This window comes from Labrus bergylta, chromosome 13 (genome assembly GCF_963930695.1).
Source record: "Labrus bergylta chromosome 13, fLabBer1.1, whole genome shotgun sequence".
In the NCBI taxonomy this organism is placed as follows: Eukaryota; Metazoa; Chordata; class Actinopteri; order Labriformes; family Labridae; genus Labrus; species Labrus bergylta.
Window position 1 is genome coordinate 23,705,098 of NC_089207.1, and position 51,327 is coordinate 23,756,424.

General features: G+C 38.7%; 3 protein-coding genes and 1 long non-coding RNA gene across 4 annotated transcripts; 3 read left to right on the forward strand and 1 right to left on the reverse strand.

Moving 5' to 3' along the window:
* Positions 1-10,406: 10,406 nt before the first annotated feature.
* pou1f1 (POU class 1 homeobox 1) lies at positions 10,407-21,038 on the forward strand. Its single transcript, XM_020653323.2, has 7 exons — positions 10,407-11,117; positions 12,784-12,945; positions 13,227-13,325; positions 17,910-18,173; positions 18,301-18,465; positions 18,807-18,867; positions 18,974-21,038. The coding sequence occupies exons 1-7, from the start codon at positions 10,982-10,984 to the stop codon at positions 19,212-19,214; spliced, it is 1,128 nt and encodes a 375-aa protein (XP_020508979.1). The 5' UTR covers positions 10,407-10,981; the 3' UTR covers positions 19,215-21,038.
* Positions 21,039-21,825: 787 nt separating this feature from the next.
* Positions 21,826-33,614, reverse strand: chmp2ba (charged multivesicular body protein 2Ba). Its single transcript, XM_020653332.3, has 6 exons — positions 33,437-33,614; positions 30,424-30,515; positions 27,358-27,552; positions 25,945-26,047; positions 25,470-25,576; positions 21,826-23,664 (listed from the first exon to the last, which is right to left on the reverse strand). The coding sequence occupies exons 1-6, from the start codon at positions 33,468-33,470 to the stop codon at positions 23,551-23,553; spliced, it is 645 nt and encodes a 214-aa protein (XP_020508988.1). The 5' UTR covers positions 33,471-33,614; the 3' UTR covers positions 21,826-23,550.
* Positions 33,615-33,770: 156 nt separating this feature from the next.
* Positions 33,771-36,465, forward strand: LOC136181276 (uncharacterized). The gene is made up of 3 exons (XR_010667631.1): positions 33,771-34,956; positions 35,440-35,598; positions 35,708-36,465. It is a non-coding gene; the product is annotated as an uncharacterized lncRNA (long non-coding RNA).
* An 11,119-nt stretch (positions 36,466-47,584) lies between these two features.
* Positions 47,585-50,752, forward strand: vgll3 (vestigial-like family member 3). The gene is given in 5 exon segments (XM_020653331.3): positions 47,585-47,909; positions 47,911-48,040; positions 48,802-49,150; positions 49,474-50,016; positions 50,116-50,752. Coding segments are annotated over 5 exon segments (1,212 nt in total). The 5' UTR covers positions 47,585-47,760; the 3' UTR covers positions 50,157-50,752.
* Positions 50,753-51,327: the final 575 nt, after the last annotated feature.

Below are 51,327 nucleotides of genomic sequence, written 5' to 3' on the forward strand. Positions count from 1 at the left end.
GTAAACGCCCTCCTGTGGTGCACTGACACGATCTGTGTATGATCACACAATCTGACCAATGATCTTGAGTTCACGCTACAACTCTTTGAAGCTATTTAGTTACAGTGTGGATGATCAGGACAAATTAGCCTTCATTTGGTCCTTCTCTCTGATCTCTGTGTCCTGTCCCTTTTGGTTCTCTATCAGCCCTCGGAGACCTGCTCTTTTCATCACCACCATCGTTTGATCTGTGCATCTGAGTTCTGTTATCGACTGCACAGAAAGAATCGACTCATTGTTTTTAAATGTGATGGTGCTGCCCGTTTTCTGCTGATATTACTGCTATTATCTGTGTAATTATCAATCCTTTTAATTCACTCGCTATGTTCTGTTTTATCCCGGCAGCTCTTTGAATTGAATAGAGAACAGAACCCAGGCAGAATGAAATGTAATGCTTCCTCATGCTTCATGCCTTCCTGTCACTACAGACAAAACCTGGTCTGCATATTAAACCCAGAGCTGTTCTTCTACACCGCCTTGTCGGCTGCTTCTCAGTGTACCAGTGGCAGACCCTGTGCCTGCCAGCGTGATCTTTAAGTGATTAATCTGCCCTCATGACAACTTCAAAGACAGTCGTGTGCAGATTTGACCTATGGGTCCTCAGGTTCTTTTAAGGCCATGTAGCCAGCCTTGGCTTAGTGATTATTTTCTTTACACACTACATTGTTTCATTGTAGACATCTTTGTAGAATTTTGAATGGCCAATTGTTCTTAAAGAAATAGTTGTCTGGCTCTAAAGGTGGCAAAAATATCAAACTTCACAAATGATCTATGTCAGTTATTTTAAAAGTAAAAGCTGATTCACAGCAGTTCTAATTACTTACCCTTGGTAGCAGTGTAAAGGAGCAATATGCTAATGACATATCAAAATACATCGCTGATATTGGGGACTTATAGCTTCAACTTTCCTTGGTTGCCTCACTACACCAAGGAGATACGCCAACTGAATTTATTAGTAGCTGTGTTGGAAATGGAAAACTGTTGAATACAATATTGTCTCTCTTTAGGTTCAGTTTTGCTCTACATTAACTCCTGATGAAGTAACTTTCTTTATGCAAGTTGATCAATGTTTGAGTAGTTTATACTACAGCATCATAAAAATCCATTCACCATAAACTTTCAATCTCAGTATTTTGCTGAAACCTCCTACATGATAGTGAAAGCTCAGCTCACAGAAATCAGAAATACAGCCTTGTTGCGAATTCTTCCCCGTGGCAACTCATGGTATTGCAGGGGGGAAATAACTTCTGAAAACCCCCAAAAGCATGACATTGTAGTATAAAACTGTTGACAAAACAAGTCAGATAAAAACTTTGTTTTATGAAAGTCTGTGCTGTTCAAGTTATTATTTTAAAAAAATGAAAACACAGGGTACAGTGTTTTTTTTTTAATAAAAACTATCTTTCCGCAAGTGAAAGTGTACATACTTATTTCTCTCCCTTTATTTGATGGATGTAAATATGTTTTTTTGTTTTTTTTTTTACTTTTTTTTACATTTTGCTAATTATATTCCTGTTTTTGGGGCTGTTGTAATGAAAAAATGTCCCCCAATGGGATAAATAAAGTTTATCTTTATCTTATCTTTATCTTCATAAATCATGCTAAACTCTAATTTTTTGTGACCTGGTTTTATCATGACAAATCTTTAATCTGCTAGTAATAAAAAGATTTTTGTAGGTATTGTTTCCTTTTTCTCTGCTAATCATCTAATGATAATGTAGAAACAGTCCTGCTGTGTTATAAGGGTTACTCATAGTCATAAACTATCACTCAATTCTCCTTTTCTTTTCAGAGCTCTATACTCAGCTTGACTTGAAATGCTCCCTTTCCCCAAAAACAATTTGAGATCAGCCAAAAGCAAACTGCTGGTTTAAGCATAAAAGCTCTCAAAGCCCACGGCATGCTATCTTCACAGAAAAGACTGTGTTAGCATCAAGCTGGTAAACAAGCAGGGCATTTAGTACTTCAAGAAACAAATGTCTTGCTGAAAAGTTGGTAACGCTTTAGAGAAGGGTCCAAGAATTATAATGGAATTCATGCGTGAATAAAGTATGAATTAAAGCATGAATTAATGATGAAATATCAGTAATGCACCTGTATCTTAATAAATGAATTAGTGCACTAACTAAGGTGTTTCATCATGATGAGTCATAAGTTATTAAGGGGTGTTCATGATGTTGAAAAAGTAATGCTGAAGTCATCATGATTCAAATAAAATATTGTTCCACCAATGACTGTATGTTATTGAAAAGTGTAAAAGACAGCTCATTGCTCTGATTTATTTGAGGGTCAGAAAACACCATGAAGTCATGAAGAAGTAATGCTGAAGTGATCATAACTCCCACACTTGGAATTCAGCAGATTGATCAGGTTTTTTTTTTTGACTTGTCCTTTAAAATGAAGACTTGCCTGTGAAGAAATCATGAAAATCATGAACATCCTTCATAACTAATGATGACTGAAACACTGTAGGTAATCCAGTAATTCATGAAGATACTGTTAATACATGTGAATTACTGATATTTCATCATTAACACATGCATTAATTCATGGTTAGTTTATGCTTAATTCAGGCAAGAAATTCATGATAATTCGAGGACTATTATCTAAAGTTTACCAAAAAGTTATTTTACAAGTATTCTGATTGGACCAGAGGATTCTATAAGCGCTGATAGAGTACAGCATCAACAGTGGAAATGCTTGCAAACAAGTAAGCTGTTTCAAACTGAAACGTTGCAATACGATAGTTTTGTTTTGGACAGCTTTCTGCTGAATTAAATCAAAACAGAGTAGCCTATCACATCACTTTTAAGAGTCAAAAATGATGAGAGAATGGTGTTTGGGTTCATTTTGGCAAGACTTCCCCCTTCTCTATGTGAGAGGTAAGAATAAGGTTGAAAATAAAACATGTATAAAACACACTGACAGTCCCTCTTCAAGTGTGTAACATCATCCTGCAGAGTAGATAATGCACATTAAAAGCACAACTGAGGCTTCAAAGACACACCCAGCATCACACACACATTTCACACATCCTCCCTTTACTTTGTAGCTAAGCAAACTGGAACAGGTACACTTTTACAACTGCACCAGACTCATGTGGTTGGGGTTTTGTCTGTCAAGAAGGAAAAAGCACGCCTGAGTGCTTTGTATTATTCTACACTTAAACAGTAATGCATTGTACCTGCACATATTACATTGTCTTTTATTGTATGTGAACAGCTGTCAGAAAGTTACGAGCCATGCTCAGTGGAGATAAATAAAGAACCCAACATAAAGATAACCAGTGTATCAGGCAGACTGTCAGGAGCCTGTCATCATCGCAGATACATTGTCCTCGAGCTTGCCGTCAACAAACACCCTGATCCCCTGCAATGATCCCCCCCCCCACCCACACACACACACACACACACACACACACACACACACACCATGCTCTTATGTCTCTGATGTGTAATAAACTGTACACTGAACAGGCCTTTCAATAGGTGGGATGGGATAGCAGTGCAGGGTCCTTGCTGAGCCTGCAGCTGTGGTTCTGAACATAGAAAAAACATGAAGGTTAAAGGAATCATGGACACAAGCAGATCTTTCTCCATCTTCACCATGCTCTCTTTCTTGTTGTCTCCATTTTTTTCTCTCTTGTTTTGTGTTTCTCTCAGTGCTTGTTGAACAGTCGCCTCCTGGTGGACAGGTGAGGAAAGGAGGGTAGGTAAGCAAACAGTAAAATGAAGGTTTAAATCTGAAGGAAAGGGCTCATTCTGTTGTAATGAAATTCAGCATATCTTTGTCAGCCTCCATAAACCCCAGGCCTTTGCTCCATTGAGTTAACAAAGTTTCAGTGGAAACTAATAGACTTTAGTTGGTGTGTATATTTTGTTCGAGGGTAAATTAAAGTTAAGTTACTGAGCTCTTTTTTTAATGTGATAAAAAAGAAAATTGTTGTAAAATCAGAACAGTTACACAACAAGTAGGAACATTCAGTAAGAAAGAAAGTTTGATCTTAATCAGGGTGATAGCTGACATTTTAGAAGTTCATTGAGAGTCATCCTCTGAAGACAATGACTATCTGTATAAGTGCAATCTATGATTGTGAAACATAACCTAATATTGCTGTTTGATGATGCTCAGTATACAGTTAAAAAGAGACAGAAAAGTAAGTACACTAAATGTCCTAAGTTTCCTTTATCTGCCTTCAGTGTACGCTGATGGAGGCCTAGTGCTGAAACACGTCAGTTGTTGTTTTGCTGCTCTTACCCAGATACAGGACACTTAAAGGACATTTAGTGTGCTGACTTTTCTGTCTCTTTTTAGTCTTGTTGCAGTCCTGCACCTGAAACTGTGTTTGCTGTTGAGTGTGCTTCTTTTTTTGCTGTTTTAAGTTTACGGTTAGCATGGAGGCTGAATGCACTTACATGGGGACTAACGATAATACATTTAAAACCGATATTAAAGCCTTATTTTGGAATATACGGGTAAGCTAGTAAGATATTTTTATTTGAAATCTTATTTGTGGACCATACCTACAGTAATTTAGCATTGCATGCAGATAAAGATTATTTCTGTCTCCAGCAGCTTTCATTTACGGAGGCCCACAGGGCACATGAGGGGATATGGAAACTCATAAAGCTTGTGGACTTACGGGGCACAAGAGAAAACTGCCCTGCCTTGGTGCCTGTTGCCTAGCTACCGCCTACATCCATCCTGTATGAATTCTATTCTTTTTCATGTCTTTTCTTTTTTTAAGAGGAGAGAAAAGACTTGAATGAAGTTGATCACAAGCACATGAGTGTGTGTACATCATGTACTCTGTACGTCCTTGTGTCTCATCGGGGTTATACATCTGTCCCTCTTTTTACGGCTTCTCCCTCCCTCCTTTGTCCCACTCTGTTGCTTTTATTTCATACTTGTTTGATCGTTTTGCATCACAACCCGTAGGACACCATGGCACGAGCATCAGTCACAGGCATCTTTTATAGGGAATAATGCATGTTGCACTAATGATGTATTGACAAAGCTCTGTGAAGACGGATTACATAAGGATTAAAATGAGTTAATACATGAACAAGTGCTACTTAACGTCTTAACTTACAGCCATCCCGATCTGTCATTTCTCAAGTTTACCTAATAGTTATCCCTTGTAGACCTATGTGTCAATGTCACTTTTTCTAATCAGTGCTTTTCAAAAAAAAGAGTCATCTCTCTGTTAGATTAACTTATCCTTGTGCAACATTTTGCTATTCAGCCAATGTGTCCTTCATACTGCGAGTGTGGCAGAGAGCAGAGTAGAAAAATGACAGCAGAGAACAGAGTCACAAAGCGCAGTCTACGCCAGCAGCAGCAGCAGCAGCAGTGTTGACTATGTAAGAACATGGAGTGAAACTCAGGCGGTGCCACAATTGTATATGGATTGTACAATAAAAGTCGTTTTAAACATTCAGCATGCTGTGCAATAAATATATTTAGCAAGTCCAATAATGTCTGTGTGTTTGTCAGATGGAACAAAGGGACAGTGTGTGCTCGCGGCTGAGGCTCAGTGGCTCCAGTTGGGTTCAAGAGAAAGGGAAGAAACTGAGTCCAACTCCACAGTAGGTTATAACTGTCATTTCATTTATTCATTTCTTTCTCTTTTTTGTGAATTTCTACCATTCATTTGCTTTCTGCTGTGGTTTGCAGTTATTGCAGCTGGTATGGGATGCATGTTTTTGCACCTTAATGGTTGTGATTGCAAGGACAATTTAAAACTTATGATGTTACATTGATTGGCTTAAAAACTTCAACAACCTCATCTGAAGTCTTTCCTACCAAGAGAATGTGGTGCATGGTTACCAGATAATAACTATATCACTAGTATTATTGTGACAAGAATAGGATGTGTCATTTGAAAATTTGTGCCATTTGCTTTTCTTTATTATCCTATAGTGACCTAATGTGACTGTTTCTTATACGCTGTTAGATTGGGGAAAAAAAAGTTAGAGATTATTGAATGGAGCTCTATTAAGCATTGTCAAATGTGTCTGTTGCATGTTTTTTTTTCTGTGGATATCACTTCACTTTCTAACTGATAGATTTTTATTTGATTCTGCATCAGTCCATCTCCTCTTAAATGAGCATTTAACCTACAAACAATTTCAGGGAAACAGGAGCTTAAAATATTTACGATAACATTTGCAAAACAAAGTGAAGCAGTCCCAATAGCCTAAACTTAGAACTTTGACTTTAGCGTTGGTACATTGTTATTTAATCAGTCAATATTTGACATTTACTTAATGAAGGGAGATGGTAATCTGGGGGAGACGAGCAGAACAGATTCAGATTTCCTCCTATGGATTGGTAACCTTTGCTTTTGGAACACAGTTTGTTGAATATGTTGATGAAATTAGCCTTCTCCGATGCTTCTGGCTGCTGTTTGCGCCGTGGTTTGTGAGTCAGGCGCAGCTTCTGGCAGATGGTGGCCGGTGTGGTGCATAAGGTTCTTTTGATATTCATCAGGAGAGCTGACCCTCTGCTATGATGTATTCCAGCATCTAACAAACCTCACTCAGAGTTCACGCTTGCATAATAAATGGATGCAGTTATTCGACAAACAAGATAGAAAAAAAAAAAACACATCAACTCACAGTTTCCCTCCTACCTGCTGGTTTTCATGCTCCAGTTCGGTTAAATGTGGGATATTTGGACAGAATATAGAGTATGTAGGTCTGGAGACTGAATAGATCGTCTTATTCAAGGTCGGTTGTTTGAAGAATTTGTAAGAGTGGCCTAGGGTCAATCAACAAAGTTCAACGTGTATTATTAAAAGAATTCCACACACCCACTCTCAACCATGAAGAACTTCTGAAAAATGGGCAGCAGCACAAAGCTGTAGTCTGTTCAGGTTTTTTTTTTTTTTTTTTTGCTCAGAGGGATCTTTGACATCTCTGAGAAAACAAGTTTTGCTTTTTACTTCATCAGCTCTTCAAACTTTTATGCTCAATAGTTTTGGAAAAAGCTTTAGTGAAGTCCCTTGAATCAAGTGATGTTCCAATAATTTACTTTCAATGAAAGACTCAAATATAAAAGCTTACTGACTGAAGCCTTGACTTCTGTCAGCAGAGCAATCCTTTGTCAAAGAATCGACTAAACAATTATAGAAAGGTAATTAAAGTTAATGCAGAAATATTTTGCTCTACACTTTCTTAAATTGTTAACAGGGTGTTACAGTGCAACCATGTATATGAACACACAAACGCACAAACAAACACACACACAATCTTTCCATTTAACACTACTGAGCTACCAATGAGAAGGCAATTAATATACAATATGTGCCATGGAGTTTTGTTTATTGCAGCTTTATGTGGTGTAAAGGGTCATGACATTGGCTTGAAGCACACACACAGACACACACACACACATGCACACACACACACACACACACACACACTCACACACACACACACACACACACACACACACACACACACACACACACACACACACACACACACACACACACACACAGTCCACCTGGTAGACTACATGCTCGGATGTGATACCTGTGAGAATGTGTCACCTCACTCTGTTCCCACTGCATCGCTGGATGGATCAGTGGTCTTTGGAGTGTGTGTGTGTGCATGTCAGAGTCTTTGTCCATCTGTTGGTGTGTGTATGTCTGTGAATATTCTGCAGAGGGAGATCTATCTTGTTTTGCCTACTCCTGTTTCGTGCTTGCTACAACATTTCCATTTTTTAATTACCTTTAAAAAAAAAAAACATTATAGAGTAATGGTAAATACTAAACAACATTGTAGTTCTGTGTGTGTGTGTGTGTGTGTGTGTGTGTGTGTTAAGGGAAGATGAGGAGGGGGATCCAGGACAGGTGCTTTCAGAGAGCCCCTTTGACTCATGGTCTCTTTGCTAATTAAGTTTAGGCTCTTTATGTGCATATGCAAGTGTGTGTGTGTGCGTTTGTGTGTGTGTGTGTGTGCGTGCGTGCGTGTGTGTGCGTGTGTGTGTGTGTGTGTGTGTGTGTGTGTGTGTGTGTGTGTGTGCGTCTGTATGTGTGATTGTGTGTGTGTGTGTGTGTGTGTGTGTGTGTGTGTGTCTGTGTCTGTGTCTATCCATGGGAAAGATTTGACATTCACACCCTATTTAATGCACCTTAAGGAAAGCTGTGTGAAGCAAAAACATAGCTGCTATTCTAAATTACATATAAATCAATATATTAAAACATAAGGGCTTTTTCTTCAATATATATTTTCAATACTGTATGTGCAGATGGTTTTCTTACGGCTCTTGGAAGCAGAGTGATGTCTGACACACCTTTGAACATCACTGGACAATAGTAAACTCTTATTAAACTAAGGATCAGATTTCTGATAATAAAATAAATAATTTGAATGTATTTGTCATGCATCAAAATGCTGTATAACAGTTGTGCCATTACAAGGTGTAATAGTCCTGACCCATACCCAACCAACTGGAATGACATCAACTATATTCATTCTATAAGAAAGAGACATTTCTGACGGGACCATGTCTGATGAAAAAAAAGTCAAACATCAAAACTGAATATATCATCATCAATAAGGACTGTTTTTATATAAGTTCAAAGAAAAGGTTTTTTTTGGCATTTACTTCTTTATGTTGTGGCCATACTGTATGTACTCTAGTTTCAACCATGAGTCATCTCTGCAGGCTGTTACATCATCCAAACTGTAAAACTGATCCAAACAATTGACGACAGAAATTGAATAAAGTTTTGTCAGCTAATACAGGAAGAAGAAAAAAAATGACAAACACTAAAACCCAAAACAAATTGAACTTCCTTGTTTTTTGTTGCAATTACAACAAATGACTCACCTGATCTTTTCATGTAACATCTAGATAGCTGTGAAATGCTTTTAATTATCTGTTGATATATTTTGGGAGATTCATACTACAGGCTACAAATTAATAAAAAAAAAAAACAGCAGTGGTTCAGTCTCTATGTGCAAAAACAAGCCTGCATTTGCCAGCAGGGAAGATGGTCTTTAGCCTGAGTGGGAGTATTTGGCTGAAATGAAAGAAGAGAGGGATGTATTTAAAGGATGATACTGGTGAGACATTTTTGTTATTTTTATTGTCACACACCATTTGAGTCAGTTGTCTCCCTAATATCTGGTATTAGGTTACTGTTTATTTGCCTTGGGTGAAATAAGATTTGTCAAAGTCTATTTGATTTGCTTGGCTGTTTGTTACAAAAGTTTTCTTTCTCGGTTCTCTACACCTCACTGTGCTGTCATAAACTTAACAAAAGGTTTCAGATTCTTTCAAGGCTTCATGTTGAGATGAAACAAATGGAATCCAGGCCATCAGTCTTTAGATTTATCTTTTTTTCCCCCTCCTAAATCGAACTGGATTTCTCACTATGCAAAAGAGCAAATAATAAAGTCAGCATTGTAACACAGGAAATGTTATATGTGAAATATGTGCTCGGAGAAACGTTGTCAAAATATCATCCAGTCCAAATTTACACTGCATGCTGGTGCAAGTCAAGTCGTGCCTACCACCCACAAGCTATTTTCCACCTGCTGCCCACCTACATCAACAATAGTGAAGCAGAGTCCAGGATAAACACAAACACAAAAAGACACAACAGAGTGCACATGGTGGCAATGCTTCTTAGATTAACCTTTATCCTCCCTGATGAGGCCTGTTGTCTTTACCTGGAGCACTCTGCATTCAACACAAGCTAGAGCCCATACCGAAACAATAGTAACCTTTTCTCCATTTGCTCTGAGACAATGCTACACAAGTTGTTGGTAGCTGACCACAGACAGTTTGAAGTAGGGCTAAAGCTGTGCTCCTGACCTCCAGGTCAAGCTGGGGCTGCGGGAAATAAAACATCCAATTTGCACCCTATTTATAGCTATTGGAAAGCAGTTCAATCTTTGAGGTAAAGAAAGTGCATCATTTTCCAATTCCCACTCAGCATTAGGTGAGGGTACAAACAAGTAACAAAGGGAGGCAATTGGTTTTAAGAGAATTGAAGGCAATGCTGTGTGCAAAAAAACATACCATATAAAAGTAAACTAAGCCTCCGTTGTTTTAATTAGCATTGGAAGTGTTCACTTTCCTTTCGCAACTCACCGCTGTAATCAGGAAGAGCTCAGAGAGATAGCTAGAGAAGGGGGAGGAGAGGAGGTGGATCGAGTTTCTCGGCCGCTCTGTACCCTAATCCTGGATTTGGGAGCAGGATGAGGAGGGCGCAGGTACGAACAAACACAAGCAATAACAGCACTGACACAGGATTGGTAGGTGGGGGTGAGCGGCTTGATGGGAAATAGGGGGCCTTATAGGTCGAGAGGGCTGGATGGTTGTGGGTGGGTGGGATATAAATACCTGCAGTAGGCAAATGCCGCAAAATGCTGAGCATATGTCAGACCCATCTGCATCTGTAATAGGGAAACAGAAACAGGAGAATGCATTGCAGAGGCCCTTGTGACGGAAAGCTCAGTTGCTGTTGAAGACCTTTGAGCTTAACCTGAGTCATCTGCAAGAGTCTCATCAGAGGTTATGGATGTGCCTAAAACTTTGAAGAGTTCTGGCTGAAATGCTGACATTGGTTTCTCTTTGGGGGAAAAAAAAGGTAACTTATAACAGTATTCTGCCTGCATAATACTCAAGAAGTATGCTTGACTGAGTCAGAGGTGAAAGAAGACAGAAATCAGCAAGGCAAAAAGGCAGAATAAGAGAAGGCCAAAGAAGACAAGGAAAAGCAAGATAAGACAAGGAAGGACACAAGAAAGGAAGACAAGAAGACACATTTTAAGACAGTGAAGACACAGGACAAGGAGCATGGCAATGGAAGACAAGACCACATAAAAAGAGAGGACAAACCAAAGAAAACCAACAGGTAAAGTGAGCACATCAATCTCCAGCACACCATTTGGACGATTTAAGAGCATCTAGAGAAACAATGGCATGCCAAGCATTTAGCGCGGACTCTTTCAGCACACTCAGTGGAGACTCACCCTTGCCCATCCTCATGCACCACCCTTCACCCAGTGACTGCCTTCCAGCCACCTCCCATGCTCACAGCATGGTTTCTGCAGGTAAACTGGAGCTTTTTTTTTTTTTCCAATTCTGTTCTTGTTTAAATGAACTTGACTTGTTTTTTTTTCTGTAATGACTACACTGTTAGATGGACAGATGAAGTTTATAGTATAGTAGTCCAAATATCAATAAACGACCTTCGATACTGCCGAAAAAGGGAGTGCATCAGCAAGAATGCATGCTTTTGTTTCTTCATTGCTAGGCTGTAATTATATATTTTTTATCACTCTAATTTTGGAGGGGTGCGAGAATCAGAATAGTTAAAGATGATATTGGAACACCTTTAGTTTATCGTACCAGAATGATATGGTCACCAACACCAACAAAGTGTTTTTGTGATGTCAAATATCAGCTGTATTAACTCTAACAGTTGTTTAATCTTTGCCTTCTCCTCGTGTGGCATTGTGCCCTTTCTTCCTGTAAAAAAAAAAAAGCATAATGAGAGTATTTTGCAAGAATGTATTGTCTAGATATTGACTAAACCATTGAGTGTATTTGAAGTCCCACAAGTACTGCAGGTGAGTCATGGCTTTAAGCTGCATCAATAACCTGGAATTATCCAAACCATGCTTTCTCCGCCACCTCTTTATCAAGGCAACCATGATCTCGAGCAATTGGAAGGATGAATTAAATTGGAGGAATACTTTTATTCAAAGCCAATCCTAGTGATGTAAATATATTAAATCAGTTGCTTTGGCCCAGCTGTCTCTACTCAGTGGATTCATGCTTCGGGGATATGTTACCCATTTGAAAAACCCTCCATGGGCTTTTTCACCATGAAGCATTGTGAAGCTTCTTGAGGGTTTTGGTGTCTTCTGATCATTAAAGCGTAGAATATAGTGAATTAGATCATACAGAACTCTAGTATTACATTGAATGTGTCCTGCAGATTAAAAACATCTTCTAAAATTGATTTTACTACTTCTGCTGAATTCTTAGGATGCAGCAAATTGTTCACCTGGCCTGTAATTATTTTCTGTTTTCAGATGAGTTGAAATGAAAAATATGTTTAAAAAGTAATAATAATGGGAAAACAAATCAGTCACAAATTCACTTTAAATTAAATTTGGAGCTATGGTAAGACTGTGCACAGTTGGAACAGTATGTTGATGGATGTATAAACCAGCCTCATCTGCTCCTGTCAAACTATCAGAAAAGACACGAGAGACCACTGAAACTGTCAGTACGTGTGTTGGTGACTAACTGCCAACTCGGAGTTCATCTGAACTATATGCATTTGCATTCATTAGTTGAAGTGAACACCAAAATGTACGAAAAGATGAATATATGAATAACTTTGTGATTATCAGACCAGAGCAATGTTCAACTGTTTCTAAATACACTTAGCAGAGCGGAGCATCCACAGAAAGTTTTTTTTATCTGGGTGGGGAATATGTGACTTTACTGTTAAAATATGTCTTTGCTAGCATCTAAAGGTCAATTCCCCAATTCTCTTAGATTAAGCATTTGTTTTGGTTGGCAGCGTTTTCCCTCGTAATTTAATTTCAGGTCATACAGATCTGTTTAAAGCTGTGCCAAGTCTAGGGTTAATGAGGAAGAAAGCATATGTTCATTTTTAAAAATTACATTTTCTACTGTATTCACAGCAGACCAGTTTGTCAGATCAGCTCCAAGTCAATGTAACCACTTTTGTTTCTCCATCAGTATCCACCGGGCTGTCGCTGGGTCAGCCGTCCAAACGCTCTCACATGCACCTGTCCACTTCCTCCCTCGGAAACGCTCTCGGAAACGGCCCCCCGAGCCTACATTACCCAGTTGCCCCCTGTCACTACAGCAACCAGCAGGCAACCTATGGCATGATGGCAGGTGGGTGTTGGTGTTAGTATTTGTGTCAACTATAGCAGGGCTGCATTTAATCTATTGGTCTTACACAATAAACAGATATTCATCGTCCACATTTAATGAATAATTAACTGTATTCATTTTTTACAGGACAAAATATGAATATGAGTTACATTTACTCGCTTTTATGCCAATTCTTAGTAAATATCTCTGAGTTTGGGGTTCATGAGGAAAACTAGATATGTTTGAGATGTTAACAATTGAAGTGGTAATATTTACCCAATTTACCCCCTCTCTATCTGTAGCTCAGGAGATGCTCTCAGCCAGTATTTCTCAGACTCGTATCCTGCAGACTTGTGGCGTCCCTCACCCTAACATGGTGAGCGCTGGAAACCCATTGCAAGGTAATGATCTAACCATCAGTCTGTCACACACACACGCACACGCACGCGCACGCACGCGCACACACACACACACACACACACACACACACACACACACACATCATTGCCATTGCTCGCCTGCAGTTACACCCAATAAATCGAGACAACTTGTTTATGTGCTTTTAATTTGAAATCTGCTACCAATTTAAATCAATTTCAGACTTGATTAGCTGGCCTTACGCTTGAGTTATTCAGCACACTTGTTTAACATAACTGTCAAAGCCGACTTGCCACTTCCTCCTCGTCCTGCATGTGGTGGAAGCAGAGAAACGAAAGTAGGAGTATGTGGTTATGTGAAAAGTGTCAGAACTGGTGTTGGTGTTAAAGAATTTTCTATTTATTCATAGCAGCAGATCTCCTCGAGCCAAACACTAGTCAATCATCTGTCTTTTCATCACTGTCAAAAAAGAAAAGATCTTGACAGACAACATTTAGTTCAAAACAGATTGATCGAGTAAAACAGTTATGTCAGTAATTTACCTCCAAGAAATGCATACTATAACTTCTCTTCTTAAAACATGCTAACATATTGAAAAATTGTTTCAAATTCTTAAAGGATTAGCTTTTTACTTAAGCAATGGGGTCCTACAAGGAACAACAGTTTCTGGCTAATTTAAATAATTTCACATTAGGCACATTCGGTTGTTCCATATGTATTTCTTTTCTTTTTATTCCCATTCATGTAATGGGAAAGGCTTAGCACAACAAATAGTGAGATCACTAACCTAAGTGTCAGGTAGAGTCAACCATAAGCGTTACAAAAATATATTTTCTGTGTATCAGAAATGGACACACACCATGAGAATAACCCACAAGTAAACTGTCAGACAGGATATCTGTGTACCGGTGTCCTGCATACTAATTCCTCTCAAATTAAAAAAATATATATTATAAGAGATGATGATAACTTCTACCCCGGTCTGATGGTTAAAATAAATGTATTGTTTGATGCATTCTTCTTTCTTGGAGAAAGTGTCACTGAACTATTACAATATTGTGAGACAGAGCAGAGATAGAGAGAACAAAGTACCACCTTCAATTTTACCCCTGTGGCACAGAAAAAACTGAACTGAACATTAGAGAGGTGAGATTGCCTCTTTTAAAAGAAAAGAAAAAAAGACCTTAACCACTCCACTGTGGGCCTGATGAAAATCTGTATCCTCGCTTATAAAATGATTTTAAAACTGTGTGGTCCACGGTGTCAAAGGCTGTGCTGAAATATATGAGGAATCAAATTATACGGCTGGTCACGTCTATTACCCTTAGGAGTTCATTAGTCGCTTTAATTAACTCAGTGTCTGTGTTGTCAAGTGACAGAATGAAGGTATCAGTAATTTAACCTGTTTGAGGTCAGATAGTTTGCAATGTGTGTCTGCATCTTTCTAAAAAGATTTAGGATAAAGGATGATTTTCTATTTAAATAAAATAACTTATTATTATATGAAAATACTAAAAAACAAAATGATCAGTATGAAGCTTAGTAAAGGGAAATCAGGTGTCCCAGTGGTAGAATCCATGTGAGAAATGTTCCAAATATATACAAAAATTGACTCAAAGCAAAATAACATGTGGCATTGGGGAGTAGTGGCATGTGTCATTAGTTCAGCACCGTATGTTGTGGCTGATGTCATAGCACTATAAAGGAGGCCAGCAGCATGTGCCACTCATCAGTCACACCAGTACATCTGTCATCCAACACCATGATGCACATGTAAATTATCATTTTTATCATTTTAATCGTTTTCCATGTGTATTAACAGTATGTTTGTTGGGTAATCTCTGCGATGATGGTGATACATTTCATTTACATATCCTTGCTGATGACACCAGGAAGCTCGGAGCAAAGCTTGTCTCAGCTAACAAGGTTATCCTAGCTACCACAGCCAGTAAGAATAATCAAAAGCAGCAAGAGTGCCATCCTACTTTGTATCATAGGAACCTCGAGGACTGCTGTTGTTATCAACACATTGGTTGCAATAAAGACATTGGTTCTGTCTTACTGTAAGGTCTACTATATCACTGCCTTTAATTTACAGAGGCATGAACTAAAGTTGAATAACTTCTTGTCGACCACAGCTTTTACCAGCCATGTAACGTAGAAATGTTAATCTTTTCCCAGTCTGAACGCTTTAACTGAGAAACGGCTCGAGAACTTCTAGTTGTAGTTTACTATATCCTTAAGGTTCCAGTGACATGTGCCAGTCAAATCTGGCATAATATGGGCCCTTGAGAAAACATAAAAACGGCTTAGACATTCACACTTTTTCTGATATCCATTACTCTTACTGGCTCTGGTGGCTAGGCTAACTTCGTTAGCTGGGATAATAAGTAACAAGGTTACTGGTATCATTGCAAATACATGTTTGTGAAATTTCTTCACTGTCACCATTGAGGTACCAGACAAACATATTTTGAATACACATGAAAAATGGCAAGACAAATGCATACATTGCTTTAATTACTACACCATGTTGCACTCTGGGTCAATAATGACAAACAACTGCATATTGTGCTAGTAAAACTTAAGTGTCAGATGTTTGCAATAACAAATGTAAAAGGTGCTAAACAGTCCAGACTCTGGATTAATCATAAAGATACTGATGATGCCACACTCTTTGGATGCAGCACATGAAAAGCAGTTGGAGGGTCTATGTCCATTTCAAGAAGGCTTGGCGGTGTGCCGTCACTGAGCCCACACACATATTTAGACGCTGCCTACTGTCTTGTCTATCTCTGTGGAACAACTTCAGCACATACCTGTCCATACATTCCCCAGAGAACATCAGTGTAGACATCAGTAACAAATGAGGCAAACCCTTTCTCCTTCATGAGGGAGAACTGGCTCCACCATTCATCCGGGCTGATCCGTAGAGTTTTGCTGTATTTTATCATTAGTAAAACATATTTGTATGTAGTGCTAATTCTCTTCATGTTTATCTAAACATGATGTCAATGGAAACAATTAATGAGAAATTTGTGAATTAAGCTCTTTGCAAGCTGTTCATTCTCAGCTGCTGTGAGAATGAACGTTAGAGACAGACATTTTTACCCAGATATAAACTCTTTGTCCTAAAAAGAGATTCTAACAGAGTGAGTCCGGCTCTTCCCTGGAGAAAATCACTGTTGCATACATTTATATTGTAGAATCTGCAATACTGCTCCCCAGCTGCTGTATGGATCCCTCTGAACAATTTAGTCGGTCAATGATAGCATCCTTTTCTCCAATCCCATTTTGGAACAGAAACTATTTTGTACATGAGGGCTTTAACTGCATTTAATATTTCTGCTCCTGTATTCCAACAGGGAGGCTCATAAGATGCTCAGACATTATTGTGGTCAGGCAGTATTAGATAAATGATGCTTTCTGCTACATAAGCTCAATCTAAAGGAGTCCTTAGAGCCAACGGAGTCCTGTTCAGAGATGGAACCTGTGTTTCCTCCTTCTGTAAGAGAATACAATTTATAGTATTTTGTTTATCCTCATATGATCGTGGCCCTTTCTCATTGCAGTTGTATAATAGTTTGAGCTGCACTACAATCACACTAACACAAGAGGGGAGTGTTGCATTGGGCAACATGAATAACAAATCAATGTTTGTCTTATAAAAAGTGAGTACGCTCAGAGCAGAACTTAAGAGTTGACTGAAATCCACATTTTGCTGCAGTCAGTCAACAAATAAGCTGATATCTTATGTTCCTCTCCTACAGCTTGATGAGTTTGATTTCTTTAATTGATTGAAAATAGTCTACTGCAGTTGTGCAGAAATTTGATGCAATAAGAAGCATCGTGCTACAAATAGAATTATGCTTTAACCCATCTTGAACTCTGGAACTAATCTGTATGAAGCCACATCAATCGGCTCCACCTTATCGTTTAGAGCCAGCTTTTAGTTAAAATAATAAAGAATGTAAAGCTTTTTAAGTGTTACATAACTGCTGATAACATTTTAGAAAATGTTATGCAATTTACTTCTATGAGTACAAACCTTGCAAGTACCTCAAGGTTAAGATTTCCTGCAGTAAATATAAGTGTACTTGTTAAATCATGTGTGAGATAAATATCAAGTTTTATTCTGTCAAAAACGAATGCCTATATATCAAAACATATTCATATTATTTGACATTGATGTCTGGGCTTTTAAACTCATCCCACATTCTTCATGTTGCTACGTGCTCTACATGGTCTTTAAAACACTGTTTTCTCATTATCGAAATTAAAGGAAATTGTCAGATACATTTTTATAAAATACTGACATTGTTGACTTTGAAAGAAAAATGGTTGAACAGCACATAATATGAGTTTGCAGCTTCCAGCAGTTTTTACTCCGAACAGTTCAGTGTGTCAAACAGAGGCATGTCAACATTTTTCATGCTATTGAAGCAAAGACTCTCTGCACACTGATGGGAATTATGGCCATTCTGCCTTCAGCACCCTTCTGACAGTCTGAGGTTCTCCCTTTTGACTCCCACCAGCTAGTTCACCTCTCTCAAGTGTTCTCTTGTTTTCCCTTCTTTCTCCATCTCTCTCTCTCTCTTTATCCCCAGGGTCTCTTACCCCTTGCTTGTACAAGTTTCCAGATCATGGTCTAGGTAGTGGTTCCTGTGCATTAAGCCACAGTTTCTCCTCACTGCCCTCGGCCTTCCTCTCCACTGATGAGGCCCCTGGGGGCCTCTCTGTTATAGAGATGAAAACTGACGCCCAAAGGAAGAGTGTGCGGGAGCCAGAAGACGCCCCTGCTATGGACTCCCCACAGATAAGAGAGCTGGAGATGTTTGCAAATGACTTCAAAATACGGAGGATCAAACTCGGTGAGTATATCTATGAAATCTATCCCACTGAATATGTCCCCACTTATTAACTTAACATGCACCATACATTCCTCTTTGCCTGTACAGTTTCCCAAAAAGTCCTTCTATGTTTCATTTTGTCCTTCAGGCTACACACAGACTAATGTCGGAGAGGCTCTTGCTGCAGTGCACGGATCAGAGTTCAGCCAGACCACAATCTGCAGGTTTGAAAATCTGCAGCTGAGCTTCAAGAACGCCTGTAAACTTAAGGCCATTCTGGCTAAATGGCTCGATGAAGCTGAGCTGGCAGGAGGTGAGTCACATATCTGATCATCTCCATCATCCTCCACTGACAGCACATTATTCAAACATTGCCTAACCTGGAAATCCCTTGATGAGTATCAAAATTGCAAATGCATTTTGGTTTTGTGTGAAAGGATCAGTTAGAAGGAGTAAGTTATAACTTTGCTTTAATACCTAAAACTGGTTATGCATCTTTTAAGACAGTGGTTTTCAACCAGTGGTGTTGTGACCATTCAACGCTTAAAATGAAACCGATATCATCTCTTGTCTCCTCATCACAAAATGCATCAATGAGCTGACAGTGTTCACAAATATTCTGTGGTAATCACATTCCTTTGACTCTCCCTGCAGCCCTGTACAGTGATAAAATAGGCATGAATGAGCGCAAGAGGAAAAGGAGAACAACTATCAGGTATTATACATAGCAAAGACATATCACATTCTGTATATCTTTATACAGTAATATTGAGTTTCATGCACTTCATCCTCTCTCCTCTGTCATTTGTTACTCCCTGCAGCCTTGGAGCTAAGGAGGCTCTGGAGCGCAGCTTTGTGGAAAAAAACAAGCCATCCTCCCAGGAAATAGCACGGATAGCCAAAGGTCTCCATCTGGAGAAGGAGGTGGTCAGAGTGTGGTTCTGTAACAGACGCCAAAGAGAGAAACGGGTCAAAACCAGCCTCAATCTTAGCTCCTGTTTGAGCAAAATCAGCCCTAACTGTATCACACAGATGAGCAAAACACAAAGAGCAATGATGTGATTTAAGGTTCAGCTACAGAGTGTGGGTTTACATCAGGTCTCTATCATGACCATGCTGTTTAAAAATGCTGTTAAAACCAACAATCTGACAGAAATCAATCTATTATTACACAAACAGAAAAACCTAATAAGCTCTCCTCACTCTGCGTCAACAAACTTCTGATGCAATTGCAACACTTTCATTTCTTCTTACATTCTGTACATTATGGGAAGCTGCAAACACTGCACCACAAGTTTGTGATAAAAACACAAGTCAATGTCATTTTGTTAGTGGAATCCAATCAGCAAATAGTTTTTGCTGATTTAAAGTTGGAAAGACTTTAAGTGAAAGGCACAATATTCACCATTAATTCAGCTTATTAGCATGCTAATTAGTAGCATACTGGCTACTTATTAGTCAATATTAAGTGTTATTACTAGTACCTTATTATATGACAGTCTGTTATCTATAGGTAATAGACTATGGTCATGTAGAATAAGGTACAAATAAGTTTGTAATAATGTCAAATAAGGAGCCTGTATGCTACTTATTAGCATGCTAATAAGCAAAATTAAGAAGACCTTTATTTAAATTGTCTATTTTCTTGTAATATAGAAATGTTCCTCATTGCACTGGCTTTCTTCATCTTATTTACTTGAAGAGAAAAGTTTCTTTGTAGCTTTTTTTAACCGATCAATGTCCAAGAAAGGTTAGATTATAGAAAATGTAAATACCTTAAAGAGCAAGACAGCCAGTAGCTTTTCTTACCTGAAGTTATAAAATGAATGATGAATTTATGAACTTCACATGGTTCTGCTGATTTGATCCTTCAGCCTATAAACCTGAACTGTAACTTTCCTAAATCTTAGCTATGCCTTGTTTTCTCTATGCATGTTGTGAATTCATGGAGGACTAAACCAAATACAACTTCAGTACAAAGATTACTAAATGGATCAGCCTTGGGCCTTTTCAAAATAATTGTTAAATTCTGTTTACTTAATGTGCCTTGTTTAAGTTTTTTATGGAAGAGAGACAGTACTTGTTTTCTCATAAGGAATCTAACAGCAGGAATCTTTGTGTCAGTTGTGTTACTTTGTGTATTTTTCACTGTGCTCTTTTATTCATTAACTGTCTGTTTATTTATGTTGGTCCTGCTGCTGTCACAACAGTAATATATTTAAAGTTTCACCACAACCTATTTATTTGAGATCTAATATATTATGTTGATCCACTTTGCTGAGTACAAAACTCTGCTCTGATTTATAGCTTGAAGTCACCTGAAACTTTTGGGACATTTCTGCCAACACACACATAGACCTGAGCTCTGCTTGGTTCCCTGATGTAAGATCAATTTTTCATATCTCTTGATGTTGTTTGTTGTTGCTGCCTTGACAAAGTGTCATAAAAAGAAGAACATCGGCCTGTCACGGCTCTGACCTGGTTGGGATGACTGATGTGAAACCTCAAAGGTGAAGAAACGAGCTCTACACACAACATCCCTCAACCATTAAAAAAAAAGAAACTACCATTCTGTTCATCTTACATCAGGTAGCAGACATTTGTGATCAGAAAAAAATGAAATTGAATTGAAAGATTAGCATTGTGCATAAAATGATAAGCCATGTATCAATGTTTGGTAGACAGATACGTATACGTACGTATTTGCTTTATTAATTATTAATTATATGCTTTAATTCAGCGTGATTTAAAATATCTGGTAAATCTACCAAAGACTGAGTTTCTCAGGACCAAAGTTTGCACTTGTACTGATTGTCCTTCATCTCCCAGACACTGAATGGTAAATCAGTTGAATTCATTTCTGAGAATAAAAATGTTTCATGAGGAGCTACATGAACAATGTGTCATTTTTACTATTGTATTAATACATACATTAAGAGAGAGAGAAAGAGATGAACAATTCATGGGTGAGTAGCAGGGGATTCATAAATAAAGCTAGGACATCTTAGTTAAGGAACAAGCGGTTTCTTCTGTGATTCATGTTCAGCTGTCTGAATGGATTGCTCTCAGGGGAAATAAATGCAGAGGGTCAGTGATTGCTGACACACTTTGGAGGGTGTACGGTGGAAGGTTACAGGCACAGCATGCTGTACAAAATTACACTAAGAAGCTTCAAAGTCACGCAGATAATTAAAATCTTAATATGAAGGCCCTTGATGATAAAACTCTTTAATATGAACTGAGTCTTGTAATTTTCCATCACCTTTTCATGTATTCTCAGAGCATTCAAACCACTGATTTGACTGCTACATATTTTTATGCCAGGAAAATCCATATGCAGACTTGGTACTATGCTGTTTCATTGCAAATTGATTTTAAAAGTGTGCACTGCTTCACTCCAATGATGCCACTTTGAGAGAAATGAATGCAGACTTGATGCTCACTGTGATGAAAAGGGGGCCAAGATTGAAGAGTCTGCCATTTATGTGGGAATGAATGGGAAGCTATAGCTGCCTGGAATGGGTCATATACATCTGAACATCTTTAAATGTACAGCATGAAGAGGAAAATGTTCCGCAGAAATACGGAGTCTATAGAATTTGTAGAGAATGATTTGTAATAAAAGTTGGTATGGTCCGTTAAGGGGAAAATGACACATAAGAGGCTTATCCAATAGTACCTGAAGAAACTTTATTTCCTTATATAAAAGCCATACACCCTTTACAGAGTCACTTTACACTGACGAAAGAAAACAAAGAGGAGTGCACATACACCTTTTTAAAAACGTTTGGACATTGCTTAACGATGGAACTGCACTCAATCAATGTTGAAATCTGTTAAAACATTGTTTTCACCCACATTCACAAGAGACTGCTGAAAGTCGGAGGAAAGGATTGATTAAGAATGGTGTATTGTTCATGTCATGCAAGAACTAAAACATTCCCACTTGAGTGGCAGGGGGGAATAAAGATGTGAACAAAAGGGCCAGACAGAGAGAAATACAAAGACTTAACATCATCTTTCTGTCACACTGAACAAATCTCTGCACAGAATCTCCTTAATCACAGTGTCTTTTTGGTAAACACTTCAATCATGTTGTTTCTGTAGTGTTTTTGCAAGTATGTGAGTGAGGCAGCTTAAAAATGACAAATGACAGTAACTGCACAGCAGCTGAAAGCGAAAAGGGACTGCAGGAACAGTGCCATCCTACAATCATGATGTAAATCCCACATCCTATATTAATATCAGTTAGCAACCAAACTATGAAAAGAAAACTCATTTGATTACTCAGTAGTTACAATCGATTCAGAACTCTTTGAAAACTCCCTCCTCAGTCCTAATTTGGGTTTGATTAGGTTTTCTCGCACAAGCTGAACTGCATCAAAGCATCGGCGGTGCACATTAAACGCCTCCGATCAATCCATCTGAGCAACTCGTGAATTCATTTGAAGTTAATCGAAAAGGCCTCGCCTGAGCGCGGAGCCAGCAACATCCCTTAAATATTTCCCATGCACATGTTTTTTCCAGAGTTACATCCCCTCCAGTCCTTATGGTAACAAGTCTTAAGGATTTTAAAAACATGACGATCAATATGTATGATGCTTCACTTGTGTGGTGACAGATGTTAAAAGTGTGATGACCTCCTATTTTTTCCCTTTACTTGCTTGGTAAGGAAATGAAGCCTGCGTCCAACGGCCCAAGGAAATTTTGCCCAAAGAAAATTGAAAGCTTACACATAAAGGAGAGGATCATTAGATTCAGAGACGGTTAATTAGATTGGGCTTCAAATGAACCAGTAGCGTCCATGACAGCAGGTAAGTAGTTAGAAAGAAAACAACCAAAGATCCATCTTGTTTCTGACAACCCCTAAGCCCTACTTCATTAACATGTTTTACTCATTAAAACTTTTCAGAGAGACACCATCCATCTTCAGCCACATGACAGCTGACTGATGATATGATTCATTTACGTTTTGACCAAACATCAGATGGGAAGAGGCCAACTCTGAGGTCTTGTATTAGTGTAGCCCTTATAGAGAGAGAGATGAAGGTGAGCAACAGTGTAGGTGGTCCTGACCTCTTCAGGTAAAGCAGGTATTATTTATCCACCTTCAGGCTGTGGCCACTTCAGCACCAAAATAAAATATTGTCGTATAAATAGATCAAAATGTTTTGCCCTTATATGTAAGTCCATCTGCAGATAAAAGTATGAATATGAATTTGTTATTATGTCTGTTAACCTGCATGCCTTCAAACGTTTCCATGTGTTTGTGTGTTGATGTGCAGCCTTTGTTAGGCCTGTAGCAACTGAGCAGTGACAATGTGTCTCAAAGAGTCTGTATCAATCGGTATTAATGTTGCACAGGTTTATAATGTGAACATTAATACAAAGAAGACGTTTAGTCCACTCCCAGAGCTCGGAGCTGTCTCTCGATCTCATCGTCAGAGATGGTGGCTTGTTTGGAGGAGGCGGCACTGGGGACGCCCTTTCCTGCAGCTGGAGCTCTCACCATCTGGAAGCAAACAAAAATCCATTAGCAGGAACATTTAATCCAAATTTAGGAGACACACACACACACACACACACACACACACACACACACACACACACACACACACACACACACACACACACACACACACACACACACACACACACACACACACACACACACACACACACACACACACACACACACACACACACACACACACACACACACACACACACACACAGTTTAGTACTTAGTGCAAGACTGGCTGCCACGTGTCAGCTGCCTCTCAAAACCTTAAAAGTTAAACACCTATTCAAATTTCAAAACAATTACAGTCAATGCAAGTTGGAAAACTATCACTCACCCCCTGAAAGCTATTCAGATATACATGCTTTTATAGTTTCATATGACTAAATGACACTTCAGCTTAATGCAAGTGGGTGTCACTAACAAGCATTTTCTAAAGCATCAATCATCTGTCACATGCAAAAAAATAAACACATTTCAGTTTTTTTAAATCAGATGTGAGTGTTGCTTTCCAGATTCCCTTTTTTTTTTTTAATTGCTTTCTATGCAACAAGATTGTTAATGTTTTTTAACTAGGGGTAGTTTCAACAGTCTGGCCACACAATCAAAATGATTAATAAAAATGATCTGATCTGAAATCAAACTCTTATTAAACCATTGTTTTATTTACCAAAAACTGAAGCCAATTTTCTGCATTTTGCATCTCCATGTTTAAAACCCAAATGCACTAACATGAATTATAATACGACGTGATAATAGAACACAAATGGCGGCTGCTTTACTTGAATTGGTTTCCCCTACAGCATAGTAACCGAGACGTGTTACTTCCATTCAAGCTTAGGCGTTAATTGAAACAGCTTTTATTGTTTCACTTTCCAAGAGAGAGCATGATTTGAGCGTATTCACAGAGAAAACAATCACATCCCTCGAAAGTTTACAGCTTTTTATGAAACTTGCCGGCTTGTTTGCTCCAGCTGCAGGCTCCTTTATGGGACTGTTTGTGAGTGTATGCTATATTGTGTTATGAGGAGGTAATAACTCATGAAGCCCCCCAGGGGGAGCCATACACATGCACACACAGCAGATGGGGCCACCTGGTTGTTAAATAGACTACGGCACACAGAGTGAGAAGAGCTGAGGGCTAGCCCCACCGTGTGGCAGCTGGAACACATTTAAAGAGCGCTGTAGAAGCCATGTGGAACATTTAGTGCTTCGATAATGCTCTAGGAGATGTGCAGTCCAATCAGACCAGATACATATGTTTAACATGGTGTAAAACTTCATACTTTAATAGATTTTTGACAGGTGGAAGAGGAAAAGTTGTTTTAGGAGTATTCCTTTATATTTTGCAACATTGGAATTGTAAATACACTGGGATTCTTACTTATTTTATGGGGCAAACAAACTGGGGATAAGTTTGAATATTTGTTGTAAATAATTGTTTGTTGGAGTAATTTATAAACTAATAGAAGAAATGTAACATAGGGGTAGGGGTATATAAGTGTTACTTCTTCCTACTCATTTTTGGACACTGTTACTTATTTTAAATTTTGGTTCGCAATAAAGTAATTCAGTCATTCATTCATGTTTTTACTTATAATAATAATAATAATATAATTCTGAACAAATAATGGATGGATATTTCTTCAAGACTATTGGCAACAAGTGAATGAAATACTGTTTGCCCATGCCCATTGAAGTGTTTTTAAACATTAGATTCAGTAAAGGTAAAGTGTGTCTGACATATTGGGGGTCACTGTAAATCTCTCTCTCTCTCTTCATTATAATGTTCTTACCTTTCCCGAGATTTCAATGCCAATTTCATCCAGAACCTGGTTGACAATGTCTTCAGATTCTTCTTCATCCCCGGACTCGTCAAAGATGTCATCTAGCGTGTCGTTGACTAGACAGATAATGAGACAAGGAGGGAGGAAACAAGGACAGACAGGTCAATGAAGCAGCGGTCAGACACATTGATTTTCAGTCCCAGTTTGGACTTCAGAATGAGAAGGCTGAAAATGTTGCATTCTTCCTACCAAATGTATGAAAGTATGGATGCTTGTGGGTGGGCATTTGCATAATAAGTTACAAAAAGATACCCTCTATGTCATAACTATACGTTCATAATTCTCTTGCTCTCGTTCAAACACAGATTAAAACACTCGTCGCTCCTCACAGCATGCACATATATCCTCCTGACTATCAGGTTTTGTCAAGCCTGTAAATACTAGCTCCTTTTTTGTGAGCATGTGTGTTTAAAAGTGTCCTTACTCATCTCCTCTGTCATGCCCATTTTCATGTTCTCCTTCTGGAAGTCCTGCATGGTCTTCATGGTCTTCTGTGGATCCATCTTTTTGTTCACCGCTTTCATGGTCTGTAAACATTATGAGAAGCAGGTTAAGAGAGTAATCTTAAGGTTTTCAGCTAATAATACATTTCATAGTTTCTAGTCATTCATTTCTTATTTCACATCTATTCTGCTTACTTTGCTATTTTCTTTCACACACCTACAGCTCTGGTTGTTACTGCACACACAACCACTTTCTGTCTGGTGTGGAAGTGTCTTATCTGTTGACCCTTTTTCTCAGCCTTACATTTTAAAGAAACGTTTAAGAGAACAACTTGTTTACACTTTTTGGAGCTGTGTGTGGAGGAAGGATTCAAAAGGATTGACACCAACATGATAAAGAGTAAGATCTGCACCAAACAAATGTGCCTACAAGCCTTTACAAAACAACAGACATAGCACCAGAATGTTGCTCTCTCTGTCTCTTTGCAGACATTTTGTGATTGTTGTAGACCACTCTCATTATCAAAAGTAGAAAAGCAAAACGGAAAAAGGGACTATAAGGTAAGAAAGAAAGGAGAATGTCAACTAATTATTATTTCATCAATAGTGTCATTCTCTGGGATAATTACAAACATTTAATTGATTAAATGAAATGAGTCCCCACTTCCGCTTTGGTTGAATATGGCTTCAGAAGACCAGCTCTGCATTCATTACCACATAAGGAAAATAAAATAATCAGGGGGAAAAAAGCAAGACACTGAGCGACTGAAAAACTATGCATCTCAGATCTTCCAGTGCAGAGTCAGCACAAATATGGATTTACTTTCACCACTGTGCTTGGCAAAGCAGGAGATTAAAAAATATTGACTTCTGCTCCTAAAAATGCTAACACATAGCCTGAAATGATGTGAAAGTAAGTGCTGCACTAATCATTGAATAAACTGAATAAAAGCTGCAACTTGTTTCAATGTAAATCAGTGTCTGAAAAAAACTTGCCCACAACTGACATCAAACAATTAACACAACGTAATCCCCCTCTGAAACAGCCACACACCCTCCTCATCACACTCCATTAATTTGAAGCCTAATTATATTTGACCTGTCTATGTTTACCAAGTGTGACTCTGTACAGTACAACGCTCCCGGCCAATTACTACCTATCACACTTCATTAACGAAGACGACACAACATTACATGGCTTCAACATGAACAGATTCCACATTAATACTTTAATTACAACAATTACATAGTGATAAGAGTACACACTGAAACTAGTTCATGTGCTAAACAGAAACCCTCTTTAACCCAACTTGTCGAACAGTTTAACAGGAAACTTCTGAATAAATTCAATATTTGAAAACCTGACCTCAGACCAGCTGAAGTGCGGGACTTACCTTGGCTGTGGTGGACATGGCGCCTGCCATCTTCATTTGAGAGTTCATGACCTTTGTTTGTGTGGACATGGAAGTGACTTTGGAGCTGACGGCGTATGTGCGGCCCTTTTGCTTCCTCAGTTGGACCAGCTGCTTGGCAAGAATCTTACACGCGTCTCTGTTACCACTCTTGGCCATTTTCTTTATTTCTGCCTCCTGGATGTGGGAGAGAGAGGAATTTGAGATGAGAGGAGCTGTTAGTAACAGATGTTGTTGTTGAGCTGTGTCTAAATAATAAACAGTATTAATGTTCAAACTTCTATGGTCTATGTCAGTATACTAAATTGTGTATCAGTAATCCATGTGAGAGTATGCATAAAATATGAATGTAAATTGTAAAACTCTACTTCAGTCTCCATACATAGCAATATAACCTATTATTATTCTCACACACCAGGACTACACTGTTTACATCCGGAACAAATCCATTAAGGCGACTGAGAGCCACAGTGTCTCCTCATTTTAAAGGAAGTGAAATCATTTGACTTAATGTTCCTCTGTGAGGCATAAAATTGGAGAAAAAAAAAACATTTTTAGCTGCTTATAGGGCAGATAAACTGTATTCAGGAGTTAACTCCCAAGATTAATTTCTATCAATATTTTGTTTACTTTATGTTTTCAGCAACTGCCACCAATTTTCCATCTGTTTTAGCATTACAACATGATTAACCATGTCCAAAGTCACACTAAGGACCTGGAGGAGGAGGAAATCACTGCAGACCAAGAAGACCAGCCTGAGTGCATTAAGGTGTTTTCAGTGGACAACAACATTTTTTATACATATATATATATATATATATATATATATATTGGATGATGGATGGATGATTGGACGATATAATCCACACTACTGTAGTCTATATTGTGTAATCAATATTTTATAAATAACTTATCTGTGATGCTGCTGATATGATGACATGCAAAGTGCTGCAATTCTTTCCTTTTAATGTATCATGCAGCACATACACACAAAACAAGTTATAATGTAGGAATACACACTATGCATTGATAAACAAACAAATGTATCCACAGGTCTCCCGTGAGACTACTGTGTTTGCAAATATAGACACAACAAGAAAATCATCTGGATCTGGCTGTACAGACTAGCAAGTGAATACACAGCTTTAGCTTTGGTAAACATCAGAAAATACACTGATGTCCATAGGGATCAGTGTGTGTGGGCGTGGGTGTGTGTGTGAGCATCCCATGAGACACAACTGGAGCTCCAGGTTATAGGAAGCAAGCCAGGCCTCTGAGCAACGTTACATACAACAGCTCCTGCACGTCTGTTTATATGTGATGTGTGTGTGCACTAAACGCATCTTCAGGAAACAACAACAATCAAATATTAATGACCAAAGCAACAGACATTCCTCACTCAGCTCAGCATGTCTCTGTTTCACACACACGCACACGCATCCGGTTCAGTCTGTATTTGCTCGCTTGTAAGCAAGAGAAGAATTCAAATCAGTGCTGTGTAAAAGAAACTCTAGAACAGTGTGAAGGGTATAAAAAAAAAAAAAGAAACACCTTGACAGAAATAAAAACCATCAATGATTTAATGATGAAAATATGGTGAGGATAGCAGGGGGCTCCTGCTGCTGCTGATGTGAAGCTTATAACATCTTATTTACTGGCCTGTCAGAGACAGAGGAGAGCAATCGAGATAGGGCTAGACGAAGCTTGTGTACACATTGAGGAAGAGAGCACACAAATGCCATGCTGTTCAGGCCTGCCTGGGCTGAACTGACTGTCTTTATGCATAATGATGAGCCAAAGATTTCTCTGAATAACAGATGGAGAATGTGTTGCTGCAGTTGCAACTGCAGATTCAACCTAAGGATGTTGCTACCAACATGTGTTTGATTTCAGTCAGTTATCTTTTTCTGGAGGGCAAATTTGATCAAATGTTAAATGTTTTCTGCTTGGTTTCCTTAGATCAATGTAAGGGAGTTGGTCTTTTTTTTTTGTCAAGCCCATAAATGAATCCAGTATCTACATAATTTTTGATTCTAAAAACCACATACAGAAAGGCTCCTAGTCTATCCATGCCATCATTCAAAAATATATTTTTTTCTGCTTCTATCATTTTTTATTCATTCAAACTTTAAATATATGCAACAAAGGAGAAATCTGATGTATAGTGTACTTTGTTTATATCTCTGCTCGGTGCAAATGTAATGCAGGAGGTGCACGTGAATGTGTGAGTGGGTGCAAACACTCATTTGAAGCAGCATGGTGGGGGGCAACAGAAAAGTCATGATGGTGCTAAACTGCTAATATAGGTCATTTCCATCTTTTAGTAAACGTATCTTTTATTCAGAACATACAACAAAGCTTTATAAAAAAAAAACTAGACTAATTAGCAGGAAGCATTAATGAGGAATACAATTCTGGTTCCCCGGGGAGGTAATTATGTCCTGTGTGATATTTACTTTATACAACAGAGGGGAGAGGACACAGACGCCTCCTTTCATCTTTCGGGGAGAGATGAAATGTCTGTGAGCGCAGTCGTAATGTGCAAGTGTGTGTGTGTGTGTGTGTGTGTGTGTGTGTGTGTGTGTGTGTGTGTGTGTGTGTGTGTGTGTGTGTGTGTGTGTGTGTGTGTGTGTGTGTGTGTGTGTGTGTGTGTGTGTGTGTGTGTGTGTGTGTGTGTGAGTGTGTGAGAGAGAGAAAGAGAGAAAGTAGCCTATGTCGCCTGAAGCAAAGCCACCGTACCAGATCTCCCTTTTCTTTTTTTTTTTTTAGCCCTATTAGCCCATCAGGCTGAATCCCAATAGAAGGAAGAGGATGTAATCTGCATCCCTAGCTATTTGTGAGTATTAGTGTTGGGGGGGGGGGGGCAGGTCTCAATAAAGCATTGATGTAACGTGTAGAAATAAATGGTAAATGGCTCGCTATGGGATACTTTGATTCCCAAGACTTTTTCATATGCGTTTGTGTGTGCGTGTGCATATGTGCGTGTGTGTGTGTGTGTGTGTGTGTGTGTGTGTGTGTGTGTGTGTGTGTGTGTGTGTGTGCTCCTACCATTTGCTTCTCTTGTCTTTCCAGCGCTGTTCTGTCTCTGGTGATCTGTCTCTGAGTTGAACGAAGCTCCTTAGACTGATCCTTTATAATGTCTGTGGAAGAGACACGGAGGAACAAAGATCAGTGCCTGTTCTGTAAAAACCTCAGTAAATTCACAATCGGGACCATTTGGTCGGATATCAAAATGCCATGAAGAGAAAAAGGGGTAAAACTCTTCACCAAAGCACAATTTTCTCAACTTTGGTGAAACAAAATGGAGCTATGTGTAGTGCTGATACTGATACAATAACAGTCTCAAAATCAGACACTCAAGTCTTTACTAACTAGACCACATAAACAGAAGTTAACAGTTTAACAGAGACGAGAATGTCAGACTGTTTCTTCCTCTGTGGCTTAGTAAGACACCATGCGTCTCTTGCTTTATCTACTTTATATTTATTACAGTATGGGTGAAGGGGTAAACATAAACAGCTGATTGAAGATGATTTCATTTTTAATTTTGAAATCAACACTATGAAGATATGAAGGGCAGGGTCTGGGTCAGCTGCACGCCCTTGGAAGAAATCTAAAACATCTACTCAATGGCTTAGTGAGGAGCATGTGCTCTTGTGCACCCACAAGCGCTACAAATACCACAGGGTTACAGGCAGTGCGTTGAGAATGCACACTGACTCTGCTAACTGTGGAGGTGCTCGGACAGCTCACACCAGCTCTGAGTCATATCCAAGCCGCCCACACAAACACCAAGTGGAATCATGTGAGATAATGTATGACCCTCCTCCACGACTTCCGAGGGAAAACCTCAGCAATCAGAATGACACACAAACAATCACACGCCTTCATGACCACCAGAATGAAAACAAATACAACTGCAGCTGTGATGTGGACAAAACTCACATTAAATTCACTCTGAATTCTGCAGCACAAGTTTAAATCCGACCTGTGGCCTTTACAGCATGTCATTCCCCACTCAATCTGTCCCTGATTTACAACTCTATCCACTGTCCTGTCTCTAAAAAAAAGGCATAAAAAGTCCAAAAACAAATCTTAAAAGATTAAAAATTCACTGTGAATTCTAAATAACTTTTAGATTTTGCAAAGCACAGTAAAATAAAATACACAAACAGAAAAAAGTCTCATAACATTACAAAACAAGCATCAAATAACGTTAAGATTCTATAAAAATAAATAAATTCAGAAAAATGAAAATTCGAGAAAACTTGAAAAATGAACTTAAACAGAAAAGTAAAGGGGGAAATTTGGAAGCAACAGATAAGGCATCTGTTTTCCAGGCTATAATGGCAAATAAGACTTTTTAAAAGATAGTACGCTGCTTTAAAAGTCTGATTTCATCTCAAAAGTTCAATCATGAACTTGGTCGAGACACATCAGTGAGTTGGACCACTTGCGTGAATGACGTATAAGGTATACGTATAAGGTGACGTGCCATGAACGTCTTAAAGTGGGTGGGATATCGCCCTACAAATATGGGTGATCCAACCCCCCCCTTCACTCGTCCATTCGCCAAATAACCGAAAACCACTTTAACCACTCTAACCAATGCAACTGCAAAAAAACATTTTTTTTTAAATATTTGCCCATCAACCTAGAGGAAAGAGAAACATGAAGATCATGAGATGGAGACTCTGAAAAGTCACAGCTGAGAGGACCTGACATGGGCTTGGCATGGAGCGGAGGTAACACAGCACAGTAAGTACAGTATGCAGAAGATCGGAACGGGTGAAACTGGAATGACAATGACGGGAGGAGTAGGAGGAGGCTGCTGTGAAAAGAGTTACCTTTGACAAGTTTTTTAGTTATTTGAAATGAATATGTTTAGGTGCGCTAATGTTTAATCTGCACTCACCTCCGGAAATATAGCTTATAGTAGTCAACACAATCAGTCTCTGTAATAGAATAATTAATCTATTAGATTTGATTAAATAGAGGCTTGTTTTCCAGTTTGACCTTGTGAGGTTGATTGGCTTGCCTGGAGAAAAATTCTGAAATATTAAGATTGAAAAGCTTTTCAGAATTTTTGACATCCCTGTTTTTTGCTCCTGAATAAAATTACTTTTTTTCCCCCATAACAATAACCAGACCTCTCATATTTTGACATCTAATTTTTACATTTTAGACAGTTTACTATATTAAGGTAACTTGAGAGTCTGTGTCTTATGTCAAAGACAAATACATTATACATAGATTGTATATATAGAGAGATTATAAGGAACACAGGAAGTTAAGTTAATTTAATAAATATTAATTATTGAGCTGTGGAAAAGGGGTAGGATTAAATAAGTTTTATACTTCTTCCTGCTCCTTTTCAGGCACATCAACTGAATGTAATTTGCTTTTTCTTTTTTTGTGAAATAATTTGAACATTGTTTTTTGTTTATTGTATTTTCGTGCTTTTCATTTTGTTTTGTATTTTATTTGATATGTCTGAAATAAATTTAATCAATCAATCAATCAATCAATCAATCAAGGTTGTTCAATAATGTATTTCTAAAAAAGGGGATTGAGATGTGGAGGTATGAGGTAGACAAGCAATTTGAATTCTCTGACTATAGAGGAAAACTTAATATGAATACTACAATACTTGAGTTCAAAAAACACTGCTTTATGTTCGTGATTTGACTAACAAAGGACGGCACAGACATTGAATGTTCCGTTTACTTTATTTCCTGTTTCTGCTCAGTCATTTGAAGACATTACTTAACCTCTTTGTTTTTAATGTAGCACCTCGGACACCTTTGGAAAACAGAAGTAACAGTCTATATTGTAGCTCAGAGCTAGATTTTAATCTATACGTGCTAATAAATGAGCATGTACACTACAATAGTCAGCGCTTCAACCCTGTTTTTGTGACTTGTGAATCAGCTGAGAAGCAGAACAGGTTAAACGAGTTAGCTGTAAACAGGGAGAGCTCATTTAAGATGTGAACAACACAGCAGTCTGATCACCAGGGATGAAAACAAGTTAGCTAGCTTGATATACAGAGCAAACTTACCATCGACAGTCTTCTTCTTAAAAATGGAAGCCATGTCGTTGCTTTGTTTCAACTTATTCACCCAAATACGAATCCTTCGCTGAATAAACCGTGTTGCTCCTGTCGTTAACACCGTCACACCGGGGCGGCAGGTCAGTTTAGCAGCTTCTGTTTCCTGGTTGACTTTCCTGTTGTCGGAGTTCCTCCCTCAGCTGACTGACTCGACGGCTCCACGTGACGTCACGTCGGGACTCTTTTGCTGCGTTCACTGGTGCCTTGTAAAATGCTCGATCATGAACAGAAAACGGTCTCGTTGTCGAAAAACTAATGAGGGAAAATGTTCAATACCACGTTGTCACCCGTCAGTTTTGTTTATACCATATGCCATAAGAATGACAGAAGGACGGAAGAATATCACCTGAGCACCAACACTTGTGATTGGAAAATATATATCTTTATCTCGATACGGGACTGGGACAGGTAACGCCAGATTAAAAATAGCCATTTGACAACATCACTCTATTGGCCACTGCAATGTCAAAATAAAAATAAAAACCTGATAGGCCTAATTGAAGCTCCAAAACATGAGTATTAACCATTCGCAGAGTTGGAACGTAGCATATTCCATGCGGTACATGAATGCAACATAAAAGCAGAGGAACTGATTGTAATTTGTTCATTGGCAACAAAGAAATTTCCTATTATTGATTTGTGATAAATCTCAGCCAGAAAACAAATTCATTGTGACACATGATGGTTGCCATCACACAATTACAATATATTTTGCATTCACAATTTAAGTAAAGTATTATAAATAGAGCTAAGTTACTTGCATTCCTTTAGGAGATTATTTTGGCTGTCTGTGAGAAGTGTTTTTGGCCATGTTATAAGTATGTAGGCAACACTGGTCACATCACATTAACATGTAAACCGTTGTAGGAAACTGTCCACAGTGGGAGTTACTGTCTATAAAATATCCCCCGCGGCTTCTCACAGCATCATAAATTCTGTTATTCTCAATTTCTTTCCTCATCTCTTTATCCCACGGGGTGAGGGCTTTCATACACTCCAGAGTGTATTCATATATTCCTATTGTCTTATTTTCATTTGGATGCTGAGAGCAACTTTATGTGCGGTGCTGGGACTCTTGAACCATAACCAACTCAATTTGGTACATGTGTTGGTTTGAATTGGCGGAGGGAGGTAGCGCTGAAGATTCAAGTTGGGGAGGGGGATCCCAGCCCAGAAATAGTGAGAGATATCAAGTTATGGAGCAAAGGAGAGAGGGGTGACTTTGAGGAGAAGGAGAGGAGGATGGGTAGCCCTAAGCCCTTTTTCTTCTCTATCTCCAAGGATGTGTGTGTTGCCTGTGTGCATCGGCATGTCGTCCTGAGGCGTTGTTCTTGTTAAGGTTATTAGGGAAGACGTTTGGCACTAATCAGTGGAGGACTACAGGGACCCCCACTAAACGGTCTCATCATTGGAGAGCCCCAGTGGTGATAAATCTCGCCCCAAGCACCCATGGGGCCTGCAGGTGTAAAGTATGTATCTCTTTTTTCATACTGCTACAAAGTAGGGGGAATCTAATTCAAAAGCTGGACCTAGTTCTCTTTTTAAAAGATATGATGGTCTTTTAATAAATGTGCTTCACAAAAAGGAAAGACTCTAAACTGAGTTTCTTGAAATGGGACACTGTATTTGGTTTCCAAAAATATACTTTTTAAAATGTTTGTAAATTATACATTTGCACCATATGTGTCCAGGGACTTCTACAGAAGACAAGGAATGCATTCTTTTTTTGTATATTTTTAAAGAGTAGATGCAGTTTTTTGTTTCAATTGTCTCTGAAGGTGCAACCAAGGACAGTTGATGGAATTATATCCGGATTTAAAAATTTCAATATAATGTTTCTGTTCTTGTTTTAGTTTTCAGTTTTTTTCACTTTCTCCCTTATTTCTCCACTTTCCTCAACTATCTCTCCCATTCTCTTCCTCCTCCTCCTTCTCCACGTCTCTGTCATCCAGCCTCGGGGTAAGCACACGTAATGTTAAGGCACTAACTCCAGAGTGTGTGGACACACACACACACACACAGCAGAGAGAGACGCTCATGTGTGAAATGAGATCTCTACACAATCAGTGGGAGTCGCAGCCATAAAGCACATCAAGCTTTTCAGCTTTAAGGTATCATCGAACAAATCGTACAAATCCCTTTTATCTGATGACTGTGGTCTTATTCTTGTAACAACTGTTTTTTTTTTTATTTCCTTCTCATCCTCCTCTTTTTCTACAGATAAACACACTGGAAATGCAATGAGGAAATCAAGTGTTGGGCCCACCAGTAAAGTGTTCCTTTTTCAATAGAAACAAGCAAGAAATGATTAATCATTTTGATCTTTAATTCAATCAATCTTTTATTTGTGCAGCACCAATTCATTACATTCCTGATAAAAACTTAGCTATCTTCATTCACAATGATAGATGGTGCCTAAGCTAGAAACTTTTACTTCTATTATATCTAAACTTGAAAACATGCAGACGATATCATTATAATAATAAATAAAAAAAGACTTGGATGTATTTAGCACTTCTGAATATTCAAAGATGCTAATATATATTTAGAAATTAGCATAACCAGCTTGATATAATTTCAAACAGAGTTAGACTGTTCTGACTATATATGTCTAATTTTTATAGAAGTACATTTTCCATGTTTTTTTCAACATCATTTCACATGTAATTTTTCTTTTTTGTTCTTTTTGTCATCTGCAAAATTATTTCAACAAAACTCCCTCAGGTATCCTCAGCATGTACTGTAAATCTCATTCCCCATATTTATCGACCATAATTCCTGATTCATACCAGGACACGAGATATGATTATTATGCTGCCTTCTTGCCGGTGCTGCTGACATGTAAGTAGGCTGAAATATGTTGGTATGTAAACACAGAGAGATATAGGGCTGTGATGGGAGACATGGGATTTAACAGTACTTCTTCTCTCTGATGGATGGATCCTTCAACGCTACCCAGATGGAAGGAGGCAGGGAGGATGCAGGGTGTAACTGGGGGGTGGGGTGGGGGGGTGGAATTCACGTTGAAGAAAAGAAGGCCAAAATCAATTTACAATAAAGGATATTAAAAGCAGGGATACAAGAGGATTTTTTTTTTTACTCTGTGAACAATCTGGTAGCCTATCACTATATCACATAAGTAAATGAGTCATTTTAAACTTTATGAAATGTGCTCATTTGAAGTTTTGCCATAAATTAGATGGAAAGATTGATTTTAACTCTCAAATTGGTCTTCCAAGTGTAAAGCTATAGAATATATTGTAGCTAATACATTTTTTACTTATCAGCACCAAAGCAGAAGAGTGAAAATTACAACACGTTTTAGTTTTACAGGGAGGTTATGTGCTGAAGACTTAGCAACAGTTGTTTTCTTGTTGTACATTTAATTTGTTTAAAGGTGCTATTTGGCCATTTGGTTACCTTAATACAGAGCCAGACTAAAGCTGCATCCACCTGTCTCAAGCCTTAATACTGATGCAAAGCGAAGCTAACAGGGTCCTTGCTGTTACTTTGAATTTAACATGTGAGGGAGGTATTGTCCATATTCACACAGCTGCTTTTTCCAGTCATGATGCTGTTTTTAAGTACAGTATAGGCCTCCAAAACAGCCTTTCAGAAACAAAATGATGACGTCTCTCAGGCTTCTTCCACTATTATTTACAGTCTATTTTGTTACTCAGTTAGTTATTGAAAGATAACATCTGCATGTCTTATTTTGCAACTTAGCTTACTAGATAATAATACTGACTGGTAGGGAATGGCTGAAACCTAAATATGTGTTTGGCAAAGTTACATTACACAATAGAAAGATGTGATTCTCACTAATGTAATGAAAGCTAGGTATTTATTCCCTGGCTAGAAGTGGCTAAATGTTAGCAGCGGGTTATCTAATATATAATCTTGAAATAAGGCCAGATGTTTTTCTTGATAATTAAATGGTACATTTTTACAGGTTTTTATTTTTCAGGTTTTCATTTTTTCAGGTTTTCACCTAGATTCTTGAATACAGAACTGCAACATAAAACAGCAGGGGTGGGCAACTGGCGGCCCCCATCAACCCTCAGTGTGGCCCTCAGTTCAATTTTGACATATCAAATAATTGGAATCATGAAGAAAACATGACAGAATCTGCCATGAAATCATGAAAACCAGAAGTATGTCCATAATAATATTTGATCACTGGTATATGTTGAGTTAAATTTGAGACATAATTGATTTCAATCGTTTTTGTATACTACAATTTGACCCCCTGGCAGTGAGAGTTAAATGAATGTGGCCCTTGCTGTGACCATCCAAGTTGCCCATCCCTGTATAACAGCATTTGAACTTCTCACAAATTTCATGTGAGGAAAATGCAGTATTAAAGTATATGAAGTATTTCATGGAATGTCAAGCTATTCTTTTATTTGAAGAGTTAAATACAAGCTTATAAGCTTCAGATAAAGTATTAAGAAGCTCAAACAAAGTACAAAGTCGGTAGGTAGAGCAGAGGTTTTTGGACATATGGAAGACAGCAGGTGGCTGAGGGAGTGGGAAGAAATGGAGGGATGGTGGGAAGGAAGCATGAAGACGGAGTGATAGCAGCGGGGGAGGCAGGGGGCAGGGGGTTTGGGGATGGACTAATAAATCGAGTGAGTGGCTCTGAGCATTTCTGCCCGTGGGACAACTCCAGTCGCGCTCACCAGCGCAGTGCAGCATCGGGGAATTGTGTGTAATGAGAGATTATTCTCCCCTGTAGTGTTGGCTCATCATCATTGCCACTCATAACCTCCACAGCCTCCCACAAAGTGCACACACACCCCGAACACAAGCAAGCAGACTAAGCTTAGATGCAGGTGTGGAGTTATTTATTTGAACATGTGCAGGCGATACACAAGCACACACATCTTTAAGACACGCTGTTGGTTTTGGGAGTAAGGTCAAACAGTGAGGTGTTATTGTTTAAATCTGCTGCTGGCACCAATTTTGGATGTCACACTCAGTGAGGCATACACACACACGGTTCAATGGCAACCTCTTTTATCCACAGGTCCTTTTTAGCCTGAGGACGACAATCTGTCTGAGGGTTGATCCTACATGCATCAAACCTGGACCCTCTTTTGGCTTTCTCTCTCTCCGCTGTCTATGAAGCCCGTGGTCCTCCTTGCCCCGGGGCCAGTCTGCGACCACTAGAAGGAGGCTGGCGGTCCCAGCAGGGGCGGAGGCTCAGACACAAAATTAGCATGAGGGAATTAGAGCCATTACAACCAGAAGGGCAGCGGAGGACAAGTCCTTCATTCAGCAGAGAAAGGCTGAGGTCTGGGAAGTTGTGTGTAAAGGAGGAGAACAGACAGAGTGAGAGCTTTATTTGTCGAGTAGTTCAGAAACATGTTTCTAACACAAAGTACAACGACACATTCATAATGACTATACTTTACACATGCAATACATGTTGGAGGATCATGATTCTGAAAGGGTAAAATAATGTAATTTAAGGATTACATTATTTTTATGCTATTTGGATTTCAGATTTAGGTTTCAATGTTTATTATACATAGGGTAATTTAAAAGAAAATTTGTTACACAGAAACTAAATTACAGCAGATGTAACAAAGTCCCCAAACATCATTACACATCAGAATTTTAACCTTTATTTAATGATAAGCATCTGTTTACCTTTAAAGGATTATGTAATTATCATTGCAATTAGCATAAACACAGTATTACACAATAATAGCACAGACAGAAGTTAAGACTCGATTAGAAGCAGTGAAATAAACAGGGTTCTGTTTATTAAGACACATCTCCTGCAGTGATATCAATAGCTTAGTAAAGGTGAAAAAAGCTCAGAACGCCAAGATATGAATGACAGTGGGGGTGAGGGAGGCAAGGTAGAATATCACCTCTAAGGGCCCCAAAAAGGAGAAGACTGGCCATGCTGATCTGCTGCAGCAAGCACAGAAAAGTGTTTCATTATACAGTGGTGTACAGCCAATAGGGAGCATTTTAAACATGAATTGAATCTACATTATTACCTGTGCTTTTGTTTAAACACCACATCAACATTGAGCTCTGAAGAATATACCGGAGCAGAATGGTGTGTAAAGAAACAAGAATACTCTATTTCACACGTATAGAAAGTTTGAACCCCAAATGCTCTTGACAAATTGTGTAGTTTTTTTAATTTTGCTGTGGATATTCAGGATTTAATATTCAGCTCCATGTCCAACTTTTGTTCAAAAGGAAAATGTATCCCAGTTCGACCATTCCAAGAGGGGGCAAATCAACATCCCCTCCACCAGCATGACCCTGTCTTTGAGTCTCCATCATCTCATTAACTTCTGCCGGGCAGCCTGGGCAGCTCCCTTTATCTTTATACATGCAGAATATGAGCTAAAACTGGGGAGAGACCGAGCAATTATCTGCTTTTTAAGTAAGGTCAGCAAAGGAAACCCAATATCCACTGGCCAATTTGTTACCAGACAGAACCATCAGACAAACACTCAGAAGCAAGTACTTTTCTTTGTCAGGCTTTTGCAATTAAAACTCCCATTTCCATTTGTAAAATGTGCAGTAATGGCTCCAACAATTAAAGCTGATCATTGAGATAATGAAAAGGCGAAAGCGTGGCGCTTTTGTTTGACAAAATAGTCCTTCAAAACTGTTTTTTTTTTAACGGGGAAATTCTATTTCCATTAACTTACAAATGAGTGTCTTTTTTTCTCATTAGAAAACATAGGGATGCTACAGTGCTAATGATCAAACAATGTTATTTTTTGTCTCACTTTACACTGAATTATACATCAAGCCTCGTGCTCTAGTTTAAATTATAAGCAAATCTTGTGTGTATAGTAAGTGGAGTTTTTTTTCTTCTGAATATGACAGTGAATAAAAAAAAACATTGATATTGCATCACTCCATGTACTAGAAGATGCACTAATGGTTCTTTAATTAGACTTTAATGTCTGCTCTCCTCCCCCCTCCTCTCAGCCAGCATAAAACAGCAAGTGCATGAAATTATCCATTGAATGTGGGCCGTGTGTGTGTACATTTAAAATAATTGGATTTTGACCAAATGTTCAATGATTTGATAGGGGTAATATTAGATTTTTGTAATCAATTTATTTTACTTCTTTTCACAAACGTGTAGTAAGCTGAACATACAGAATGAGAAGCTGCACACACTATCATACAGTTACATCTGCAATTTAAACTTTTCATTTCACCATGGAAACCACAGTCAGTAGTGGTCAATGTATATGAAAAAAATATGTCTGTGCAGTACTCAGTGTCAGCAAGAGTCCTGTGCACCATCATCATCCTTATTACACTCTCATTGTCCTCATTGACATCTTCTTCATCATCATTGTTCATGGATGCAGCTCATCCAGGTGTGTATCTATAGATTCTCTCATGGGCAAAGGAACTATAGCAACTGCACAACAGAACTCATGATGCTGCAGTCTGCTTAATGTGAGGTATTATCATCAACAGCACTCAGCGTTATCTCACACCTGCCTCATCAGGAGCGGTTTGTAAGGTTAAAAAAAAAGAAAGGGCATATCATTTTGCAAGATGCTACATTTTGGTGAAAAGGGATTTGACAAATGAGGCTTCTCATTGGTTGGTAAATTGCTTCTTAGTGTCAGTGTCTATGTCTTTAAAGTTGGAGGGTTAAACTTTTTTTAACCACTGAGACTGAGATCTGGGACCTGACACTTAATTGTGACCGGTTTTTGGGGGGTTTTCCTCCCCACTTCCTCTGAAGTGTGCGTGTGATCTGAAGTAGTTGATGTTTTCGAGGCGTTAAAATTTCTTCAGATCTAAAGCACTGCAAGTGCCCTCAATCCATTCTGCAAGGGCTGTACAGCAAGAAAAGCAAACAGTTCTCTAACTTCACTTAAATTCCTGTCACCTCCCTCCTCCTCCTCCTCCTCCTCCTCTTCCTCCCTCCATTCTCCCCTCTAAAACATCCACTAATAATCATCTCAGTGCCTCATTAAGGAGCAGGGGAAAGGAGGCACAGGCTGCTCCAGATGTTTGTTGGAAAAGCCCCGAGGTCCAGCGTCTGTGTCAGAGGACTTGTGTGTGTCTGTCGGTCGTAATAGGCACTATCAAACGTGCATAATTGCATGAGAGTGTCTATGTGACACTGTTAAAAAAAAAATCTGTGCTTTTGATTCTTTTCTGCACTGCTTCCAGGCATCAGTCGGAGTGTTCCACTGCCCCACTTCCAAACAAAGTTTCCTCTGTGAGCAGGGCTGTTGTGAGAACACTAGATGGAGATCTCTGCGTGGCTCTGTAATCCGTCTCTTTGTCTGCTGCTGCTGCTGTCACCATGACTGATCTGTGAGGTAAAGACATGCAGGTTGCAAGAAAAGATTTGAACGATGAATGGGGCTGATAGTAACTGTACATTAAAATATGTGTCCACTTTTATTATAGCAAGAGGTTTAAGTAATACTAAATAAAACACTTCTTCATCTTTTTATCATGAAATGAGATGAGTACTGCTTAGCTCCTTTGAAAAGAAGCAAAATTCCACAGATTTCTTTAGTTGCTGTTTATTATTATATTTGCGGCTCCACTTCCATGATGTCTTTCAACATGCTAAGCTTGGGACTGAATAATTCTTGCTCCCATTGTGCAATCAAAGGAGAATGAAACACGAGTGAAAATGATGAGAATGTTATTGAAGTCTCTGGGGTCTCATCAGATCAGGCATCTGGCACCCAGCATGCGTTCATCCAGGTGATGAATATTAAATCTTCCTGTTGTCTTTCCTAATCATTTATCTTTCACCAGATTCCACAGAGGGAAATGCACACTCACAATGGTACAATGGTGGAGAGAATAAAGCATATTTTGAAAAAATAATATGCTCATCTGTGTTATTTGTGACAATGAACTGTATGTGAGTAGATCAGTTCCTACACATTGATAGATGTGACAGCAGAAAGCCTGTTGGAATCAATCTTATGTCTGCCTGTCTCTTAGCGGCAACCTGCTGTTTCAAATTAAACAGAGAGTACTTACAAGTAACAGTAAGTTTAAATACAATTTCATTGCTCCAACCTGATGGGAAGAACTTGTTATTTTAAGATGATAAGTCATGAGAAGCTCTTGTTAACATTTTTCAAAGCCCTTTATCTTCATGTTTGAGTACTCTGCAGGTCTCAATAAAATTATAGTTCTTTTGGAGAGGCTCTTCTTTTCATTTTTATTAAGCCAGCAAGGAAATAAGATGAATGTTAAGAAGCACTGGTTCTTATGCTGATTAAATCACGTTTAATTAGCAGTGGGATGCTTTGATTTTTGCCAAAATTACACGAGAACCTGAAGACGACATTTGAACAATAGATAAGCTCTTCATGGAAAAGCTGCTAAACAGAGGTAAAATGTGTTTTTTTATGAAATTGCTTGTTTTGTATGTAGGTTCATTACCCAGACACGTCTTGGCAGCAGCCAATACAAAAAAAGGTAAACTTTCTACACCCAGTAAAGCACACTGTGAATGTCTCAGTGGTTGGAGCCACATAATGACATTAGTGTATATGCTTACGTAATCAGATCATCAATCTGCCTCTCAGACAAATTGATGATCTGACCTGTAAATGGTGAAAAATAAACCAGTAGGGTTCATCCTCAGGGGACCAATGTCTGTATAACACTTCCACTTACTTCTGTTCGGAACAAAGACAGCTCAAGATTGCCCTCCAAGTGGCATGGCTTAAATTCCCTGATCACAGACAACATGTAGGCTACTGAATTCTAACTATAATCTAATGATGAAAACCTGCTACTAATTTGACACTGCTGTCTTTACCTATACTTTACATGTCATATAACGTAAGCATTTAATGAGTGTGTGCTTCCCTACAGGAAATCATACATGTTTTTACTGTATACTTAAGTCATCCCCGGCTGCAAAGTTGGAAAGATATTTTACCACTGAAAAATAAGAGAGCAGTATTTTTCTGCATATACTTTTTGTATTGTTTTTAAAATTCTAATTTATGTTATTATTTTAGATTGAATGTTGCTTCCTTTGAATCTGTTGTGTATTATGTAAAGGTTTAAGTCAAACTATTCAGGGTGCAAAAGAGTGTAAGTGTCAATGAACTGTGCAGCTCAACAAGGCAACAACAGTGGTCATTATTCAAGGGGGTTAAAAACACAATGCTCATTGAGTTCATAGAGAAGACCATCCTCCTGGGATTTGCTCGTATAGGTTGTCTGTGCAAGTGTATTATGACCCTTTGTTAGGCTTATTATTGTCGTTGTACTGTAGTGAAAGATGAAGTCCGGTGATCTGAGAAGTCTGCCTGTGATTATTGACCATGCAGTGGACCAAGTAAGAGTCACATCTGAACCCAAAGATCAATGTTGAGTTTTACATATTGGAATTATAAATATTATACTTTGCAAACCTCAGGTCAGGAACAACTTCAATCATTTTCAATTGTCTACTCAGTTGTTTGGATCTACAGCAGTTCACATCGACAGTTTTTATATGCGCTTGTTGTACTTTTCCTCATTTAGAAATCATTTTCATCTTTTCATGGAAACCACGGTTACACCATTATGATTAAATTCATGTCAACATGTTGACATTACCTGAAGAGTTTTGATTACTTTGCCAGAATAAAAGTTGAATGATTAGCTTTCATTATTGACCATCAATATAGATCCCTAAATCAAGCCTCAGACAATATGAGTCCACAACAAATATGTATTAGAGTAGTTCATCTTCCTTGCTAGAAGGAAATTGCCTGTGCTGAGCACTCTGCCCTTTTCCAGCCTTTATTCCTGCTGTAGTGCATTTGGGGGACAGTGTGGCTATGGTTGAATAGTAAAAATAAAAAAAAGTTACCCTCTCCCTGACCTCCACTGGAAACATCATATCATGAAGGAAAGATTTAATGGGGAACTCACTGGGTGGACAATTGCAGTTCAAAGAGAATCCATGCTGGCTATTGATGTTTATTTTATAGTCTACACATGTTTTGGCTTGTCTGTTGTTCTGAAGCAATTTGAACTGCACGTGTCTGTATGGAAGGTGATGCACAAATCAAGTTTAAGGGACTGATTGATTAATGGCTGGAATTAAAAGGTTACAAAGGAACTAAAAGGCTTACATTCATACAATTGATATAGAATTGTTGTCCCTTTAAGAATGGTTGTGCAAACTCCTAGTTTGTGTATATTAATGCATTACAGCTGTTCCATTAATATACCTTTTATCGATTGTTTTTATTGTTTGTTTTTAAATGCTGGACGGTGGGTTGATTTAAATGTTGCCTTGTCAGTGAATTGTGTAACATTATTATCTGCTCATCTTTAAGAGTAAGTAATTTAAAGGATGGTGCAGTGTACACAATACCAAAGGAAGTAAGAAAGGAGGCAATGTGCAAATTTCCTTAGCATTTAATTAAGGTGAGAATCTCCCTACACAATTAAAGAGTGTTGTGCTGCAGTGCTGCCATGGCTAGTGTGAGCTCTGTGTCATTGATCAGGGTCGAATTGATCCTGTGAGATGCAGCTTACTGATGTAATCACATAAAACAAGCTCAAGGCATAAAGGCTGGTGAGGTAGGCGAAGGGAAATGCAGAACGCAGTTCAACAAAAACGTTTTCAATAAGGAGCAGCCAGGAATACAAAGTAAAACCAATAAAAGGTCAAACAAGAAGGTAAGGCACAAAACAGGTTCCACATAGAGGTATTGTGAAATAAATGGTTTTATGGATAAATCAAGACAAGAAGAACAGGTGAACTGAACCATCTACAATCTATCTATTCTCATTACAAGAGAAGTAGACCGGTATAAATGGGGAGCAGGCATAAACTGTACAGTGTATGTGAGCAGGGTAATAACAGAAAGAGTTGCTTGTTAGAGGTTGACAGAGTTGGCACGGTAACTGGAGGGTAATGGGAAAGGTTTGTAGCAACTGGTGGAAAACTGGGGACTGGCAGGTATGGAAGAGCAAAAGAAACAAAATCTTTCAAAGGAAGACAAAGTGTAGCACTGAAGGCTCTATCCAGAACTTAAAAGAATCAGTCCCATATTGTAAGATGGATAGCATCTGGATTAATGTAAACAGATACAGAATAGTGAGGATAACATGGTTGGCCATGTGCAAAACATTTAGCTTTAACTTATCTGCTTATTTATAAAAAACCTAAATTGTAATAGACTCGTAGATTGGATTGATTTTACGTTTACCACTTTATTGAACTGGAAAATAAATCTAAATTCAGTGAAACAGCCGATTAAAATATATAAAAAGAAAATAAATTCTAAAACATTTAAGTCCAAGGATTTTGTGCTACATAAATGTTCATCATGTACTTAAAAAAATTGGGACAACATGGGTTTGATCAAAGGTCTTATTGGAAAAGTAATGAATAATTGGGAAAACTTTTAATAAATAAATACAATAAATAAATAAAAACAATGATTTTGTATTCATTTTTGTGCAATGGAAAGATTGTATTCAGTAGATGGTCCATTACTACTTTCTGCACACTTCATGTGGCTGCAGGAGCTGGGGAAAGAACCCCCCACCCTCCGGTTGAGAGACGATGGACTCCACCACTGAGCCCAAGCCGTCCACATATTCAAAGAGTTAAGGTCTTTTATTTCTTACTTTTACACCATTTGTTGTGCTATTAAATGTTAGCCGACCCCAACATTATTTCATTTCAGAAAATATTAAACCAAATTACATTACATTCAGAAAATGATATATAAAGTGATTTATGTGCATATACAACTGAGCAGGTATTCATATATGACCTACAGTACAAATGAAATTGCACTATGTACGTCATTCTGGGTCCTACTATTATGCCTGTTGGATTTCCTATGCACCTATAGCTAATTAAAAGATAAGTAAAGCAGTATAACAAATGCACACATCACCACCTGAAATAATAGAAGAATTTAAGAAAGAGATTTGCTAAACTTTAACTTCATAAATCTGCTGTGTATCAAACTGGATAACATGTGCTGCTTTTTCTCATTTTGTAATTCATCACTTCTACCAAAGACAAACTTCTGGACTTTATGGTTCTTTTTGGGCTTAGAGAAGGTCCTTCCAGTATGCATCCAATGACAGCCATGTCACATGATTGACTTCACCAACAGGTGGCAGCAAAAAACACATTTCAGTCAATCAGGGAGCTTCATTCAAAAGTATGAGAAGGAACAATCCATAGTGTCCATGGGGGTCTAATCAGGGTGGGTACCCTAGGATTGTTGAAAGTTTGAGGACATGCCTGCAACATATTTGGTTTTATCTAAACTGTGTAATACAAAAATATGTCATGATGTGATGATGCACACTTTGAACAAATGATGGATCTTCTTAAAGGTTAGTCAAATGTTTATTGTTTTAAAGCCAACCATTTAATCAACTATTACAGGATTAATCATCTTGACTCTCTGACTAACCATGATTGAGCGGGCTCCAGTTTAGTGAAGAGCAATTGGCCCATTCATTTCATCTACTATTGTTGAAAACCAATGGAGATTTTTATTTTCCCTAAACAAATATCTGCATATGAAGGTGGATAACACAGTTTTAGATGTGTTCCCTCAACTTTAACCCATCTTGTGGGTTCATAAACAATGATTTATCCACAGAAAAGGACATTTAACAAAGATATCAGTTTTCAGATTTCTACATGCTAGAAAGCATCAAACATCAGCCAATGGTGCCATAAACTAAAGCTTCATTAGATCATAGCCAATGGATTCATCAATGGAGGGTTTTATCATTTTAAGTGTGGAGAAGGCATTTAAATAAAAACCAAATGATAAATGAATAAATAAATACTTACAAGTAAACTATATGACTTAAGAATAAACTTTTAGGTGTCTGGTCAAAGTTTCTAGGGACCCTATTTTCAACATCCTAAGCTCTTACACTAGCCTTGAGATCCTGGGTCTCTGATATGTAAAATCTCAATGTGACCCAGTACTACATGACCAGTGGGAATAGAACCCTAATGCAAGCAGCTTTGTAAGTGCCTTGCTAAACGTCCCTGGTCCATGCAGGCCCTTCCCTGGTGGGCGTGAAGAAGTGGCCTCAGCCCTCTCTAAATATAACTCCCCTCCAAAACAGAAAGAGAGAAGGAGGGAATGGAAAACTCACCCAATCACAAGCGCTGTGAAAACTTGTCACAGAGGAGTTTTTTTTAGGATACAGTGTGTTTGTCTTTTACCGTTTTGATCATTTTTGTGGGCCCGGGTGTTGCTAGTGGGGCGCACGGCGGGTGGTGCATTGTGCGTATGCAAACTGGACGACATGGCCATTGTGTGCGTTTGGGCATATATGGAGGCGCCAATGGCTCGGAGGATACAGCCCGTCTGAAGTCCCGGAGCGAAGAGTTGCCATCGGCTGTTTTGTGCGCGTATTTTCTCTCCTCAGACTTTCTCTTGGCACCAACCGCTCCGCGTTGTCGCTATGAGCTGCTTGGATGTGATGTACCACCAAAGCTATGGAGCGCACTACCTCCCTGCAGCGGCGTACAAGGCGACGTACTACAACCACCATCACCAGCAACAACAGGTGAGAGGTCCTTCATACAATAAGCAATGTAAATTCAATCTTCATGTTTTTTTCCCCCCATCGTAGTAGAGGATTATAACCGGCGTGTGTAATGTGTGAACAAATCATAACTATACCGTGAAAAAAAAAATGTTAAAAGTGTTAAACAAAATACGCAGCTGCAGAAAATTCAACTTAAGTCGTTTACTCCAATAATAAAGTTAATAAGCGTGAAGAAATATATCAACCGAGGTCACAGTAGAAATATTTCAGACACTTTCCAACTCAAAAAAGGTCTTCTATGTTGTTTGGTTTTTGTTCAGGACACCGCCTCAGACTTTCTCTACGCGTAACACCCCTTAACTTCAATTAGAGTTTTGAATGATTAAATTCCAGTCTGACGATCGGCATTCACATCAGGTCATGCGTAATGACACGGAACTATTAATCCTGCGGTCAAATGGTGATGTAATGACAGCCGGTCAGTCACTCAGGAATGTGGATGAGGCACATTGAGCAGTGGGAATCCAGTATGGGAAAAAATAAACTATTTTTCACACAAGTTCCCAGCTGCTCCAAGAGAGCGTCATTTCCAATCAAATGACGTATTTATTATCATTTTGAGTTTGTTTTTGTGTTATTATATTGGAATGTTTTAACTCTTAACTGTTTAGATTCTGAAAGTTATTTGCTATTCCTGTGAAATCTATTTTACTCCTGTTGGATCTGACAGTAAATCTCTCTCTCTCTCTCTCTCTCTCTCTCTCTCTCCCCTATTCCAGAAAAGGCTGAGTGTTTACAGTAAGATGCAGGAGTGTATTGAGCAGCAGCAAGTAGGAGGAAGAGGGATGCTTTCCAGGGATCAGGGCCTAAACAGGCAGGCTCCAGCGGCACCAGGAGCCGAGTCAGGCCGCAGATCCACATCAGAGCTGAAGGATGTTACTCAGCCGGCAGAGGCGGAGTACTTGAGCTCTCGGTGTGTTTTGTTCACCTACTTCCAAGGCGACATCGGTGACGTGGTGGATGAACACTTTTCTCGGGCTCTCAGTCAGTCGAGCAGCTTCAACAGCGAGACCAAACCCATCAGGGTGACCCAACCGTCTGCCTCAGCCACTGCTGGCTTATGGAAAGGTAAGGGGGACAACTATCTGAAATAGTTCTAAAAAGGAAAAACAATTCTGCCTTGGATTTCCTTTAGTGACTTGATTTTATCGTAAGCTTATTATGGAATATGATTCTAAGACCCACTTGGTCGAGGCAGATGGCTGGCCACAAAGTTTTGTGGTTCTGCTTGAGGTTTCTGCCTGTTTACAACTGGTTGTTCGTCGGAAGAATAATGTTGGTTCATGGTAAATAGTATTAAAAGAGTCTGGACCTGCCCGTTAGTATTTGATGTTTTTTGTGAAAATCATATATGATTGATTAATTAAGTCTTTGTGTTATGTTTGTTTCAGATGGTGGGTCTCTCCCTGAGGGTCAAAGCAGTTCGGTGTGGAACAGCACTTATCCATCCCAAGCCAGTCCTTGCCTCCCCTCTGTCTCGGTCTCAGTCCACCCAGACTTTTCCTCCAGCCCCGTTTCCTTCAACCACCCTGATGGAGCTCTGTGGGCCGACCACATTCTATCGCAGACCAGCCTCCCGCCCCCATCAACACTCCCTGATAGCTGGACCTACAGCTTGAGCCCCCAGAGCACAACTGGCTACCCCAATGTCCATAATGTCTACCATTCTCACCCCCACCTCCACACCCGGCATCATCACCACCCCATGCTCCATTCATATCCCACCCAAAGCCCGGCATTGGATCCCAGGTTTAATCCTCTGCTGCTACCTGGTGTTAGGAACCCGAACCAGCTGAACACCAGCACAGGGAGTTCCCCTCACAGCGAGGGGGTAAAGACAGAAATGGACCCGAGAAGCAACAGCCCCATAGACGCCTCTTCTGTCACCTGGCAGTCCTCGGCCCTCCAGGGATCCTTGGAGGTGTATGACTCAGGTACATACATCAAGAGAATGTCTTTATATAATCAAACACTCACTTACTAGACTTGTCCAACTCTAAATGTATTCTAACTTTATTCTGTCCTTCCTCCAGCTCATGATCAAACCAAAGCAAAGACGTCAGTTTGGTTCTAACGGATGAAGGAAAAAAAGAAGATGGAATGTCAACTCACACCAAAAAGGAACAATTTTGTGGCCCAATCAATGTGCTGCTGCAACACCAGCACTGTAATGTACTATGTAGATGGAAAGCTTTTTGTAGCTCGGACTGTGAGTCCTGCACTGTCCAAATGACGTATCATGAAAATGAACTCAGGCTCTGGATTAAAATGACAGCGGTCTAATGCTTTGGCTGCAGGTTAAAGCCCATGAAGAAGAAAACACTGACTGTCACTGGACTGAACGGACTATAAGCTTTAAGAATCGGAGGACTCTTCTTCTTGTTCATCTTCTTTGTGGTCAAAATAAAACATTTATTTTTTTTGTGCAATGTGTGACCAAGTGGTTCTGTTTCAAGAACTTGATTTTGATCCACATTTGAGTTTTGTACAGTAACGTTTTTGTTAATTCATGTTTTATTTCTGTGTGCACAGTTCTGCCAGGCTAAGGTGTTTGCTGGATGATTTTTTGCTTTAAAAAAATGTTGCCTGAACTTTTGCTATGTTGCCTTCAGAGATTGTGTAGTGTAAATAGTCGTGATGAATGTTTAAGAAATAAATGGTTGAACTTTATTTGTGAATGAAGGTTGATTTTTTCTACGACATACATATTATTTAACTATATATATTTATTTACTTACTAAATTATTAATACTTATTTCACCTCCTCCAAAAATGAAGCTTTTGAGCAAAATTTTCACTTCCAACTACATCATATACATTTCAAATGTTATTTAATTCACCACATCACTCAAATATCTGCATACAACACATAAAATAAAATGTTTTTTTCCAAGAGGCTTTCATTGTGGCGCAACATTTTGGAGAAAACGTCCCCTTTTTATGCCAATAAATGACGTGCTTCTTTTTTTCTAAAATTCTGAAACAATCTCACGTTCCTTTCCCATTACACTATAAATAAGATTAATGTGTGGCATAATTGTTTTTCTGAAAAGTGAAACTTTACCTTATTCTGATTTGATAATAGTGTTTTTTTCTTTTTTTAGGACATTAAAGGTGCACTATTGACTTTTGGTTGAGAAATGTGAAAGTTGGAGAAATGTACAGATTATGTGGTATATGTTCATAACTCTATACACAAACTGTCCTCAGAGGAAAATATGTCCCTGCAACACTGTTTGAAGATA

Excerpts from the sequence above, each read along its gene's own strand:
- pou1f1 (XM_020653323.2), top strand. The coding sequence starts at position 10,982 with ATGGCATGCCAAGCATTTAGCGCGGACTCTTTCAGCACACTCAGTGGA. Across the intron at positions 11,118-12,783 it reads TCACAGCATGGTTTCTGCAG|TATCCACCGGGCTGTCGCTG; the intron begins GTAAACTGGAGC and ends TTTCTCCATCAG. Across the intron at positions 18,868-18,973 it reads AAAAGGAGAACAACTATCAG|CCTTGGAGCTAAGGAGGCTC; the intron begins GTATTATACATA and ends TACTCCCTGCAG.
- chmp2ba (XM_020653332.3), bottom strand. The coding sequence starts at position 33,470 with ATGGCTTCCATTTTTAAGAAGAAGACTGTCGATG. Across the intron at positions 27,553-30,423 it reads AAAGACAAGAGAAGCAAATG|GAGGCAGAAATAAAGAAAAT; the intron begins GTAGGAGCACAC and ends TCCCACATCCAG. Across the intron at positions 26,048-27,357 it reads CCATGTCCACCACAGCCAAG|ACCATGAAAGCGGTGAACAA; the intron begins GTAAGTCCCGCA and ends TAATGTTTACAG.